The sequence below is a fragment of the Chlorocebus sabaeus genome, chromosome 13 (assembly GCF_047675955.1).
Source record: "Chlorocebus sabaeus isolate Y175 chromosome 13, mChlSab1.0.hap1, whole genome shotgun sequence".
Lineage (NCBI taxonomy): Eukaryota > Metazoa > Chordata > Mammalia > Primates > Cercopithecidae > Chlorocebus > Chlorocebus sabaeus.
This window is the reverse complement of record NC_132916.1, coordinates 87846774-87918862: the sequence shown is the minus strand read 5'-3', so window position 1 is coordinate 87918862 and position 72089 is coordinate 87846774. Positions and strand designations below refer to the sequence as shown.

The following is a 72089-nucleotide window of genomic DNA, read 5'->3' as shown; positions in this document are numbered from 1 at the left end:
CCACCTTTGCTCCCTGAACACTGTGCATTGTCAACAGTTGAATTGCCAGTTGCTTAATCTAAGCTTTTTGAGTGCTTTTTACTGGTCAAAAAATAATAACAGGTTAAAAGAATAGTTTCCAATCCCTACATTTACTCACATCACAGCTGGGTGACCCTTTTGTTCTTTTGGGTGCAGCAACCCATGAGGATAAAGGGACAATAGAGATATAACAGGCTAGTAGTATATTTAACCCAACACACTGTGACACTAATGGAAGACATCACAGACATGGTAATATTAAGCTATTTGCATTAACTCTCCCTTGTTGCTGGCAATCATGCTGTGACAAGTGTCATATTCAATGAGAAGATAACCTTAAATATTCCATTTTGACACAAACATCTTTCACTACTAACAAAATTCCCATAAAAACAAGTGCTTCTACATAGATTGCTCTTGCATACACTGACTTAAGGTAAGGAGAAGACAAAGGCTGCCTAATTAGCAAGATGTTTTGAAGCTAATACTCAGGAGAGCTTATGCTTCTGATTTCCATTTGTAAATATATTCATTTTTCCCCAATTGTATGAAATCTGAAGCTAGTCAGACTTTTGATTGGCTTTAGTTTTTGTTTTGTTTTGTTTTTTGTTTTGTTTTGTTTTGTTTTGCACAGCAGGGGTGGGGCGGGGGGTGCCGAGTAGAATTTCCCTGTATCTAGTGTGAAGATAACATCTTTGGTGTAGAAACTGTATATACCTTCACAATATCCATTCTGTCAGTATGCCATTGGCGTTAAAGGGTGTAAAGGGTTTGATCTCCCTTCATATAAGGAAGACTGGGGATGGAGCTCATTGGGGTCCAGTTAACAGAATGCTTCTTATTCTCACTTGAGGGTTTCGAGGTGATGAAAAATTTCCAGAACCTGTGCCCAAATGGATTATAGTCAGAATTAAGGAAAACAGTTGGAGACAACATATTAAATTTTTTAAAAAGCCTAAATTTTAAAAAAGCCAATACACAAAACCAAACATTTCAAGAACCAAAGAGATTCAACAACAGAAAAGATTTTAAGTAGTGGAAAGAAGGTGAGCTTCGTGAATTCTCTTATTTGGGATTTGATTGTCACTCTTGCTCTTTTAGGATACTCATGGTCCCAGGACTAGATATGTTGAGGGGCTCATTCTATGTGGACAGCATAACTTCTTTTCATAAATGGGCTTTGTTATTGTTACATGGCACCCAGATATCTCAGAGCATGCTGCATTTGGACATGGTTTTACCCCATGGAAAGCTTAGAGTATAAGAATATGGATCAGCAAAGAAAAGATGCTCAATTTCTATGATGGCATAGAATTCTTTAGTAGATATTTAATCTTTAACCTGTTGCTATGGTCTGAATGTCTCCTCCACTGGTTTTACACTGTTCAATGGCTTGACATCCCCAGTGGAAACAAGTCTGAAAGGACTCAAAATTGTTTCTTTTCTCTCCCACATCCAGAGCAATCAAGATCTCTAGGGGAACATAAGCCCTGCAGAAGATGAGTTCACAAATTAAAAAATTACAAATTGCACAAGGAAATGAATCACCATGAAGGAGAATCAAGACATACAAATAAGTGAAAATTAGCTACCCAAATCTGAACTTAATAAATTTGAGACTCTGTAGATTTTGAAAAAACTAAATAGAACCTCTAGATACAAAAACAATAAATATTAAAATTTAAAATGCTAAAAGGGGTAAGTTTTAGTGTGATAAGAGGTTATATATCAGAAAGAAGCATGTTTTTATTTTATATAAAAATTATAAAAGGAAATTTTATGCAATATTTATTAATGCCTGCTAGGAAGATCTGTATTACGTTCTGAAGATACAAAAGTCAATTAAGACCTACCCAGTCCCTGACTTTGTGGAACAAGGTCTAGAACAGACCAACAATAGTGCAATAAAAAGCAATAAAATATTATAGATAAATAGGGCACAGGGAGGGTATAGACAAGGAAGTGATCAAGCCTATCTAATGGGGTCGGGCAGAAGGCAATCAGAAAAAGCTTTACAGAGTTTAAGGTTGAAACTGCCTTTGCAAAAAGTGTAACTGAGAAAATTACAACAGTGAAAGAGATCTGACATAACCAACTCCATCTTGCTTCTAACCTTCAACCTGTCTTTGTTTGTTCCTTGGCATAGGCCAAACCAACTTTGTTTATAGTTAAACTTAGTTTACAGTTAAACTTTGAAACAAAGATGATAACAGCTCTTTTCCAAAACAAACCCCCTTCTTGGCTAGGGACTAGACTGCCTTGCAGGACTAACAAATTAGCCACAAGATTAGCAATTATGGTTTAGGAGTTATGCAGCCTGAAACCACAAGGTTCTGAACCTCCACAATTCCTCCTATGGATAATGTCATTATTATAAAACCTAAGATTGATGCTCAAGATATTTTTCAGACTCTGCACTTGACAGATCAGCTGGCACCACCCAGGTTGATAAACTGGTTCATCTAGTCCAGTGGCCCCCATCCAGGAACTGGCTCAACACAAGAGGACAGCTTCAACTCCCTATGATTTCATCTCTGACCCAACCAATCAGCACTCCCCTCTTCCTGACCTGCTACCCACCCAATTATCCTTGAAAACCTCAATGCCTGAATTTTCAAGGAGACTGATTTGAGTCATGATAAAACTTTGGTCTCCCATACAGCTGGCTCTGTGTGAATTAAACTCTTTCTCTATTGCAATTGCCCTGTCTTGAGAACATCAACTCTGTCTAGGCAGTGGGCAAGGAGAACCTGTTAGGCAGTTACAAGATGTTTGAGTCTCGAAAGAGGAGTAGACATTTTCCAGACCAAAAATGAGGGAAAAAACATTAAAAGTAAAAATCGCATAGTACAGCACCATGATATGGCTGGGCCACTGGGTGTAAGTGTGAAGGAAAGAGTTGAGAAGTAAACAGGGGCAGATCATGGACAACATATAGTAATTTTTACTAGGATGTATACAGGAAGCACAGTAATACAGTACTTAAGAATCTGGAGTCAGACTGCCTGGGTTAAATCTTGGATCTGTAACCTACCGGTAATGAGACCTGTCTCAAGTTACTTCATTTCCCTGGATCTCAGTTTCTTCAACTGTAAAATAGGGAACAGTACTACAAAATCTTCAGAAGATTGTTATGATACTAAATGAGACTATGGCTGTCAAAACTTGCATAATTTCTAGTATGTTTTAAGTGCTTAATGATCATTAGTTCTTATTATAACTGCTATTCTTATTAAGAAAAATACGATTTTAAGAGAGATGTAAGCAGACAGCAAAGTAATAAACATTACAGCATTTATTCATTTAGCAAATAAATATTTGAGACACCATAGAAGGAACTGGGGCTATTGTAGTGAACAAGATGGACTCAATTCCTGCCCTCAAGAAACTTACATTCTGAAGAAGACAAATATTAAACGAACAGTTATCATCTTACTTAATTACAATTGTGAGGGATGTTACCTAAAATGGTAGAGAGATACATTATCTTGATGAGCAGCACCTAGGAACTTTGTTACAAATGCTAATTCTCAGTTCCTATCCCAGAGCTACTGAATTGAAAACTCTGGGTTTGGGGATTCACAATCTGTGTTTTAACAAATACTCAAGATGATTCTAATGCAAGCGAATGCTTGAGAAGCACTGTGTGAAGCTTTTACTGTTCAATTTAATGGAAAGAGCTCTTCATTGTAGTTGAAAACACCCTAACAGAACCTGGACTGGAACCACTGAGAATTACTAGGCTCCAGGTATTCTTACTGTGCCTTCAGATTTTCATAGGTTTCGCTGAGGACTAATTTAGGTTTAAAAAGACTCTGTTTCTTAAACTGAATCTTGATAAAATCTTAAGAAAGAAAGCAATAGCTAATTATAGTCTGTTTGGTTTCCCCTCTTCATTACCCTCTGTGGAAATTGAATATAGGCCTGCTGTCTCTAGCATGGGGCTCCACAGTCACCCAACTGCTAGGCAAGGCTTCCTAATCAGGAGTGGAAGTGAGGGTCAGCCATACACCAAGGCTAACATTACCAAGAATACAGCCCATGGATTGTAGCTCAGTGGTATATCACTACTTTTAAAGAAAGTAGGTCCAGGCCAGGTGCCGTGGCTTACACCTGTAATTCCAGTACTTTGGGAGGCCAAGGTGGGTGAATCATGAGGTCAAGAGACCAAGACCATCCTGGCCAACATGGTGAAACCTTGTCTCTATTCAAAATACAAAAATCAGCTGTGTGTGGTGGTGTGTGCCTGTAATCCCAGCTACTCAGGAGGCTGAGGCAGGAGAATCGCTTGAACCCGGGAGGTGGAGATTGCAGTGAGCCAAGATCGTGCCACTGCTCTCCAGCCTGGTGACAGAGCAAAATTCTGTCTCAAAAAAAAAAAAAAAAAAAAAAGGAAAGAAAAAGAAAAAGAAAGTAAGTCCAGTTAACTGCAGGGCTTTTATTTTGTGATGGGGCATACAAATTGGGACAATACTGTTACTAGAAAGGGGTCCCGATCCAGATTCCAAGAGGAGGTTCTTGGATCTTGCACAAGAAAGAATTCAGGGCTGTTATAAATAAAGTTTTGGTGCTGCAAAAGCAATAGCACTCGAACATAAATTTAATTTTCTCAGCAAGGCAATTTTTACTTCTATAGAAGGGTGTAACTCACAGATGGAGTAATGGCAAGACCATCCCTGAACAAGGGAGGGGAAGGTGTTCTTATTCCTGACACAGGTAGCCCCTACTGCTCTGTCATTCCCCTATTGGCTAGGGTTGGACTGCACAGTTTGAGCTAATTCTGATTGGCTATTTTAAAGAGAGCAGGGGTACGAGCCAGAGTGGCGGGGTGAGTAGTTTGGCAGGAAGGACGGTTACAGAACAGGTGACTCAGGATGATTCAGGTCAGAGCAGGTGACCAGGGGCAACTCAGTATGGAGCAGGTGACCAGGGAACAGATGTGAACTATTGATTAGAACTGGTGGGAAAGTTGTTTACTGAAACTAGAACAGGGCAAAGAGAACCAGGAAGTTAAACTTTAAAATGGAGAACAAAGAATAAGAGAGCTGAACATACTAACAAACTGATTCTTTGAAGAGAAACATGGAGTTCACTATATTTAACAGGGCAAGTCCATACAGTAAAATAAAAGCAAGTTTATTAGAGAAGTAAAGAAACAAGAGACTGGATAGTCCATAGTCAGAGCAGTGGCACTGGCTGCTCAATTGAGTATATTTATGGTTATTTCTTGATTATATGCTAAACAAGAGGTGGCATGTTCGTGAGTTTTCTAGGAAAGGAACAGGGATTTCCTGGAACTGAGGGTTCCTCCCCTTTTTAGATGATGTAGGATAACTTCAGGATGTTGCCATGGCATTTGCAAAGGGTCATGGTGCTTGTGGGAGTGTCTTTTAGTATGTAAATGCATTATAATTATAGTATAATGAACAATGAGAATGACTAGAAGTCACTTTCATTGCCATCTTGTATTTTTGTGGGTTTTGGCAGGTTTTGTTTATCCTGTTTTATCTGCAGGGTCTTTGTGACCTGTATCTTGTGCTGACTTCCTATCTCATCCTTTGACTAAGAATGCCTAATCTCCTGGAAATACAGCCCATCAGGTACCAGCCTAATTTCACTCAGCCCCAGTTCAAGATGGAGTCATTCTAGTTTAAACGCCTCTAACAATACTACTGGTGGTTTTTCTCTTTGAGTCTCCTTCAGAGTAATACTCACCTTTTATCTTAAACGTATCTTGAAAAAATCATTCATGAAGATCCATTCCAAGGGATGCCAAATGATTAAACTGCCCAGGGCTGCCACAGGTCCAGTTCAGGCCAGTGCAAACAACAGTACTATGTCACAGTGTGTTGAGAGATAGATAGCCTGTTGCTGTGTTCTTCACTATCCGAGACTGCCCATCTCAAAAAAGAGGAAAGCAGCTGACCTTACTGAAGGTTAACAACTATTACAGGTAAAGGCAACATCTTTGAGGCTGAAGCTAGTCTAGAGGTAACTTTCACTCCCAAAGTTTGTTTGTAAGGAGGAAGTTGTTGTTTGGAGGAAGTTTTCCTATAGACATCTTTTTATTCATGGTCCTTGGATAACCAGATCAACCCACACTCTGCCTGCAGAATAGTATTAATAGTGCTTTTAACTAGACATAATCATTATCTATAAAGGAAAAGGAGGAATGCATTTGGATGCAAAGAATACATCTCTTGACAGGGCACAGTGGCTCATGCCTGTAATCCCAGCACTTTGGGAGGCTGAGGCGGGCAGATCACTTGAAGTCGAGAGTTCAAAACCAGCCTGGCCAATATGATGAAACCTCGTCTCTACTAAAAATACAAAAATTAGCCGGGTGTGGCAGCATGTGCCTGTAGTCCCAGCTACTCGGGAGCCTGAACCAGGAAGTGGAGGTTACAGTGAGCCAAGATCATGCCATTGCACTCCAGCCTGGGTGTTGCAGACGGACTCTGTCTCAAAAACAACAAACAAACATAAAAAATAATACATCTCTTTCCCTTAATGGCAGGGTTAGCAGAAGCAGCATTTGATGACACAGCATTGTACTGGGAGAAGGGTGAAAGGAAAAGGAAGATGGATTCCTTTAATAAGAGTGTAGTGCTCTTTTATACTTCTATATGTGTGTAGTGAAGAAAATGCTTGATATCAAATATAAGAAGGCCCCCTCTTAGTGTTCTGCACTGGAGACTGCAGGCATTTTCATTTGTGGGTGGAGTGGAGGGGTGGGTTGGATTCCAAGTTATTTTAAAGCCCAGGGGTGGGCTGTTTGGCAGCATTAGAATGTGGTCCTAAAGTAGATTCCCAATAGTTCTTTAAAGAACAAGGAAGTGATTGACAAATGAAAACCTTTTGTATGTGTGGCCAAAATATTGGAACCAGTATGAGATGGCAAATATTATAATGTAAATTCAGAAGCATTCCTGGAGCTTTTTTAGAACCAAACCACAATGAAAGTGCTCCTGATGAAACTTTGCCACAATGAGGAAAAATTCAATAGGTCCAGTACCCCAATCTTTGTATCTGCCCAAGGCAGACCATGTGTGCAGGCAATAAGGGTAGGGACGGGTTGCCACAGAGCTGAGGAATACCTGATGATACAGGTAGAAGTTATCAAAGTGGAAGGCACCTACCTCAACATATTTTTTACTCTAGAAAATGGGTTATTTGGAGAACAGATGTTCATGATAATAAGAAAAGATGGGAATAATTTGTTTTTGTTTTATTTTATTTTTTAGTTTTTTGAGATGGAGTCTCACTCTGTCACCAGGCTGGAGTGCAGTGGCATGATCTCGGCTCACTGCAACCTCTGCCTCCTGGGTTCAAGTGTTTCTCCTGCCTCAGTCTCCCACATAGCTGGGACTACAGGTGCACACCACCATGCCCAGCTAATTGTTGTATTTTTAGTAGAGATGGGGTTTCACCATGTTGGCCTGGATGGTCTCGATCTCTTGATCTTGTGATCCGCCTGCCTCGGCCTCCCAAAGTGTTGGGATTATGGGCGTGAGCCACCATGCCTGGCCAGTTTTTATTCTTCAAGTGGTTGATTTACATTGCTATTTGTGTGTATTTCTTATGAACTCTCAAAACTATACTATGAGATACGTACAAATAGAGAAAACTGGAGGTAGAGAGAAACTCAATAACTTGCTCAAGGTCACAAAGTGATGGAACTGGGTTTTGAACCCAGGCACTCAGGCTCCAGAGCTTATGCTCTTAATCAGCTAAACCCCTGTAAACTTAACTGCCTCTTAGTCTCTCTGGATTTATGGACAAAGGAATGCAGCAGCTTTTTGTAGTCTAACCTCCCACAGGTGGAAGAGCTTCTGTTTTCTAAACTTTGCACTTAACCTCACTTATTCTGCAAATTCAGATGTTATGCAGCGAGACTGAGGAAATTTTCAATGCATTGACTTAATAGTTTGGGTATTTCCGTTGTTATTTCCCTCCCCATTGGTCTCCAGTTGCTTTCCAAACCCATCACCACTGCATTGCTTTTGGAGGATATTACAGTGGCTAAAATGTTTTAATTCCCAGATCTGCTATGTGTTTGTACATGACCTTAAAACTAAGGAATTCTCAGGTGATTCTAGTATCTACATTTGTAAATAGCAGTATCTAGGCTGTAAATGGCAGGTAGTGGCTATTGCCTGATGGGTTTTTACAAAGCAATTTCTTTGTAAATGACTTTTGGCTTCTTGGGTCAAAGCATTACATCAATTAAATCAGAAATGAAAGGTTCTGACATGACACCAGTTATTACTAGGAAACAGAAGAACATGCCTACAATAAGAACCATGGAGATCAGAGAACAAATACACTCAATTGAGTGAAAGTAACAAATTATTGGGAAAAAAAGTAGAAAAAAATGGCATGTATATGAACAACAATATTATTACTAATTTTGAAAGAATATAGAACTTCTTCCATTGCAGCCCATCAAAATCACCTTTAACCATTTTTGTTTGGAAAAATGACTTACTATAATATTTTATGTAGAGACTGAAAGGCCAAGGTAGATGGACTACTTGAGCCCAGGAGTTCGAGACCAGCCTGGGCAACATAGCAAAACCCTGTCTCTACAAAAAAATACAAAAATTAGCTGTTTGGTAGCACATGCCTTAAGTCTCAGCTACATGGGAGCCTGAGGTGGGAGGATCACTTGAGTCTAGGGGATGGAGGTTGCAGTAAACTGAGATCACTCCACTGCATGCCAGCTTGGGTGACAGAGCCAAATCCTGTCAAAAAAAAAAAAAAAAAAAAAAAAAAGAAAGAAAGAAAGAGAGAGAAAGAAAGAAAAAGGCTGGGCACAGTGGTTCACACCTGTAATCTCAGTAATCTCAGTACTTTGGAAGGCTGAGGCAGGCAGATCACCTGAAGTTGGGAGTTCAAGACCAGCCTGGCCAACATGGTATAACCTCATCTTTAACAAAAATACAAAAAGTAGCCAGATGTGGTGAAACACACCTATAATCCCAGCTACTCAGGAGGCTGAGGCACGAGAATCTCTTGATCCTGGGAGGTGGAGGTTGCAGTGAGCCGAGATGGTACCGCTGCACTCCAGCATGGGTGAGCGAGTGAGACTGTCTGAAAAAAAAAGAAAAATGAAAAAAAAAAAAAAAAAAAAAAAAAAAAAAAAAGAAGCTAAATAAGCACTTATTTCATTGATTGACAGAACTGGAAACTTAAAGGACATTAGATTGAGGTGTTGAAAGCAGCCCATAGACATTCTCAGAAATGAGATCAAGATGTGCACAAGAGAATTACTGTTGACAATACATCAGGATCTACAGAGCAGATATTATTTAAACACAGAAGATGTATATAGCAACATAGATTACAGTATCTCTTCCCTAAATACCAGAACCATATCAACTTTAAATCTGCCTAATGGCACCCTAAGAACTGATGAAGAAAAATCCTGTTGTTTCACGTGAGGTTAGAAGAGGTTTCAGACAGATTAGAACAATCCATGGGCTTCTTGCTCCACATTGTTCAATGCCTTCCAACTCCCCTCAAGACATGCATCATGCTCCAGTATTCCCTATTCTATATAATTGCCAAATTAAAGCTCAGTTTCCTAAGTCAGACATTCTAAACCAATGTGTGAAAAAACAGCTTTGGGAGGGTTGAGTTATTTTCCTCAGTCCTTAGAGTGGCTAGATAGGGCCTGAGGCCAGTGGTTTCCAGCCATATGCAGCTTTGGTGGTTGATTCTCGTGTAATATGGAAATAATATTTTCTATGCATGCTGTGTCTTTTTTTTTTTTAAGTTAGAGAAGAACTTTGAACTGGGAAGAACTGTCCTGAGTACAGCAGGTAGACACTCTGATTAATATCACAAGATTAGCTCATGCTAATTTAGGAAGCATTTGGAGCAGTGTCCAGCATGTGGTGAGTGAAGTTAAAGTGCTTGTCAAAAAATACACATAATTGAAGCTATCATTTAAAAGAATTTACACTAAAGTATAAATGACTAATATGTTCAATGTACCATGAGGGTGTTAGCTGACTAACAAAAGATCTTGTTAATCTGAATTAATTTCTAATTGGATAAATCACAACTTGTGTGATGAGCCCTTGCAATCTGTGCATTTTATGCCTTGCAAACTAGTCCTGTAAGGCATAAAAGGCACAGATCAATGTTGTTTTACAGTAGAAAGCATCCGGTCACCTACACTTCTCTATTCTAACACCCTTACAAGTGATTTCATATCCCATAGGATTTGGTAAAAATAATCATCATTGGAGCAAGAAGTGAAAGTTGGCAAGAAGCATAATGGATATTTAAAATTAAGGAATTATACACATAAATCAATAAATAAATTCTGGTTGAATTAATGCCAACTCTCATCAAAGAACAGAGTAAAATAATCTGGTCTTTGCACAGTGCTTTACCCTGTCAAGGACAATGCAGCAATAAGCAATTTTACCAAAATATCATAACACAATATCTGAGAGTTGAGAATTATTGTACAATCCTATTAATTTGATTAGTCAAATATACAAGTTAGATTTTTCAATTTATGTTGCACTGATTCCCAAAATTAGATTTCAAATCAGGACTGAAATAGACGTATCAGTAACATGGAGAAGTTTCAAGTATATTTCTAAATCCACTAGGAATCAACTATTTTTTTTTTTTTTTTAATTTTCAGTGCCTTCAATTCTTTGCATATATGTAACCTTTGGGAAAAAATATATATTGCAGGGTTTGACATTATGTATGAATTCTATGCACATAGATTGACTGCTACTGAGGCTCCAGGAGGCTTTGGAGAGAGCAAGGTGGCACTGAATTTGATCATAGAAGACAGAATCATATTTTTAAAAGAATTCTCCCAGCAATTCAGCTATATAGCAAAGGTTTGTCACTTTTCCGCTCAAACCCTTCTGGCTGTCAGTGCTCTAAGAGGAAGGTAAGGAGGAATGCAAACAAACTGCTGGGGTGAAATCCAATAATAGAGTTGGACCCTATTGGGGGTTCCTGGGAAGAATCAGCCCATCTGACATTACTTCCACTGCTATCTTATTGTCCAAATCCTGCCATTAAAACCTTTCATTAGGCTGGGCGCGTTGGCTCACGCCTGTAATCCCAGCACTTTCGGAGGCTGAGGTGGGCAGATCACCAGATCAGGAGTTCGAGACCAGCCTGACCAACATGGTGAAACGCTGTCTCTACTAAAACTATAAAAATTAGCTGGATGTGGTGGTGCACACCTGTAATCCCAGCTACTCAGGAGGCTGAGGCAGGAGAATCGCTTGAACCTGGGAGGTGGAGGTTGCAGTGAGCCGAGATCGCACCACTGTGCTCCAGCCTGGAGACAGAGCAAGACTCCATCTCAAAATGAACTTTCATTAATACTGTACCTTACAGACCTAAGGTGTGGCCAAAGAAGTGATCCTGTCTAGTCACGATGCCAGCCTATTTTCCCTTTGAAGCAACCAGGAGAATGATTTAATGGGGCCTCATACATGGGTTAGGGAAGAAGTACAGCCAACATCAAACTGAGCTGCTAAATCAGGGTTTCAACTCAGGCTTAGCCTCCTTTCTGCTTCGGCACAGTAGCTTCACTGAGTCTCTGCAGCTTTAGGGAGCCATTGCCTAAGGAAGTAGCTGGTGATCATGGCCATTTTGGAGAGCCTTGGGACAGGATGCAACACACTATAGGAGACTGAGGTGCTTAGTCTTCTGGGCCTGCAACAGACATGGACAAAACCATTGCTGAATGGCAGTAAAATCTGCTCAGCATTCTTTGCCTTGTTTATGATCTTCTCCTTGTTATTTAGGAACTAATTACACAGTCTGCAGGATGTCTCTGCTCCCAGGCCTTGTGCTGCTCTCTGACCACTTGCCTGCCTGTTATTTCTGTCTGTAGACAGAGGTCAGCGAGAGAAGCCATCAGACTTTAATCAACCTTCTCTCCCACTTGTTAATATCAGTGACAAAATCTTTGATGAGGACAGAATGTTTCATACTTGACTATCAAGGATTCGAGGATCTAGGGATTATTTATGGATTTCATTACACACTTAATTCCCATCCACTGTTACTGTGAATAGCTGAGGTTTGCCTATATCCCTAACACAATTTCACATCTGCAGAGGGGCTCCTATGCCCTGAAGTGCTGAGCATGTTCAGGTTGCCATGCCTATCCAAGAATTCTGGGTTACAGAATACAAAAATATGCAAGAAGCACTTGTGTAGGATTATAGGGTAAGATAGGTGAAAATCTTTTAAAGTATAGGAACATCTCACTTTGAACAATAGAGCAGTTTCAGAAAAAGTTCTTGTAAAATGGATTTATGAACATTTAGTGACATTTTAATCGACCAGAGGAGTTGACAACTCAAGGCTCACTGTGCAATGAGCTCTTTTGCAGGTGCAAAGTATTTATGTGAAGAAATAATTCCCTCACCATTTATCTTTTTTACGAATTTGAATTTTAATATATCAAGTTGTCTTAAAACACCTGTATAGCTAAATCTGCCAAGATGCTTTTCATTGAATATCTGGTAGATGAAGGGACTCATTCTCCCAGGGAAATATTATAAACAACCTGGCTGTTTCCACTTTCAAAGCTGAGAAATGCTTATTGTAAATTGAACATAAAATTTTCAATGGGCCACACCTAATTAGGTTTCTACACTGCTTGAACACTCAGTCTTCACATATGGGAGAAAAGCAAGGAGACCAGTTCATATAGTCTGGTTTAGAAGCTTTTGCTTTTTTAATGTTAAATCTATTTGTTATTGTTTTTATGTATATTTGGGTAAGAAAGGCCTATGTATTTGTTTTTGTTTTAAGTTTCTAAATCTTGTATCTTTGCAAATACTTTAATCACTTGCCTACAGAATTTTCATTTAGACCCAAAGAATCAGAATAAGCTCATTTTCATTTATAAATTTCATCTTTTTCTGCTGTTTATGCCTCATCTTTTATCTTCTACTCCTAGACAAAAGCTTGTGTTTTTAGTTCCCATTTTCCAGATGATTGCTCTGTCTTTGCTGTCATTTGTGCAGACGGCTTCAGAGTTCCAGCACAAACATATAGTGCCATAAAAAATAAGCCAGATTTTTTTTTTTTTTAATGTTTAAAACATAGTAAGTCTGCTTTTGCCTACTGTTTGACTTTCTCTTGGCTCACTGCCTGACATCCATTAGGTACACTTGGAGTATTCTAGCCCTGGACACGAAGGAAAGAACTTGCTTTTAAGATTGCTTTGTATTATCTAAAGTCAGAGATGATAGTAACCAGAACAATGGCATTGAACCTTGTTGCCAAGTCCTTTGGTTTACAGCTCTTTCTTGGCTTTGGTATGCATTCTCGTCTTTGCATCTGAGATGAGAAGTCCTATTTTGGTTAATGACAACTTCCCTCACACATGCCTAATCATCCTTAGAGGCAGACCTGGAGGCTCTTTTGGTTGTTTAGGCATATGTTCATTTATAAATAAAAATGAGTGTATTCTGATTCTTCTGGTCTAAATGAAAAATTCTATAGGCAAAGTAACCTATCCCACAAGACAGGGGAGGAAAAATTAGAAATGGAGAGTCATGGAAGCTGACTCTGTTGGTGGACACCACATTTTAACCATAGTATTGTTTGTTTCTGGTTCCTAAACACCAAGGGTAGTCTACTAGCATGCACACAAAGCTTCAAGAAGCCTCTTTACTTCAGGCATCTCCTTAGGCCACCTTGTTAAAGAATTTACTTCATAATCAGTTTTTAAGAATCAGTATTTCTTTTCCTATTTTCATCCACTTGGACATAATGTGATTAGAACAAAGAATTCTCAGGCTTTGGGACTGATCAGAATCATCACTAAAGAAAATACTACCAACAGTCCTACCTTCATGTAGGAACTCTGTTGTTTTCCCTCCTCTTGCATATTGTAATTGTTGTGAGAAACGAGGCTAAGGAGGAAGTCAATTCACATGGGGCCCCATCTTCTTGGAGGGCTTTCTGGGAGGGGCAACTGCACCAAGATTTTTGTTGAAGCATATTTGCTGCAACGATGACGTGTCCATCACACTCATCTCTCTCAAGAGAGCCCCCCGGGAGATAATGGCATTTTGCAGTGAGTGTGGCCTATTCTGGATCATTCCAAGGAATATTTGGATCTATCTAATTTAGGCAAATAATGTTGAAATACATAGGGGTTTTCCCTCTCCTAAGAACTGGAGGATGTTTTCTAAGGTTTTCTCCAATCAGTAGGAGGGTACAAACACTTGAAAGTATTCACACTGGATTACTGGGTAAGACAAATTGCTCATAGCCACCCAGGTTAGAAAGATTGGGATTTAACGTGACAAGCCATCAGAGACTGAACTGAATGGTTAAAGGGTCTGTGTCCTTTTGTAGAATAATCAGAGATTGTTAATGAAGCACAAACCATAAAAATTGTTATTAGGCTTGTAAGTGCTTGTAATATAATGTGTTCAAAAATATATGGCAAAGCTCCCTCTTCCTTAAAAAGACACAAAATTTACACCAAAAAATTGTGTGAAATGTGTATGGGAAAATCTTTATAAAAACTGTGAAATGTGCCATTGATTTGGAAAAGGGTTAACGCCAGAATATTTTAAAGCTTTACTCCCCTCCTTGTAGTGTAACCCAAAGATGTCTTCAGTTTTTTCCTTCCTTTATAAACTCAAATGTCTAATTGAAAAGCAGTCTGTGTTACTCACTATGAATGAAGTAAGTACACCTGGGTCAGGTGTAGGGTTGGGTTGCTTTGGACAGTTTAAAAAGATTCTCCTCTTAGCCCTTATCTGTTTGTTCCCTGAAGGATTTCTGTATCCCTTCAGGCAAACCAAGCAGTAGCAGCAGCAATAATCTTATTTACAGAGAGGGCAGGAGGGCAGAGGGTTGGAAATCCCAAGGGCTAGCGTTCAATATGGTCCCTGTCATCTTGAGATTAGAGGGTTTGCCCCAGCCCAGGTGAATAATGACCAAGAACACTTTGTGACTGATGACTCTGCTATGTGTGGGGAGTTAATTGATGTCCCTCTGTTCCAAGTGAATAATCCACTTTCTCGCAATGATGGTGATGTCATCAAGTGGGAAAATATGCAGCCAGGTAATGTGGAAACAAGATACAGAGTCCCAATCTCCATCTGGATGCTCTTCTGGGCAAGCAGGAAGTGATACTTTTACAGATATATACAATGCTTTGTAAAGAAATCTCACTGAACTAGCAGAACTAGGAGAAAAGCTATCTAAACTTTGACTGTTTTGACTAACATTATGAATCTGCTCAGACCTCTGTAAACCACAACGCAGGGGCATCAAGAAAATTAATCACCTTAGCATCTATGACCCTTGGTTATCTGACCCCCCACCCTCATCCTTATTACTCTCCTTCAGGTACCATGTCCTAGACACATGAGACTATATGTCATTCACTGGACATATCACACTTTCTTACATCTCTCACCTCTTACTCCCAACTCACCATAATTTATCTCCTTGTAGCTTCCTTTATCCCCATTTTTCCCTTTCTTCTTTTCATAGCTAGCTCCCACTTTGTCTTCAGTGCTCTATTCAAGCATCACCTATTCTTCCTAAGTCAGGTATTTGTGCCCTTTCTAGTTTCCCCTAGCCTCCTCCATTTTAGCATTGATTGCATTGTGTTGTAATTATCTTTTTAAGTGCTCACCTACTTTCATTAGATCTTAAGTAATTTGATGATTCACCATAGTAGATAATAAATGTTGCTTGAGTTGAACAGGATATATGCACAGCACAGTTGACTTATATGGAAGTTGGCGTATGGGTCTCAACTCAGTAATCTAATAGCTAAGAGTCAATCTGAGCTATACCACTTACTAGTTGTGTGATCTTCACCAGGCTACTGTCTGTCAAACTGGAATATTAATACCTCACAGAGTGGCTGAGAAGATTAAATGAGATGGTTCATCTCATACTGAGATAAATACCAACCATTGTTATCAATGCCAAGTATGAGGTAGGTTCTCAGCAAATACTTGCTAAATTGTGTTTTACAGTTTTCACAACTTACATTTCACTGGCTATCAGAGTATTATTTCCTCAATGACATATTCTATGTACAAGTTAAAAATAAAAGGCAAAAAATTTTTTTTTTAAATAAATGAGCTAAAATCAAAACAAGAAAGCAGCCAATAGGCTAGAAAACTAGCTACTGTAGGTGGGACCAGGAATTATTTTAGTGCCCGGCACTGGAGATAAAATAAATCTAACTTCCCCTCAGCCACTCTTTCAGCTATCCAAGGTGTGTGATGATTCATATGAGGCCAAGTAACAAAGAACACAAATTTAATTTATTTTGACATCCAGAATATATTTGACAAAGTTTTTGAATTGCTGCTGTCTGGAAAGTGAAGGAAAGGAAATAGAAACATGTACTTCATCACACCCATGCTCCTTGGCAATGTGGTGTGATGGAAAGATCCAGAGTTTAGAGACAAAAGACCTGGTTTGCATTCAAGAGCAACTTACTAACTACCCACGTAAACTTGGGCAAGATACTTGGCCTCTTTGAGCCTACATATATAGAATAAGATGTTAGAATTTTAAACACTATTTTTACTAGGCATTCTGGTAGGTAGAGGTGGTGGTTTTCATCTGTAAATTTGTTAGCACATGGGAAATTTTCAATAAATACTTGTGTAATATAAGGCTTTAACTGAAAGAAAAGTGAATACAAGGAGGCACTGCTTAATAAAAATAATTTGGGCCTTGGAATGAGGAAGTCCTGGGTTCCAACCATAGTTATCTTGTCTTTACCTCACAGAGTTTTCTTTTTGCTTATAACATGAAGTTAATAAAAGACATCACAGGGATGCTGTGAGGATTAAATAATATATGTTAGGTGCTGGCACAATGCCTGACATTCAGTAGGCACAATAAAATAGAGTGTCTTTGTCCTGATCACTAGCTAAACAACTGGTATAGACATTATTAACTGAATAACTAAGCCAAAATGAAGTATTCTAACACAGATTAATTCCAACACTTTACATTGTTGTAGCCTTTTGTAGGTTTCAAAGCTCTTCAGAACACTTTATACCATCTGATGTTACTGCTATTTTCAGAGCTGGCATTTTTACAGATGAGAAAATCGAATCAGGGGTTGTGGCTTGTTTGAGTCTAAACCGCTAGAAAGTGAGCACGCACTTCTACATTTCCGCTACGAGTGGGTCTAAATCTACACAGCTGGTAATTCCTCCTCCAGTGTTCTTTCCAACACGGTGGCTGCCTGGGTCAAAACTGGGTATCTTTGACATTTGCCATGATTCTGATATTAGCCAAAAAGATTGTGTACTCAGTAAGGAACATATGAACATTTTCAAATAGATCAGGCTTACCCAAAGATGTATTCTATTATTATTAAAATAAACACATGAAGTGCTGCATTAGTCATCTATTTCTTAGTATTAAGAGAACAATTATTTGCTTGCTCCAGAAATATTTGAGCAAGTTCAAAGTAATGAAAGAGGTGCTGCAGTTAATACTGGGAAGTCCCAGTGTCTGATTTTTCTCTTAAGCTAAGATTGCAACTGTAATATTTTAATTACTCTTCCCATTTGCCAATTTCTTTTGGTCATTTCCCCCTTTTTTTTTTTTTTTTTGGATATGTCACAAGGAGGTATGTAGTCTATAAGCCCAGGTATTTGTTATTTACTGTTACTCAGAAACTTTTGAAGTGGTTAAGACAGTACAAATGACCAGCATTTCTGAGATGTTCAGAGACCCACCCATTATATGTTTCACCTCCTAAGCTAAACAGATATATAACCTCCAAATTTCTTCTATCAGCATTCCAGGGGTAGGGAGTCAAGGAACGATGATGACGTGTACAGTTCATTTTCTAAAATCCAATATGGAGTCAAGAACTTTACATGTATCACCTTCAATCCAGGAAAAACTTACAGAATATTCTAGAGATGACTACAGAAATTTTCCAGTTGGAACTATCCATGAGGCAAACTGGAGTTTCTGCATGTCTTAATTGATTTTGTTTCTACATTATCCCAAATGTGTATTTCAATATAGATAGCAACACATATTGATTGTGGATTAGTTTTTGAGTCATAAGATACTCTATGAAGATACTGAAATAAGTATCTTTCTCTCATCAAGTCTCACTATGAAATTTAAGAGCTAAGAATACCTATCATTTGCTTTTTGATAGGAAGCATTCAGCATGCACCTAGCCAGTGTTTACTAAAAGAGGCAGAACGATCAATTTTTGACTATAGTCATTAAGAAGCAAAGATAATCTACTCTCAATATTTCAATATAATCTATTTTCAAATATTTAATTACCTGAAAAATATAAAATCTTTCAAAATTGACTGCAAACATACTTTATTTCAGACAGTAATATTTAAACTTCATTGTAATGCTTTCTTCATTATAAAATTTAAAGGTATTTTCTCTTATTGTTCAAATTGAAATTATGAGTTTTTACAAACTGTGTTGAAAAGCACTTATCTCTTTTCTGGGGTTCAAAATATACAACACTCATAAATTTTTTCAGTTTATATTGTACTATGTCTGTTAAGTCTCAGTTTAATTTACACATTATGAATGGTATGTTTGCTTTAATTTACTGCAGAATCTTTTAAATCTTTAATGAAATAATGCTTTTTAAAGGTGTGGTAGCCTTTTCTGCTTTATTGTGTAAAAAATAGCTTTTTGTGTGTTTTTCCTATGTTAAAAATAAGTAGATTAATCCAATATGTCCCCACTTTTCAAGTAAAGTTCTAAGTGCTTTTTGAGGAACAAATTAGTTCGGCAATCTTTTAGAAATCAAATCCTTAGTATTTTGCCATCAGACTGTGAAATAAGGCAGAGTTCAAAGGCATTTTATGTTCTTCATGGTAATCTAGAATTTTTATTTGATTCCAGGTAACTTTGGACAATAGACATGATGAGATGTTTTCTCTTTGAATAAGTAACAGTTTAATTACATCATTGAAATAAAATATACTGTGGGCTTAATACATTGTAAATATTACAAGAAGAAGTACTACTTTGCTATAGTAATTTAACGACTGAAGCTACATTTAATAACAATCTTACCAGTACTTGTATACAAAGTATTATACAGATTACTAACGAAGATTTTGCAGCGGTTGCAACGATGTTACCAGCTCAACAAACATCTAACAATACAATATTCTTCTAAGAGGAAAAGTAATAATGTTAGATTTACAGACAATAAAGAGTCATGTTTTCCACTTGAAACATTGGAAATAAATTTGAATCCAGATACAAGAAAAGGTTTCCTTTCTTGGGAACTCTGATCCCCAGTAGGCCTAGTACAGTCAATTTACATGAAGACAGTTTTTAAGATGCCACGGCAATGTAAAGAATCTCTCCCATCTGAAAATTACTGATTTGTAGGCCACTGCTCAAACATCTGACTTTTTAGAAACCTATTTACATACATTCAGCCCAAATCAGTAGATAGAATGTTTTTTTTCTATATTACAATAGGCATTGTTAACATTTCATCAGAAGGCCAGTGCAAGACAATTAATTGTTAATAGCCATTGCCCAGCATTTAGGAGATTTCAAAATATCATACAAATATACAGTTAGAGTGTGAGAAATCTAATTGTGTGCATGATATGGGTGGTCTCTTTTATGGACATGAAATGGCAGATATTAATCAACAGGACAGTAACTAGAGCGCTACTCATTCAGGGCCTAATTCTCATCTGGTGATTGGGCCTATTTCCTGCAGAGTGGTTTAGGCGGCAAAAAGTCCTTGGCATTTAATACCAGATAGACTTAACTCGAAGAGCCAGAGAGGCTTGGAAATCATCTCAAGTGTAGGACAGATGTCTACAGCATCCCCCAGATCCATATTCTTTCACATATATTTCAAACAAAATAAATCAGAGGTTCCTCTTGGAGGCAGCCCTACTTGCCCAGATGAAACATTCTAGGACTGATTCATCATGACTCTGAGAAAAAAAAAAAAGAGCAGGTTGGGAATTTGGCCCTTTCTGAAGACATGTGTGATGGTACAATGCATGATCAGGGTAAGTACATCATCCTCAGAGGAAAGTAAGATACCTCTGATATCAGACCTTATAAAACTTACTTAAATTTAAATCATGATTAAATTAATGGAGTTAATTATGGGGCTAATTAATGAGTGATATTAACAAATAGTAATTCTAATGAGTATATTCATTGGGGACAACATTTTCGTCACTTGGGTTAAGAAATGATATGAAAAGTGTCAAAGTGAATCTAACTAGTTTTAAACCTTTTTAAATGAAGGTTGTATAACATACGTGATGACACTTCACAGATATTTCTTAGAATATCAATAAGCACCAAGTTTAGTGCTGTCAGCCCCATTGTCCCTTAATTTATTATATATGATTTAGATCTTGAAAGCACAACACACTATAAAATCTACATTGCATACGCACAAATGCAGTTTCAAAAATGAATCCTGAAATTTTTCTACCATAACAAGAATTTCATCTCTACTAGCTCTTCATAGCTGTGAAAAGAGCATTGGTACTGCCTGGTGAGCTCTGAAACATGTGGATTAATATTCAGGATGATGCCGGACAAAAGACTGGCAATTCTTAAATGGAAACTAGACCCTGGTGAGTCCTTCTTGTAAATAATCTCTCCTTTCTTTAGAAAGAGATCTTACTAATCCTCTAGCACCCTGAGCCTTCATCTGCATATGACAGAGAGGTAAAGTAAGGGAACCAGCAGGCAGATTCAAGGTGTGCAGACAGACAATGCAAAGTTATCTCAGAAGCCACATCCTGCCTTAGAGCATGAACTGCAAGAAGGGGAACTGCCCCATCATGCTGCTTGGGTATCTCGAGAGCCAGACATCACCAGATAGATGTCAGCTCTCTACTTCACTTCAGACTATGTAGACCTTGGGGCCTTGTAGGAGTCATGTTTTATCTGTATAAGAAGAGATTATAAATACAATTTGTCAGGGTTAAGTAGATTCTTCAGCAATATCATTCCTTACTGGAAAAAGGCCCAACAATGAGCACCCATGGCGCCATTAAGGAGTATGAGACCAGGGTGTAAGAAAGGAGCTGTGTTTATCTGCATGCTTTAGTGTATCATGCTGACCACGAGCAAAGGAGAGGTCTGTTCCTTAGCCCAAACCTACCAAGACAGAGCTGGGTGCTCGGCTGTCACCAAGGGCATGTGGGCAAAGCACAGATGCAGCACATCTAGACCTCAATCCCAAGTGTGTTGGCTCTTCACTGCCGTTTTGTGTCTCATCCACTGTCGGATTCAGCCTTTCTAGCCACATGGGCTGGGTGTGCTAGTCCTACTTTAACATGATGTATATAGTGCATACTACCTACACACACAATTGAAAAATGTTATTTATTTTTTAGAACTGTCTTCCTTTTAGTGACTGATATCTTGCTCAATATTTGGTGTTCAGAAACCAAAGTACTCTCCTTTCCCGGCAATAACACTATAAATACAGCCGTTACTTGCATGTCTGTCATTATTTCTTGCTAAACACTGGTCTTATGTAATTCCTAAAGGTCAATTTAGTAATACTTGATCCAATCTCTTAAGGAGGGATGGGGTGAAATTTTTGAATGGTTAGAGTCAGTATTTTTATCAATAAGATTACAGGAAGAACTCAACTTTAGAAACTGAATCCATGTGCAAGAGTGCAGCAAGTGGTAACAGTTTATACTTGGTCACAGTTTTCTCACTTTATGACATTACTGTAACAGTTACAGGAGAGAAACACACATACACACATTTATATTCACACTCACACACAGTATAATTTTACTGATCCAGACAATACTTCTTTGCAATTAAAAAAAAAATGAACACTGTTGTTTGGCCACCCAGGCATGAAATCTACTTAAACCTGGAATATAGGAACACAATACTATTCAAGTAAACAGCAACTGCACAGTGATAACAATATACATTAAGATTAACACATGCTGTCTTAAGAGATCCAGTAATAGCTAAAGACTAAAGAAAGTCAGAGATGTCGCTCAAAAAAGTCAATATGTTTTCTCTCTTCCATTCTGATTATAATCCATTAGAACAGCTATAGTCCAGAAGATAATGTGTCTTCCTATGAAAATGCAGGGCTAATAAATTTTTAAGTATGAATGAATTCTGCTCAATATTTTGAAGTCTTCAAATTCCTCTTGTTGAGGTAACAGAAAAATAAATCTTTATGGTCATTTCAGTGTCAAAATTAAATAGAGATATTTGAAGAAATATTAAGGTTTATTTCTAACGTTATATCATGGGTAATAATATAGAAAAAAAGTGCTCTCATTGACATATATCCACTACTTGTCCATTGTTCTCATAAAAGTCTACCTTTCAGTTTTGCTGAACGAAACAAATATTAATAGCACATAATAAACACTGGTAACACATCTCACAGGACATAATACATTTTACAAAATATCTCTAGTACTATAACTGTTGTAAAAATGGACATCTCTGATACTACGGACAGTTACATTTCACATTATAATGAAAGTTGTGGTTACAAAGGCATTACTCATTTGATGGCATTTTTCAATAGGTACTTAGACTTCCAATTGTGTAGCCAACGGTTTCTCTCCTATTTCATTGAGACTTTGAAGGATCGTTCAGTCACTTAAGCAACAGGCTTTCTTCACTGTAAACCCCTGGAGAATGGAGTTTGAGTACCTAAACTATGGAAACGTTAGCAAACTGATAAGTGATCGTGGTGACAATCACCTTTTCACTGAGCGTGGTAAACTTAAAAAAATATAACCGAGAAGACAACAGACTTCTAGATTTTGAGCTTAAAAAAAAAAATTCTTTTCCTGTGCTGCCAGGGAGGCATCAGGCTCACAGAGCCTCGGCAGACGTGTCTGTGGACACAGACATGGTTACCTTGGCAATCTTGACCGTGCTCTTGATGCAGCTTTCTGCGGCCCTGTGAACACTGGCTGCGTTGTTTGCGTGTTTGTGCAGGCAGTCCGAGTCCCCCATGCTGTTATCCAGAGGCTGCGCGGTGCCTTCACAAGAGGGAAACATGCTCCGGAAAGCGTGTCGCAGGTCCTTACTCCTCAGAGCATAGATGATGGGGTTCACGGTGGAGTTCAGCAGGCAGAGCATACTGCAGAATGCAAACACTGTCTTAATGAGCTTGTTCATCTTCCCAAAGACATCATACACCATGATTGCAAGCAGAGGGCCCCAGCAGATGATCAACACCACCAGGATCAGGACCAGGGTCTTGGCTAACCTAATGTCCATGCGGGCTTGGTCCGGCCGGGTCACCTGTACCTTCCCATCCTCAGACGTGTGGATGATGATGCTCTTCTGGGTGCCACGCTGAATCATGCGGACGGCGTGGCTGTGAGCCTTCCAGAGAATGTACATGTACGCATACACGATGAACAGAAGCAGCACGCTGGTGACCCCGATCCAGAACATCAGGTAGGTTTCATCAATGTGTGGGAAAATGTCTGAGCAAACAGATTGCAGTTTCTCACAGTTCCAGCCCAGGAGAGGCAGCACGGCGATCACAATGGCTATGGTCCACATCAGGCAAAACGCCACCACAGCCTTGGGCCTGGTGACGATCCTCTTATAGGCCAGGGGCCTGTGAATGGATATGTACCTGTCGATGGCCGTGAGGAACAGGCTGCCCACAGAGGCAGTGAAGGAGGCTGTGACCCCACCCAGTTTGAACAGAAACACATTGCGGCTATCTTTGCGGTGGAACACATGGAAGTCAATGAAGCTGTAGACAAAAATGACGCTCCCCAGGAGGTCTGCCACCGCCAGGCTGCCGATGAAGTGGTAGGAAGGCCTGCAGCGGAGGCTGCGGGAGTGGAGGATGACACACAGCACCAGGAGGTTCTCCAGGACCGTGAAGGTGCCCAGCGTGAGGGACAGGACTGCAATGGCCAGCTGCTGGCTGGGGTTCAGGACCATGAAGCACTCTATGTCCATGAAGTTCTCCCCACACTGGATGTTCTCCTCATTCTCCTTGAAGGATGAGAGAGACTTGTTGTAAAATTCTGTAATGTTCACCTGGTCTGCTGGGACTAGCTGGGGGTTGTCTCCTGCAGTCATCTTCTCTTGGAAGGGACTTCCCCTAAAGGAAGTTAAAGGGAATTTCTGTGGGAAGTACCCTAATTTGGATGCCATGTCACCTTTGATGTCTTCGTACTGAATGTCATTTGAGCCCACGTACAGGAGGTCAGTGGTGATGGTGCGGAAGGTGGTATCTGCAAGGCCATCTAGGATCGACTTCATAACCTCAGTCTTTGATTAGGCTGAGCTCAAAATGACTGAGAAAGTGACCCCCAGGGGGCAATCCTAAGAGGAGGGAAAACAAATAAGCTGAATGGTGAGAAACAGGGAGAATAAAAACAAAGAGACACTATAAATGTGGCAAATGTACTGTCATGGCAACTCATTCCTATCTTTGAACAGTAGGAGGTCAAGTCCTCATCAGATTCAGTCAGCAAAATGAGTCAGTCACTCAGAGAAAAGTTCCCCAAAGTTCGGGGATGGCGTGACACACACCAGAAACATATGATCTTTTCATTATTTAAACCCTCTGTACTGAAGTCAGTGTGTGAATCCAGGAAGGACCTCCAGGGCCTAAATGCAATGTTTCTTGGGGGCAAGGTTCATTTCATAGTCACGTTAGGAAGTGTTTAGCACCTGGTTTCTCCTATCACATACACATGGTATCACAGTGCTGGTGGGGCTGGGGAGAGCACTGATGTGTCACATGACCACTACTCTTGGAGACCTCACCTTGTCAGACTAATGAGACTAAATGTAAAAGACAACCAAACAATAAGATGGCGTAGAATCAAGTGGTGAGTTGTGTGGTCTGTGTGTTACATGTAGGGCGGGGAGGAGGGAGTTAGTGAGAACTGAGGAAGCTTGAGGCCATGTGGGGAGAGCTGCTCCTCAAGACAAGTTCCTTCACCCAGAGAAGGGGAGGTCTGGACTGAGCCATGGCTGACATGAACTTCTAGGATATCTACATCAAACAAGAAAAATGTCACAAAGACCAAACTTGTAATGAGGCATATAGGAAGACTGAGTTGTTGTTATTATTGTTGTTTTGATACAGAGTCTTGCTCTGTCACCAGGCTGGAGTGCAATGGCATGATTTGGGCTGACTGCAGCCTCCACCTCCCCAGTTCAAGTGATTCTCCTGCCTCAGCCTCTCGAGTAGCTGGGACTACAGGTGCACACCACCATGCCTGGCTAATTTTTGTATTTTTAGTAGAGACAGGGTTTCACCATATTGGTCAGGCTGGTCTCAAACTCTTGACCCCAGGTGATCCACCCGCCTCGGCCTCCCAAAGTGCTGGGATTACAGGCGGGAGCCATTGTGCCCGGCCAAGGCTGAGATTTTTAACAGTGGGGAGAAGGACAATGGAGAAGACCTCCTGACAGCCCCCCTCATGAGCAGGTTGGTGACACAAGTGTGCCTGGTGACAGGAGACAGGTCAGAGAGTGTCCAAGGATTTCCACGTGAACAGCTAAGAGGAAAGGCCCAAACTTTAAGGCTCCTCAATTCTAAGCTAAGCAATTTGGTTTTATTTCAAAATAAACAGCCAGAGAACTGATCTAACTATTTATAAATCTTTGTTTAAAATGTGGGCTATTCATTTCTTTAGTTATTAAAAAAAAAATTAGAAGTACAGAGTGATAGCTATAACAATTAAAATAATCATTAAAACAATATATTATTTGTTAATTGGCATTTGTTGTTCCTAAAACATATCACACTGTATGAGGTGGGGGGAGAGGCAATCATTATTTTAGAATAAATTTTTAACATGTTGAACTAACACAATGAGTTATAAATTCAGAGACTCTACATATCTGAATTAATAATTCATTTATTCATGTGTTAACAAATTATGGAACATCCACTATGCACTTGTATTATGTCTAGCTACTGTACTAGACACTAGTATTATGTCTAGCTACTGTACTAGACACTAGTGTTGACAGCATCAAGAAAGAGTCCCTGCCCTTGGCCAGGCGCAGTGGCTCATGCCTGTAATCCCAGCACTTTGGGAGGCTGAGGTGGGGAGATCACGAGGTCAAGAGATTGAGACCATCCTGGCCAACATGGTGAAACCCCATCTCTACTAAAAATACAAAAAATAAAAGTAAAAAATTAGCTGGGTGTGGTGGCATGCCTGTAATGCCAGCTACTCAGGGGGCTGAACCCGGAGGCGGAGGTTGCAGTGAGGCGAGATCATGCCACGGCACTCCAGTCTGGCAACAGAACAACACTCTGTAAAAAAAAAGAGTCCTTGCCTGCATGAAGGACATGGTCTAGCAGAGGAGGAAGGCAGTTGACCCAGAAATTAAAAGAAAGCATGGGGAGAGCTACAACTGGGAACATACAGGATGCTCTGAGGATACCCAGTCTAGAGGGCTGAAGGGGCTTCCCCAAGGAAAAGATATTTATGCTAAGAATAGATAGCATCAGTGTAGGTAGGCACAGAACACAGAGTCAATGAAAATAATTTTATTTAATACCCTAGTGCCATGATTCTTAAGAACAGTAATTGGGAACAGGCACAAAGTGCTAAATGCAGCCCACCTTCCCACATTCTGCCACCTCCACTTCCAGGATATCATCACTGCTCACCAGAGTTAGGGCCCCTGCTTCCTGACCAGTTTTCCTGCCCTTCTCTGGTACTGTTCCTTTTTGATCACTTGCCACACAGCTGTGGGGGTGATCTTCATAAATGTATGCTCATTATGTGACTCCCCTCTTTCAATCTCTTTGCCCTACAAACCAAATATAAACTTTCACGCAGTTTTCCTTTCAGGCCCAGGCCCTCCAGACATGCATGCAAGCTCGTCTGCCTTCTATGTTTCCGTCCAGCTGAGCTCCTTTCCAATTCTGACCTTCAGGCTCTTGTCCTTAATCCTCTCCACATCCTGTCTCCCTAAACAGGATGGCTTTCTATCTCCCACCTACAGGATGAAGTCTAGTAAAAAGTCACCTGTGATCTAGCCCCTGCCCACCTCTCCAATCTTCTTGCCAGCCCTGGCCTTGCCACTTGGGCTACACCAGATGAATTTTAGTTCCATAAACACAGCAAATTGACTGCTCTTCACCTCAGTGCTGTTGCTCCCATTGCCCCTTACACTCCTGCCTGGTCAACTCCTTCCCATCACTTTGATGTCACTTCCTGCCATTGCTCCCTGCTTCCCACAGCGATGAACACCTTCTCTGGGTTCTCAGAACACCCAAACAGAGTTCTATCATGGTACTGACCAGATTTTCTAATACTTCTTTGTGTTTGCATCTGTTCTACTACTTCCTCCCACCCACTAGACAGTAAGTTTATTGAAGATCTTACTGGGGACTCTATCTTAGTATCTACTCAGCATTTAGTAGAATGTCTGACACACAGAAGAAGGTTCCAAATAAGCTGGTTGATTCGATATATGTATTTCAAAATAGAACAAAAACAAGAAGCTCTTTCCTACCCAAGGAAGGGGAAGGATTCTCCAAATGCTGATTAAAAAAATGATCATGTAACTTGAATCAAGGTATCTAGCCTGGAGAGCTGCCCAATCCAATTGTGGTAGAAATATGCTCTACTTAGGGAAGATTATTAGCATTTTAAATGAAGCTGCCTATATAATTATCTAAACTCTCATGGAATGAGCTGTCTGCAATAAGCAACTTTGGCTACAGAGAGGCAAGCAAGAATATTGGCAATGCCATACCAAATGATGAACAGAGAAAGAGCCCTCAGCACTAATATAACAGGTGAGCCAAAAGGTTCCCTTAGCTCCTCCATGGTTGTGTAACCCTTTTACAAGACCGCTGTAGCCTGTGACGGCAGTAGGAGGCACTGCCAAACTGAGGGCCCCGAATCTCCCATGGGTAACTTCTACCACCACTTAGAAAATTGAGGGTTTTTTTAGTCTGGGCTTCTGAACCAGTTCTGCACACCTCTCCTGCAACTGTCATAGAACAAAGCAGATGGGAGCCATCACCTACTGGACCAGAGGCAGGAGCTCCAGGGTATAAGTCACACAGAGGCACCCAGTGTGCTGGTACAGTCTACTAACACCAATCAAGTCAGGGCAGTGTCGCAGGGGCAAAGGCTGGCAGCTACAGAAATAAAGGATGCAGAAATAAAAGACCAAAGGCCAACAGCCAAGCCAGTTGCCCAGTGCTTCCTGGCTCCTTTATCTAAAATATCTCCTGAGTTCCTAACCTCAGCCTGGCTCCAATGTTAACTCTTGAGTATCCTTAGGTTCCCCATTCATCTGTCTCTGTTATATCCTTTCTCATATCCTCACTTCTTCTAGAACATGCTCTATATGTCCCACCATTCAGCTATTTCTCAGGAGTCAACTCTTGCTCTTTGCAAACTTATGTTTGCTAAACAACTCCATTTACATATGGAAGTTTTCATCCATAATCAAAGGGACACAGAAGATAGTCACAATGTATGAGAGAGCTGTTCCTTACACGATCCTGACATCCACAAACCTAGCTTTTGCCTTTCAACTCCCACCCATACTTAAACACCCGGCTTACTGGCCCTGACTTGCTGCTCTTTGAATATACCATCATACCTGCACACCTTCCTCCTTCACCTTGCCCCTTATTCCATCTGGATACTCACTTCCAAGCTCTCTGCCTACTAAACTTATCTTTCCAGGTCTGTGCCAATGCTACTTCCATGTCTGAGACCTTCCTATCCCACTGGGCATAACTAGTTCCCCAGCTCATCCCTCTATTACAGGCCTTATCATGTCATGTAATCAGGAGTTCATATATTTATTTCCATAACTAGAATGAGATTTCCAAACACAGAATGGCATCTTTTTTTCTTAAGTGGTTTACCAGCCTGATAGCATGATAGCAGAGAGCTGAGTTCCCACAGAAATGTTCACCTGAACCTAATAAAATGGCAGTTGAATTTTTATTAGGTGGTACCTTAACAGTGATTTGCATTAGCCTTTTTCTCAAAATTAGAGGACAGAAAAAGTAATTAATGCAATAGACATTTAGCCTGAAAACCAGAGTTTGAGCCTCCGTCTCCAAGTAGCTCCTGGGAGCCATTCCAGTTATCTTCCCATTCCTTACGCCATCTTCCCTCAATTAACTAACTCCCCCTTTACACTTTCCAACTGGAAACTAGTTTATCAGAAATTTTGATTGTCTTTATGTATTAGATTCACAAGATTCAAGATTCAAAAGGTAAAGAAAGACATACAGAGAAAAGTCAATCTTTCTCATCCCTATATCCCAGCCACCTAGTTTTTTTCCTCAGAGGCAAGGAATAAGTTTCTTGTTACCTTTTCCAGAGATACTCAATGCATATTCAAACAAATATATGTATTTACTCTCTCTTTATTTTCTTTTTAGCAAATAGTAACTAACATTATTATACATACCTTTCTTTTCCACTTAGAAGTACACATTGTGAACAGTTTCATATTAGTATATAAAACCTCTCTCTTCATTCGGCTGCCTTAAGGATCTGTTAGATGAATGTGACCAGCCTCCTACTAATGGAGGTTTAGGTTGTTTATCATCTTTTGCTATTAAAAATGATGCTGCAATAAATGGACTCCAACCACATCGTTTTTCACATTTCTTATGGTATTGTGAGTAGTCCTTCTAGTCACCTAAGTTCCTAACTTGGACTTACTATGACACCTCCTCTCTCTTGACCTCTACAATCAGGTAGACCACTGAGTCTTGCTGATTTTCCTCCTTTAAGCATATAGAGAGAGCTTCTTATGGACTGATGACACTGAGCCTATTACATATATCAATTCCCTTATTTCACAATGACCCTATGAAGTAGGTGCTATTATCCCCATTTTCAGATAAAAGGCACAGAGGGTAAGTAACTTGCTATAGGCAAAGCTAGTAAGTAGTAGAGCAAGGACTGAACCCCGATGAGGGCCACATTTCAAGCCCTTAATAGCACCATGTGGTTAGTAGCTAGCATACTGGACAGTGCAGGTGTAGGGCCCTTGCTTGTAACTTTTTTTGGTACACCGTCTCTCTAAGCTAAGGCAGGCATATTGCCATCTTCCTTGTTTTCTTCACTGATTCCAACCAGTCAAAGCACCTGGTCAATGGAATTACGAGTTAGCAGACCAAGATTGGTGTTAGATGGCACTTGGGCAATCAGTCTTTCTAAGCCTCAGTATTTCATCTGTAAAATGGAGATGAGGATGATGACAATAATGCCTAAATCGCAGAACTGATCTGAAATTAAATGAAAATAAATGCATGTAAAACAGTGTCTGACACAAAAGTAAGTCTTCAATGGGTATTATTATTATCATTACTTAGTATTATGGCTCTTTGCTATGTACTATATACTAATTATATTGTAAGAATATATTATAATAATATGTACTAATCAGATCTCAAGAATGTTCATTGCCTTAATTACTGAATCTTATTTTTGCCTCAGCACTTAAAACATGAAGCAAATAGTAGATATACAGACATGGGTGAGGGATGAGGAACCTTTATTGAATGTCTATTACATACAGCCATTTGAGAAACTTTACATATATTCTGTCATTAAACTGTCAAGGTAACCCTATTAGGTGCTTATTTACAATCTCCATTTCACAGATGAGGAAATGGAGGCCATCGGATGTTAAGTAAATTGCCTAGACTATGATGGATTTGCAGATGAATCAAAGTTCCTCAGACTCCACATTCTGTTTTTAGATTTTGTGTGATGATTTCAGAATTAACAATAACTAGATTAAAGCCATTTTGCATCTTATATTTAAGTCTTCTGGACTCTTAGAAACTTAAATTAAGGCATTTTGCCAAAAGTAATTAAGACTACCTGCTACTAAATCCCTATTTCCTATCAAAGCTCATCTGGGTAAGTCTGCCTACTTGCATGGCCCTGACGAGTTAAAATGTAGTTGCTATTTGGAAGAGCTATAAAGCTTCTTCAGTGAAGACAAAGGAACACATACCTTATTCCAGTAATGCAAAAAACATGTTTCTGTGACTTACTTTAGATTAAGATCACCGCAAGTGTGATCACAATTTCCCATTTTAATGCAACCAAACACTCTCATTAAAACAAACTAGCTTGTTAAAATCTAAGCTAGGGCATGGTGTGGTTATACGATAATAGAGTAATTTCTGTCCAATATAAGCCAATTTAATTAAAGAATACAGTTAAAAATACATGGAATTCATGTAGTTCAAAGATCTCAGTAATGTCAAAATACTACTGTGCACAGGCTATTTTAACAGTTAATGGGATCATGGCAGGAACACTGCTCTCTGCATTTTGATAATTCTTTCCTTTATTTCTACATTTGGATTATTATAGTAATTTCCACCTTATTATTTTTTGCATCAACAGCTTTCTTTGAGAGTTCATTACTAATATGGCTTAGGCTTTGGGGGATGTAGCTGCCATTAATTTTGTTTTTGTTTGCTACTGGGAAAATCATAATTGGAAATTTCTAGCAAGATGTGTAGATGCACCTATTAAAGAAGCAGTTGGTTTTTATTACAGTTATAGTAAAAGAATGATTGAATGACATATAAGGGAATTTTCCTAGAATTCTGCCTTAAAAAATATAGCCAACATATTCTAACAGTGTAAGCTATATAAATCATGACTTCATAGTAAAGATAAAAATATTTTAATGTGTTAAATCTATTATTTTTAAAATATCACTTCCATTTTTAGACTAATATCATCTATTCTTTTTGTCTATTTCTCTATATGCAAACCTGCCTCTCCACTACCTCCTTCCAAGAAAACCATATCTATCAGCTAGCAAGCTATGGTATCATCAAAGGAATTTTGCGGGTATGGCTGCTGCACAAAGTTTTTTTTTTTTTTAATGTTTTTCCAGAGTCTTTATTTTTATTTGTATAACCACAAAGGGTTTAAAATGTTCCATGTGTTCTAGGCTGAAAACATTGCAGAAGTATTGGAAGGACTGGTGCTCCCTGATATATCATAGACTGCTTTAACCCACCATACTTCTCTGATATTCTAAGTTTCTAAGTGCTTTAAAGAGACAATGCCTGGCACAGTGTCTACATTGACAGGAGTCCAGGATGTCAAATGCAGAAGTTCCAGGCCCTTGCTTAACCTGTTGTTTATCTACTTTGTTGGTTCTGTTGTTCGCCTGGCTGGCCTCATAAAAGAGCCTTGTGAAGAGTTCAAGAGAATGCAAGTTCCAGTGGATATATTTGTTGGTTATTTTCCATTCATTTCTGGGAACAAGTCTGTTTTCTACTAATTTGATCAAGAAAATATTGTGCTAATGTATTTCTCTGAAGTTAGTAGGGGAAATTTTAGTTGACTCTTATAACTGCATTATGTCTAAGTCATGTTGTCAATATACACAGCAGATGCCATAGGCCAACATCATAACTTGATGAATGATGTTTCCACTCCAGTTGAATGTGCAATGAGTCTTTTCTAACTCTTACCTAATCATTAGAGTTTTGGAATTATTAAAGAAGCTTGGTCACTTTTCCCTCATCTTCTACAGCAAAGTGAAATGATTGATTGACTTAATTATCCTGATAATTCAGGCAAAATACATAATCTTTCTTTCTTATATTAATGTCAGCTCCTTTTCCTACATATGAAAGAAAATTCCATTATATTGGTAATGCTCAATTGGCTCTCATACCTTCAGTTCTTCATATATTTTGTAACACAAAATAGAAATTATTTAATGCACCATTTTCTCTAGTCTATTCTTTACTAACACTATATGAGTGTTACATTTTTCATAAAAGTGTATCAATTGATATGAACTTTAGACATTAAGAGACTTATAAGATGGTATTAGACTGTACTTCTGTTCAAATTTGATGTGAAATATGCCAAAGATTTCACATTTAGAGGCTAGTTAAAACAATTTCAGGGCTCAAGAAAATGATGTCTTGCAATTTCCTTGGGTTAGACACTATGTGGTGATGCTAAAAAAACAAAGCCTCTTGAATTAATGATACAAATGAAATCATTTGTTGATTTGTATAACAAATTCCATTTACTATTTAATTTCGCTCTTCTGTTTAGTTGTTTCCTCCAATTAAGAGTGCTTTGGCATTTTTCTTGAGAGAGAGATCTTTTCTACATGCTGGGTAAAGAAAGTAATTATTATTTTTTTATTTTTTGAGATGGAGTCTCGCTGTGTCACCCAGGCTGGAGTGCAGTGGTGCAATCTTGGCTCACTGCAACCTCCACCTCCTGAATTCAAGTGATTCACCTGCCTCAGCCTCCCAACAAGGTGGGATTACAGGTGCACGCCACCACACCTAGTTAATTTTTATATTTTTAGTAGAGACAGTGTTTCACAATGTTGGCCAGGTTGGCCTTGAATTCCTGACCTCAAGTGATCTGCCCACCTTGGCCTCCCACAAGTGCTGGGATTACAGACATGAGCCACTGTGCCCGCCTGGAAAGCAATGATTAAAGCAGCCTTCCTCTAACAGAGAACATGCAAAGTTTTCAATTAAGTAAAAGCCATGGCCATATTCAAAATACTCTATAAAACTGTCTTTATCTTGCATATGAGATTTGGTCATTAAAAGAAGGTGATATATTATTCTGGTCCACAAAATGTGTAGAAGCTAGTAAATAGGCTCTTACTTTTGCAGTTCATTATCAAGGAGTCCATAGCAAGAGTGAAAAGTAGGCTACATGATATCCAATTGTGCAGCACACCTTTCACAGTTTCTTCTCTCTTCATCTATCAGTGAAGGCATATTTTCTCTTTGAGTCCAAAAGCATACAAATTAAGTCCAATTAAAAGCCAGGTCTTATTTCTCTGGATTCAAATCTGAGAGAATTTGGGTAAATGCACAATAAAGAAAATCCTAATTTCCAAATATTTTCATTTAAGAAACATTTAAACTTTTATTATATGCCAATCATGGAAAAAATACATTATTTTTCCTTAATATTTACATGAAGTGGGTGCTATTACAATCTCTATTCCACACATTCAGAGAGAAAAATGCTTTGCCCAAGGTCTCTAACTAGACGGGGCAGAGCTGGAACTTTGAGTTCCAAGAACTATTTAATAAGATACCCTTTCATTCATTGACAGGGAAGAAGAGTTGGTTTGGGAGAAGGTACACATTATCTAATGTGCACATGATAATGTTACACAGTGAACAACTAAAATCTGAAGGAATGATCTGTTGACAGCAAAAGGGCTGCCCAAAGCACTTGCAAGTCATCCTTGCTCCATGGTCTTCAGGAACAAAGTATGCCAATTAACTATAAGCTATAAATCCTAACTCTGAATTAGCACCTTGTTTGCAGTCACTGGTGCTCATGGCGGTAACTGGCAAATAAAACCTAAGTCATTTTTGCCACTATTTTGTAAGTAAGGGAAGGTATTTTTTGGCTTCATTAGTCAATTGTCAGGAATATAGATGGTAATGACACTTTCCACAACACCAGTGGGACATGAAAAGGGCACCTTCTTTATGTCTGAATGAGACATGCTTATTAGTAAATGAAAGCTTCACACATCCATTCCCTATATGGAGAAATTCAAACACTCAAAATCACTCAACTTCCCACCATGAGCCATGTGGTTTTCTTAGACCAGGGAGAAGAAGACTTTCTGTGGCCCATTCCTAAGTGTCTGGCTGGAATCAGGTAGACAAATTACATAAACCCTGCATCATTTGTTGTTCCAAATGATGGAACATATAAAGTTATGTTATAGGCCTTCGAATGTTTGATTTAACACATTTTTATTGGGCATATAGTCTGTGCCTAGGATTGTGGACATTATATTCTAAGATATAACATTTTTCTGTGACAGATGACCCCCAAAATATGTCCATGCTTCACACCCATGTAAGCAACATAGGTCAGGACAAGAAAGCAAGGGAAATGGTTCTCCCCTCCACCCTCCACCTCGAATACAGCCCACCCTTCTGTCTTCCTTTCCCTAGTTGAAAGAGTAGAATAGGTTATAAAAACATGTAAAGGGAATATATTTAATCATCAGATAGTATTGGGCTGTGTAAATTCTCTTTCTCTATATGCTTTGAGGTTTTCTCCCAGGAGAGGTGATGGGCATTGCTGAGCCATCCTGTAGTTGTCTTCATTGTGTCTAAACCCTTCAGACCATGAACACCTTGAGAGCTGGGAGCTATCTTATAGGTCCTCTGCCTGGCACAGTGCCTGGCACAGAGTAGGTATTCAATACCTGTTTACTAAGTAAATGTTGGTATGCATCAGCAACATGGGAGATCCAATGTAACAGAACAGCTTTTAACCACGGACAGTTTTTTCTGGCATAAAGCCACCTGATCATGAGGGCATTCAACCTGAATCTTGGTCTCATACAAACATCCGTCTGAAAAGTGTCCAAATGGGAAAATTACATTAAATCCATCAATTATTTACCCCAGGATCTCTTATTTCAGTATCACATAGAAATAATATTGATGGCAAGTGGAAGATATGGGCTAAGATCAGGTATTTACTTTTTATTCCAATTCTTGTTCGGCCTGAGTATATATTATGAACTGCAAAGTTCAGCCGCATAACAATGACATATCAAGAGGTCTTTTGTGACATGCACAACCTTGAATGAATCTTAATTACATGCTGTTGATAGACCTTTAAAGACAGTATATGAAATTACTATTATAATGGACTTTTTTCTTCCTTGAAATGCACGTTATTATGCATTTATGTTCCCAAATGGGTTTCTCCACTTGCAAGTGTGTTTCTAAAACAACTTCTCAAGAGAAGTCATATGAAAATTCAACCACTAGATGGAGTGGCTTTTATAAGCCCTCAGGAATCAATTTGTTATTCTATTCGGTGGACATAGTTCTTGCTTTGGTTGAGCAACTTCTCCTCCTGCTACAACATTTTATGTATTTTACAACTGAATTAATTAAAATACAAATAGGAAAATATGTTATGGAGAGTTAAAATGGGTTATTACTACTGCCTACGAAAACTAAATTTCTAATTACTTTTCTGAGGCAAAAAGGCATTGAGAAAATTTAATATATTGATAAAAATTAATTTTGAACATTTGGAATTCTGCCTCAAGAAAGTAATTAAGAATGAGAAAATGAAAGTTCTACCTAAAACAAATACGTTTATACCAAGAGATGTTAAAAGTAAGAGGGGTGGTCTCAGGAACCCACAATCAATATTAATAACCAACTCATTCTATTTTATAAAACATTCAGCTTTCCAATTTCCAAATATGAAATCATCACCACCGGTCCTAACTCTGTGACGAAAAGAATGGAAAATTAATCTCCTATTATTGTAGGGACTAAACTGGAATACTTAACAAGAGAAATGAATCTTGGTTCAAATATTCACACAAATTGAGGACATCGTGACTTTCTAAATAATTCAATTTCCTTCCTATCATTCTCTCACTAAAATAATTTTAAGTAAGTTTTTATTATTGTGTAAATACAGGATTTCCTTCAGACATTATTTTAAAAACTAGGTACTTATGTATCACCTACTTTAGTTGAAATGCTTAGGAAATTTTCTGTGTGTGCTAACAATGCAAGACATAAACAGAAAAATATGCTTTCAAGATGTAAATAATTACATACAAACAGAACTGGAAGAACGAGGTTTCAGTAGCAATGCAAAATGTGCTTTGGAAACGTAGTTGTGATTAAGAAGTATGTATGCAAATTGGATGCAAGTGCAGAATTTTTATGCCATTGAAACCATGAGGCTGTTCTATTGTGTTCATTCAGGATGGAGCCCTTCTTAGGGTTTGTGTGATACAATTAAGAATTAAGAGATTTCAGGAACTGAAAAGTGTTCAGAAACAGTGATGTGAACATACTGAATTAGTAAATAAGACAGGTACTAACGGGCTGGAAAGTATAATGTACATCTGAAAGACCAGTCTGAGAAGTTACACAACGGTTTATAAGTGCATGTGGAGTTAGTCTATAGGTCAGTGGCTCTCAAAGGGTGGTCTCCCAACCAGAAGCATCAGCAGCATCTGGGAACTTATAAGAAACACAGATTCTCAGGATCCAAATCAGATCTACGGAAACAAAAACTCTAGGGTTGGGATACATCTCCATTCTTAGCAAGGCCTTTAGGAGATTCTGGCACATTCTGATGTTTAAGATCCACTGTGAAAGATTATGGAGACATATGAAAAGGACTAAATGAGAAGGGGAAGTAGATTTAACCTTTAAGAAGAACTAAGGTTAGATAAGAAGAAAGAATATTCTATAAGTATAGGTTTTTAGATCATTGAAACAGATTGCTACGGGAGCCAGCTCAAGATAAAATAACCTCCCACAGAAGATCTGTATAACCAAGGTATTCCTATTTGGAATAGAATAATGTCATTTAGCCAGAAAACAAGAATTAAGAGTGAAGAACCTCTCCAGTTTTTTTCAGTCTACAATTCAGGGCTTCTCTGGACTTTTTCAGGAAACTTTTTTATGTATTTTGTACAGCAAAGGAAAGTGGCTTCAAAATGTAATGTGCACTGATATAATATACAGATATATGTTAAGAACTCCACAACATTTTCTCCTAATTCTATTTACAAAGGCTATGCAAAGCTTTATAGGATTGCTAAGCCATTTCCTTCACCACCACTGTGAAGGAACCCATGATTATTGAGCATAACAAGAAAAACCTAAAAGTAATTAACATGTCAGCTTATTTCTTTTAAGCTGGAAATACTTATTTCTGCTCTTCTTTTTCCCCAAACCATAAAATACTACACCTTAAGAGATGAACCCAGGAAAGAACAAACTAAAATGAAAATTTTACTGTAGGCCCAAGTAATACAGATCCACTGCAAATTATTTTACAGAATGACTCTGGTAATTATGCAATTTACACTTCTTATAGTGGACATAGTTCAAAAATACCTAAAAGTTACAAATATTTAGAAATAAATCCCAAGGCACTTAAATATATGACTCTGGGCAAACTGTTTTCTCTCTAATTATTTTGTCATTAAAAATGGATCAGATTACTCACAATTAGTTACTTTAGCTGAGGACTATAAGAATTCAAAGATTTCTCCTTTTTTGTTTATAAGACATTAGATGTCATTTCCAAAAGTAGCTGTGTATCTTCCAAAGTCAAATTCCCACATATGCAGAGACACAAAATTCTTTGGCTAACCTTGCACTTATTTTAGTTATATGTTAAATTGTCTAGCTTTCGTTTTTCACATGCATACTGCCTGCTCACCACAACTTGTACAAAAGCTGAAGAAAACATTTAGCAAATTCTGGTAGCAATGCATTTCAATGAGCTGAAAATTAGATCCATTTAGCCAAATACCATGGAATAAACCAAAATACTCAGGTCATAGTGGCATTAAGTCCCTCATATAAAGAATAAACAAATTTGATTTATTTTTAAATATAGCTGAGTTAAAAGCAAACACAAGTGACAACGGTCTAGTACCTAAACGATCTTTTTTTTTTTTTTTTTAAAGACCAACAATTAAATTGGTTAATTTGCTATATCAAAAACATCATTTTTAGACCGGCCATGGTAGCTCATGCCTGTAATCCCAGCACTTTGGGAGGCTGAGGCAGGCGGATCACTTGAGGTCAGGAGTTCAAGACCAGCCTGGCCAACATGGTGAAACTGTCTCTACGAAAAATACAAAAATTAGCCAGGCATGGTGGCATGAGAATTGCTTGCAGTGAGCCGAGATTATGCCACTGCATTCCAGCCTGGGTCGACAGAGTGAGACTTTATTTCAAAATAAATAAATTAAAAATAAATAAATAAAAACATCACTTTTAGCTTCTTGACCCAAAGAAATCAATGTTATGAATTACCTAGTACAAGTGTCCGTATAAGTAGAAATTTATTTAAAACAAACTTTAAAAATGTTTTTTTTCTTTTTTCTTTTTTTTTTTTTTTTTTTTTTTTTTTTTTTTTTTTTTTTTTTTGAGGCATTAGTCTCACTCTGTCACCCAGGCTGGAGTGCTGTGACGTGATCTTGGCTCACTGCAACCTCTGTCCCCTGGGTTCAAGTAATTCTCCCACTTCAACCTCCCGAGTAGCTGGGATTACAGGGACATGCCACCATGCCCGGCTAATTTTTGTGTTTTTAGTAGAGACAGGGTTTCACCACGTTGGCCAGGCTGGTCTCGAACTCCTGACCTCAAGTGATCCACCCGCCTCGGCCTCCCAAAGGGCTGGGATTACAGGTGTGAGCCACCGCGCCTGGACTAGCATTTGTTTTTTCAAAAGCATGTTAGAATTGATCACCAACTTGAATGTAATACTCCTTAAAACTTCACTCAATTTTCGGGACTCATATTGATTCCAATTTTCTTTAAAGTTATGATTTAAAAGAATGAATAAAGAAATGGTGAAGGAAAGAAGGGGACCCTCTCATTTAAACATAAATTTTGAAAAACATAATTTCATAAATAATTAATTCAAATAAGAGTGGAAAAATAAGACATTAAGTAGCAAAACATTGTATTTTAGGGAAAAATTATTTGCCATTTGTGTTGAGAGAAAACGCAAATTAAATTCTTGCATTCAAAAAATGCAAAATGTACTTTTGGAAACATTAAAAAATATAGAATATTATGCAATAGCACAATGGGTTAAAAAAGAGTTTGCTCAAAAACAGTGGTTTCCATCTAACCAGTCTCTACATATTCAAAAACAAAAGAAAACAAAGCAAAGAAAGCAAAACTTTGAAAGCTTTCCTAAAGTGCAGGTGTGAACATTTCTCCAGCTGGGGCTAAAATAGAATTCATAGTATTCCCAGAACAACTGCGATGACTCTGCCATGCCCATTTGCTCAGGTTTTGGGAGTAAACAATTCTTCCCTCAAAAACCCATGCAAACTACGAACCTCAAGAATTCCATGGTGATTAAGTTATTAGCTTAACCTGTCCAAGTGAAACTTTTAAATTAGCGGTTATCCATTATTAATTAGTTTATATGGAAAATACTTCAAATATATGGAAAATATCAATGGAAACCAGATCAAGAGTATATTTATACATGCAACTAACTGTCCTCTAAACTATTATAAAAAATGTACTTTTTTTCATTATGAGGCACCTTGTTTAATCAAGAAATATAACCCAGGAAAGCTTTTAAAAAATATTTTGATAAAGTAATTACACTACTTTATGTCATGACTTTGACCTCTTATTACCAATATATATTAAACATACCTACATACCTCTTATCCATGTGAAGAAGTTTGAGATGGAAGTTGCTCTAACACCAAACAATTTCAAAAGTAGCAAGAGAGGTGATAGGGTCCACTAAAAATCACCCACCTTACAAACCTGCCCCCCTAACAAATTTCCTATAGTTTTAACTCACTTGTGGTAACACTGTAATGTTATATAAAAAATATAACTATCTTAATATGCATTCTGAGATGTAGTAATAACCTTCTGTATTTTCCTCCAACTTGTATAGCCTTAATTTCCAAAAAAAATAATAAACAACTAAAAGGATTGGCTAAAAAAAACTGTCTTAAACCCATCAGTGTTCATGATAAAATTATAGTCAAATGTGGTGATGCTCATCCTGGTATATTTGCAAGATTCTTAGAACACATGGCACTGGCACGGATTTCCACCTATCCTAGAAAACAAGAACGGCCTTGTTTCCATTCAAGGTGGATATCTATCTGCTTTAACTCTTCAGTGTCCCTCTGCACAGCTGCGTGAATGCAGACATTTCCCCAAATTTGTAGTATTTATTTAAAATCAGAATTATATGTTCAAAAATCAGAATTATATGTTCAAATGTGTAAAGGCAACATATTTAAATTTTTATTTCAGTCATGATTTACATCTACAAAAATGTTTATACATGTAAATAAGTGTGTTTATATGTCCAGTTGTCCAAAATTATGCAATATATACTTTGATATTATACATATATTCTGCGTGAAGTTATTGCTTCTTTTAATTCAGGAAACATTTTGGAAAAATCTGAATTTATAAAGTCAATCCAATCTAATCTAAGAAAATGCAGTGAATTAAATGCTTATCAAAGCATTAAATAGCAATTCAATGGCAAAGAGCTGAATCTCCCCAGTCCCCAAAAATGCATTCAGGCAGTTATAATATAAAGTTACCATTTCTCTGAGAATAGGATTAGGAAAGAACTGGAGAGTCAGGGAAGAAAACATGAAGTTAAAATGTTGGCAACACAAAGTATATAAACTGATTTTGATTTCCTCTTATTCTTTGAGTTCTCTACAAGTCTTCAGTATATAAGAGAAAACTCAGCAAAGAAGGCTCTATGCCTCTCAAAATATAGATATGCAGTATGGAATCCTAGCCCTAGCACAGTCTTTCAAACAATGTTGGGTCCAGGTTGTTTTAGAGCCAATAGCAGAATTATAACTCATTTAAACCCAAAGCCTGGTTTCACTCAAACTATTTGTCAGTTCAATTAGAAAATGATAAATACAAAAATAGAAGAAACAGACTTACACTGGTGGAGGCATGACACCCTTTGCAGCAGGGAATGAAAGGTCTTATCTATGTTCTTTATGCAACTGAGCTAACATGGAATTTGGTAAGTAAGATGGAGCCTGTCCTTTAGGTTACTGCCTGTTATCATGCTTTCATTGCTTTAATTAGCATTTAATTCACTGTATATTCTTAGATTAGACTGGATTAACTTTATAATACAGATCAATTCAGATTTCTCCAAAATATTTCCTGGAATAAAAGAAACAATAACTGTCACTCACAATTCTTATAAATTCAAGAAGCTATAACTAAATCTTTCATTTTGCGAATTATGTGTCATTAGGTATTTTCAAATTCAATTTGTTACTCTTGTTTTTGCAGCATTCCTGGATAGCTAGTTATGGGAAATAATCCCTTATTAGGCCAACTGTTTTCTGGTAAGAAACATTTAGTAAGCGTGGTGAACTATAAACTGCTATTATAAGTTCCATCTCATAATAGTTTATTCTTACACAGCAAAGTATTTGAATTCTAATTCCAAACACTAATATGCAAGACAATCAAGGAGCCTGTCTAAATTTCCCGGTGGTTAATGTTAATTTTGAGTCAAAGCAAAGAACAGTGTTATATGACTGTTTTGAAACAGTTTTTCAGGCTTTACCTTAGTTATTAATAAGCTGACACTGCATACTAAACACTTATCAACACAATCAATGGGGCTGCTTCCTTCTTTGGAAAATAGGTAAACCGAATCAAAGAGTTTTCTTTTGGAAGAGGCTGAAATATGCCACAAATATAGTGGTTCTTTTGAAGAATTTCATTCCCAGCAGTTTCATCTTGGTAACATTTAACAATTTCACTATTTTACCATTTTGAAATGCCAAAAAGAACACACTGATCCTGCAGCTAGGCTTATTAGAGAAGAACAATCTCACAGGCAAGACAGAGAGGAACATGGTCCACTGGGAAATGGGTAACAGAAAAAGACAGAAAACAGTGGATAACAAACAAAGCCAAGCACTACTTCAATGTGAGATCTGCTTTTCATCAGAATTTAAAACTTTACACACTAAATAATAATCACTTATGGCTTATTTAAGGTTCTAGTCATAACATTCTTTTTACATACACATATATTAATGCTATTAAAATTCAGGGGCATGAATATCTAATTTGCTTTCCTAACAACGAGTATGCAAGCACAGTCATTTTATTCTTGAAAGACCGGAATTGAGCATTTCCACCTTGTGGCATCATTTTATCCCCATGGACACTTTAGAAACACAATGAGACCTCTCCCCATCAGACACTTGATACATACCTCAGCCAAGAGCGCTCCTCCCCTGGAGTGGGAGACATCTTTGAAACAAAAAGAGTCGGTTTACAGTAAGTTCTCCTGATAAGCTAAAATGGATTAGTTTTATAAGACCATGTCCAACATCAAGCCTATTGCCCCACTATGGTAACTGTCATTGTGCCTACAAATAAGTGCCTGTAGTATGCAATGTTTAAAATTCTGGAGGTGCATGTCGTCTGCTCATGTATGGATGTAATCAGAAAATAATTTGTCTCACTTAAGAAACTCTACATGGCCTTTTATTTTTATAAAATTGCTCTTAACTGAGTTAGAGAGCGGGGGAGGGGGAGGAGTACCAGGGAAAAAAGGGACAGAGAAAAATCAATTAGTGTATCTTCCCTTGCAAACTGTCAGTAGGGTAGGATTAGAAAAGCAACACTTTAAATCAGATAAAGTCCTACGGGAACCTTAAAGGTTGGTTGCTCTGAGCTTCTCAATATTCTGCAAAATAGATTGATGTCTATGGTGACCCCACTAATACTCAGTGTCCACTGAGTTTCCTCTAAGAAATTGCATTTCCCCCTTTGTTCGAAAGATATTAACTTGGTAATAAAAATGAGGAGAAGTTACGGGCCCCATAGAGATATATTTCAACACCTTTAAAACCAGTAAATCTGTTCTAATCTCTTATTGGATTACATGCCCGAGGAGGCTTAATATATCAAGAAATCAACAACAAAGGCAAGAACAGCACTTATTTGGAGGAAAATAAAAAAAGATGGGAGGCAAAATGATTAACACGTTACTAAACATTTTTTTTGTTTTTCTCATCTGATCAATTTTAAATCTCTGAGAGACAATCTATTAAAATTACAAACATGCATGTTGCTTTTAAACTTTCAAATGACCAAATGACAGTTTCTCACGTCTATTACAGCAAACATATTTGTATTTGAGACGTGATCCGTTTATGATTTGTAAGCCTTAACAAGAAATGTCTTTTAAAAATGCAACATTAACTTTAGTCATCTAACGGCTAGTTCTGAGTTAAATGGCTCCATCAACACTCAATTTTACGTATTAGTTACATGGACATTTGTTTTTCCTCAGAACAGTGGTTCCTGTAGCTTTTTCTTTATCAAAAGTTTATTATTTGACATACATCTCTTTATATGACATTTACTATTTTACATTAGTCAGTTTCTAGGTTTGCAGCAGAGATCGATGTATTTCCCTGGGAAGACTTAGTAGATAATATGGTTTATAGGCATTCAGCACAACTCAAGCGCCCGTTTTTCAAACATGCACAATTACACATTTTCTACAAACAGACATCAGTGCATACAGAGCCAGGTGCACACACATTCAATAAATAGTAAATGGTAGAAATCTCCAGAAGTAGCACAGATCGCAGTTAACAGGCTGGGGCCATACAGCTAAGTAAACACCGACGCACGATTCGCTCACACGGAATAAGAACTCCACGAAGGACACTTGGGGACCACACTGGTCATACCCGAGGGGGCGGGAGGCGGAAAAAGTATTTCCAAACGCAACTCTGCCAGGTCTTACCCTTCGCATCCCCTGGTCCTTGGGACAGAAGCTCCCTTGGCACCTCTCGCCCAGCTCAGGGACTGGTTGTCCGCTAGAACGAAATGTCCCTCACTGACTACGGAGAGCTCTGCAGGGAGCCGAGGCCCCCACCCGGGCCAAGGGAAGGCGCTGGCGCCGCGGGAGACAAGAAGAGGCGGAGGCGGAAAAGAAGTGGAGAAGCAAGGGATGGCAGAGGGAGTAGCAAGGGATGGCAGAGGGAGTAGCGTGCGGGAGGCGGCGCCGGCGCCGGGCTGCTGGCGAGGCGGGGTGGGGTGGAGCGGGGTGTGCCTCCGGCGGGCGGTCAGCAAGTCAGTCGGTCCGCGCGCTGGCGTCCCAGTCTCCAGCGCCCGCCCGCGACAGCGACCGGGACTGGCGCCCCGCTGCTCCCACCGCCGGCGAGCCTCGCCCCTTCCCCAGCTTTTCACTGGGTCCTCCCGGGAGCCCCGCCTGGCCCGGCGTGGGGCCGCCCGTCTCCGCCAGCTCGGGCACCCGTCGCCTCGTCCCGCTTGCGCGGTCCCTGCCTCTCCCTCCGCTCGCGCTGTCTCTGGCTCCCTCTCGCTCCAGTCCCATTTATGAAGCGCGGTCCCATCACGTGTTAATGAGCCTTTGTCCTGCCCTGGCAGCGGCGGCGGCGGCGGCGGCGGCACAGACCCCGCCGAGAGAACTGCGCGGGGAGGGACCTGCGCGCGGCGCCCGCGGCTCCAAACTTTGCTTGGCACGGGAGACCCGCCGCGACGCCAGCCCTGGGGCCAGAGGGGACAAGCCTCTCCGGCCCGCGTCACCTACTTCTCTTCTTCTTCCTCCTCCTCCTCCTCCTCCTCCTCCACCGCCGCGCTCCCGGAGGCCCCCGCTGCCATGACCCCGCTGTGCTCCGGGATACCCTCACACCCTGGCCAGGCCATGTAGGGGCTCGTGCCTGCGCCGCCCACGACCTGGGGGCCATTAATCACGCGCGCCCGGACAACGCGCAGCGCCAACATCTTGCGCGGGGGTCACGTCTGGGGCAACGGGCTGAGCCGGAAGGGGAAGGGGAGCGGGAGCCCAGAGGCCGAGGCGCGCCGGGCCTGGGGGTGCGGTCTCGCGCCCCCTCCCTCCGACGAAGGCCGTGGCAGCGAGCCGGGGCCAGGCTGAGCTTTGGGACCGCGCTGCGCAGCCCCCGAGCCGTTTGCTACCTGGCTGCGGCCGCGCGGCCACCTGTCCTCCGCCCTCGGGGCGCCGCCCAGCTTCACTCTGGGCGCCTTCTCCAGCGCCCACCGCCCCTGCCCGGCGCGACCACTCGGGCGCGCCCCGCCCGCGGGTCCCCGATGCAAACAGTTGGGCTCCGTAGGCGGCTGGCTCCGCGCCTCCCGGCCCGGCGCGCCCCCTCCCCGGCCACCCGGGGCCCCGCTCCTCGCACCTTTTCGCTGGAGGAGGACACCCCACTCCAGGGCCGGGCTGGGGGTTCTGGGACTCGGGGGCGGCCGCAGCGGGCGCTTGGGGAGCCGCGGTGTGCTCGGCGACCGCGGCAGGAATTAGGGGACATGCTCGTTAATTGGTTCCACTATCAGCCGCCGTCTGCCTCCCGTGTGCACGGATCAAACCTTAATTGGTCTTTACATTTATCATGGTGAATTGCGAACCTCCAAACAAGCCCGGGCCGCCGCTTCTGCCGAGGAGGCGCTCCCCTCCCCCCTATCCCTGGGGCCAGGCAGGGTGTGCGGCGGCGGTCGTGGTTATTTAGACATCTTTATCTCTCGTGAGTTGGGTCGGGAGAGGATCGCACGATTTCCACTTGACGGAGCCACGTCACGTCGGCCACAAGGGCCCCGCGCTGGGCACTGGGTTCGGTTCCCGGCCCTCCTCTTGTGGCCGCCTTGGCGTTCATTTTATGACGCCTTGCGGGTGTTCCCAGACATCATCCCGCACCGCTCTGTTTTACCGACCTCCACGGTCTTCCCGCCCCTGATCAGACCCCAACAGCAACCGTAATATATCTGGACCCCATATTTGAACTACATGGTGAGAATCCTGGAAAGCGAGCCTCTCATCCCAGGAAAAGAAGGAAGATTGTTGAGTTCAGGGTCCTGGAGGAGGGAAGGCTGTAAATCCGTTTTGGAAACGTCAGGCCAAATCGTACAAAGGCTTCCCGCACAGCACTAGTGCAATTTTTGAAAATCCCCCTAGACTGCTTTAGAAGTATTTCCGTCAAGCAAATGACCATTTGACTCCATTGAGAGAGTCCATCGCTGAAATGATTAAGTCTTACTAGGTAGGTGGTTAGCAAAGGTTATCAATAAAGGTCTGATGGACCCATCGATAGATGGAAGAATGACTGGGAGATAGATAGCAGATGTGGGATTAGTGCTGAGCCTTAACCCGGCTGCTTGGGACAGGCTCTACTCACAGGTATTTTTAGCCCACCTTCATGGCAGAGACAGCTCCAGAGCAAGGTTCACAGGGAGGGGGAGAAGGCTTCAACATCTGTTGCTTTTTTCTTTTAGGGGTCGTGGTTGTTAGATTTTCCCTTCACCTCACACCCCTGGCAGTAGGAAATATTTGCAAAAATGTTCTCTCCTTATGACCGCCCAGACTCTGATTTCCCAAGAGGCCAGATGACAACTTCAAACTCTCTCCTCCACCTGGCAGCTCAGGTTCAAAGCATTGCTAGTCATTAAAAGAAAGAATCAAGGCAGCGCTTCCTCTGACTGCGATAACAACGTCTTTAGTCACAAGAAACCTGGAGGAGCTGGACTCCTAGAATGCTTTCAGGCCACAGGATTTCACCTGGATGCTGCCACCTTCCCCTGTAGCTGGAGAGCCTGTGCTGTTGGAGTGGCAGAGCTGTTCAACATCACTCAGCTAAACAACACTGACACACCCTGGTGGTGCCCCGTCTGTAAGGAGCACTCTCCCACATGTTGATCTATATCTTCGTGGTGGTCAGTATCAACCTGTGAAAGGTACTCCATGGACATCTTGTATCTCAATTCAGCCACACCAGCTTTTGCTTTTTCATAAAGAGAAACAATCTGATTATTGTGTCTCTAAGTCATCCCAAATATTTTTTGATTGATGGTGGGTTTCTTCACTGAATTCTATGAAATTCCAAGCAGAAATCTAAGATCGTTGATGGGCCAGTGTGACCTGTGGCCAGAGCCAATCACTCAGAATCTCATCTAGTAGTGACTCCAGCCGAGATAACTGTTTAGTTTGTTATTCTATTGTTCAGGGTTGGGGGAAAACTGGAGACTGACAGCTGAATTGTACTGACTTTCCACTTAGAGCTCAAGGATAATACTCAGTAATGGAGTCAAAATTTGACTTATGACCTGGCATTTTATCACCACAAGTGAATGCTGTGTCCAAACCAAGAGAGTTACGTTGCTTGGCAAATACCATTCTTGTGGGCATTCATGCGCATCTTTAAATTTTTGTCAAGGTATCAGACTGACAGTCAAGAGAGCTGCTGTACTTTTCCCTTGGAGTGGGGCAACTGGAAGAGGGACAGAGATCAGACAGCAGACGGCGTGAAGGAAAGATACTCTTCAGTACCTTGGAGTTCACATTTTGCAAGGATCACCTTTATGTGGGAGGAAATGATTTAGTTTCCACATGTGGTTGGCTATCCACTGTACTCCTGAGACAGTCAGCAAGAATGACAAATGCAAGCTGTCAGCCTCCCTATTAGGAACATTATGTTGAGAGTACACATAAATTTAACATGAAGTGCTGAATGGCTCTTGGTCATCACAAACCCAGGTTGAATTTGAATCCATTACCTTCTGAGGAAAGGCCCTGGCAGCCCCTTAACAGGCTTCACTAGTCCCTTCAGTACTAGGCTGCCTGGTTTTTCAGATCCTTATCCTTTTAAAATTAGAACAGGGCTATGATGAGCCAATTTACTGCCGTTCTGTGTAATTTAGGTTATTCACTCAGTGAAATGTAGAGGATGAGAGCACAGTTAAGGCTGCATATTTCAACTTCAAAGAAAGATCTCAATTTATGCCTGCCAAAGTGTTAAGAGTTCTACTGGCCATAGAGCATCTAGGAAGCATGTCTGCTTTGGTGAGATAGCTGTGGATCCAAAAGGAGCTCTACTTCAAGATGTTTTTGGTTTTATTTTATTTTATTTTTTTTGTCATGGTTTGTCGTGCTTCTCTCCCACTCCCCAAATGGGTGGTCTGTTGGGGATGATGAGTCATGATTTCCTGGTTTGGAAAGCAACATCACTCTCTTTTAGAGTTTTGGGGGTTCGGTCCAAGTTTGGTCCTCACGTTTTCTTTGGTATTTTCAGTGTGATGCTCACACTACAGGGCTGGAACGCTCGCTGATTAAGGACATTTTAGGAATGGTATTATGACTACACGATTTCATTCTAATTCGGAGCATTGCTTTAGAGTTTCGACAGCTGTTATTGGCTCTCCTTTGAAGCGTTTTGTTTTTCAGTGGCTCTGCATTGCTAGATGGGAATCTGCTTCTTCACTCCCAGTCTAAAGGGTAAGTGTCAGTAAGCCTGCAGACTGGGCTGGGGCTCTGCCATCCACAGCGTAAGGTCTGAAATGCCTGCTCCTGAGATGCTCCAGCTGCGATGCAAGCAACTGAAACTCCTGCACCACTTCTGCGTGCTTCTCAAGAACTACAAGTTGGTGTTGGAAAAGAGATTCTTTTTCATTTCACCGTCAGAAATTAAACTTTGCGAGACCTGCTGTAGGTGGAGAAGTGGGTTGCCAGGGTAGGCAATGAATGGGTAAGGAAGGAAGGGCCATGGGCCTCTTTGACCTTGGGAGATACTGCGTTGTATTAGATACAAAGAAAATTACTGCCACTTCTCAGTGATCTTCCCGTATAACTAAATACACGCTCATTAGGGCTTTTTTTGTTGTTGTTCACCTTCTCACCTTCTTTCATTAAGTCCAGGTCTTTAACATCCGGCTGAGCAGTGCGGGGAAGGCTGAGAAATGACAGGAAGGCATTTTCCTTTGTTCATATGTTTTGTTTTGTTTTTCATCACCAAGCAGAGGATCGGTAATGAGGAGATGGATCATCCTTTCATTTCAAACCATATGAGGAGTATGTTCCAACAGATAATAAACAAGAACATTGTGCAAAGAAGGAGGATGAGGAGGCAGGTTAATAAAGCTTTTGTTCCCCTTTGATTAAACTCTTACAAACGCGTCATCACAACTTTCCCATTAAAAGGCTATAAATATTATATGTCTAAATATTTCACTTTTAAAAAATAGGGCAAGCAGCAGTATTATAATGCTAAAATACGGCAAAGAATAGAAACATGCTACTAAAAGATAGGTACTTCTTAATCTCTTGGCCTTCCGAGTAAACTCTCTTCTTGGTGTTTTATTTCAACTTCAGGTAGAAACTTGAAAAAGAAAAAGAAATGACCATCTGTCTTGGTCTATGAGGATTAAATGAAACAATATACATAAAACAACCAGCCTGGTACCTGGAAGTTAGACTCTCAATCAATGATTGCTGTTTTTATTTCTCCCACAACTTCTGCTACACTGTAGCTGCATCTGTGTTAAGCGTATGGAGAGGACCACAGCATGGCTGAGGCTCTTTAATTCTCAAGCCATAGAGCGGGCAGCTGATTCATAAACAAAGTGCTCACCTTTTGAGGGTTTCTTGGGGCTCAGCTGTGACTTCTTTGCTGTCTCTCCCATTCTAAACAGATGCCATAGATTATCTGCTTTGCACAGTGGTCTGGATGTACTGATACCTTGAGAAGCCCCCATTATCTGCTCCCTGCAGTTCACCAGCTTTTCCTGGAAATGCAGCTGCCAGTAAAAATGAGAAATGGCAAAAGCCAATGGAGTGTGTGGTTGGTCTTTGGATTCCTTGTCTGGCTTGTTGTATCTAAAACATTGTTAAAGAAACAGGTACAGCTTAGGCCTTACTGAAGAATTGAAAGGATCAGATTGTTTTTGAATTTTTTGTTTTGTTTTGTTTAAAGAACCATTAATTTAGACAGGCTGTAGTGGAGATTTGGGAACATTTGGGGATATAGATTTTACCCCCAGCTCTGGTGCTGATGGCCCAGGCTATCATGCACCATTTCTAGGTCTCATTTTTCTATTCTGTGTGATGGGAATAACACTAACTTCTCTAACTTCCTTTATACAGTCTTTGTGAATATCTAATAAGATAATTAAAGGTAGAAATACATTGGTAGAGCTTCAAGAAAAATTCAAACAATTATTATCAATAATTTATTTGATTTAATGGTCCACTAATTTCTTAGTTGTATCAAATTACATAGAATATTTTAATTATTATTCTCATTTCAAGAAAGAACAATAAATACATTGTGAATCTTAGAGCTTCGACAGCAATGATTTTTGTACTGAAGGCTCATAAAAGAGGATGTAATGTGTTAATAACCAAGTTAAAGGCTCTTAAGCCAGAATACTAGATGAATGTAAAGGATGATTATATATATTGAAAGCAATTTTATTTCATGGCATGATGATCTTTAAGCTGCAAATTGACTGATTGCCGTGGTCTAAATGCTGGCGTCCTTCCAAAATTCATGTTGAAACTTAACTCCTAACGTGATAGTACTAAGAGGTGGGAAGTTTTGGGAGGGGATTAGGTCATGAGGGCTCCACTCTCATGAATGGGATTAGTGCTCTTATAAAATGGGTTGAAGGGAGCTACCTTGCCTCTTTCACCATGAGACGACACAGCATTCATCTCTTTAATCACAGCTTGGTCTTGAACTTCCCAGCCTCCAGAGCTGTGAGAAATAGATTTCTGTTATTTTAAAATTACCAAGTAATTCTACAGGTTTTTGCTATAGTAGCCCAAGTGGGTGAAGACATTGATCTGACATTGTTAGGTGACACGGCCATAATATGTTGGGACTAATGTACTCAATTGATTGGGTCACTGAGTCAAGTCATGGGTTCAGTACTCAACTTTATCATCTAATTTTTAGCCCTTTATTATTTTTGAGTAAAAATAGCATTTAAAAATACTGTTTTAATAAATACTGAAACTTACTCATTATAAAGAAAGACTGTGTAATAGAAAGTTTAAGTGAAAGTCTCCACCCCATACTCCCATCTCTCAATTCCTTACCCAGAGAAATTTGCTGTTAAGTGTGATATATAGTCTTTAAGCCATTTGTATATATAATTGGTTGGATGAGTTAAAGGACAAATCCCTAGAAGTAGAATATTCCAATCAAAGTTTTGTGCATTTCAAATGTTGAAAGAAAATGCCAATTGCATACCAAGCCCTTTAAATGGGTTTGATCAACTCATTTAAGCACATGGTTGAATACAAGTGAAAACCCCATCTGACCCCATCTCTAGGACAGCATTGGGCTAGCTCAAGTATGGTAGACCAGGGGACAGTAGCACTCCACACCCGAAGGGCTTTGGAAATTTGTAGGAGGAGAGGTATTCTGTTGTCACCATAACTGGGAGGTTAAAATAAGGGATTGGGATATTAGGCTTGATGCAGTGCACAGGGCAGTTTCACACAATCATATGTTGTCCTGTGTCCCACACAATTTACAAATATTTTGGTGGGCATTCATATTGGTGAAGAACCTCCTTATTATTCTGGGCCCAGAGCCTAACTACATTTTACATATAAATTCAAAGTTGGTTTTTGCTGTTATTGTTGTTCATGGTTTTAATATACATTGAATTTTTTAGGAATATAATGTAACCACCACGTAAATTGAGAGTTAAAACATTATGGAAAATTGCCTCACTGTGGCATTTAAGCCATAGACCAACATATCTTTATCAGTCTATGTTCACTAGTAGGGATTCACAGGGATTCTATGCATAATCTGACTAAGCCACCACTATGCCCAAGCTTATAGATTTAGAGCATTATATTGACTTTAAAAAAAAATGTGTGGAGTAAATTATATTATTTGTTTCACTTAAGGTACATTACAAAAATATTTGTTATAAAAGGAGCTGTGTCAGGCCGGGCACAGTGGCTCACACCTATAATCCTAGCACTTTGGGAGGCAGAGGCTGGTGGATCACCTGAGGTCAGGAGTTCGAGACCAGTCTGGCCAAAGTGGCGAAACCCCGTCTCTTCTAAAAATACAAAAATTAGCCAGATGTGCTGGCATGCACCTGTAATCCCAGCTACTCTGGAGGCTGAGGCAGGAGAATCCCTTGAACCTGGCAGCGTGGAGGTTGCAGTGAGCTGAGATCACGCCATTGCATTCTAGCCTGGCAACAAGGGCAAAACTCCATCTCAAAAAAAAAAAAAAAATGCTGTGTCTGACAAAGTTGAAACCCATTGCTCCAGAGAGCAGTCACATTTCCTGGTTCAGATGTGCTCTGCTGGCTCATGTGGTCTCTGGTTCTCTGATTCCACTTGGTTGTCTCCTGAGCTGCTCACCTCCTTCTCCGTGCCCCAGAACCCACAGGTTAAGAGTTACTCCAAGCTTACACCACAGTCTCAGAGAACATGACCCAGACCCAGTCAGGTCCATTCTGCCTTGTGCACTCCAAAGAAACAGGAAACTTGTTGGCAGAAGAGTTCCTTTCAGCTCCTAGGAGAAAGCAAGTTGACCAACCTAGTGACCATGAAGCACACCTGAGAGGAGTGAAAACGAGAAGATAATCACTCCCTGCCTATGCTAACTAGTGCTTTTTGCAGTTGTAGGTATGGAAGGAGAGAGTGCAAGTGTAAGAGATTATTTAGTTGCATTTCAGGATATTTCTCAGTCTCCCTCTTATTCTTCTAAAATGATTTATTACTGTTTTTTGAGCTTTGTTTTACATAATGTAAAAATCCTTTCACCAAAATATTGACTTCCTGAAATTTTAAAAAGAAGAAATCTGAATCCATCACTAAAATGTCAGCCTCATCCACCATTATGCAAGTTCTATTAGTGTAGGGTTCTTCATGTTTTGTTCATCATTCTAGTCCCAGCATGTAGAACAGTACTTAATATGTTCTCAATGATATTGATTGAATTAATAAATTCAGATGTTGTGTAAAGAATCCTTTCCATTTTTTTTAAGTTACAGAGATGTGACAAATACTCCTCTTATTTCCCCATGCAACTGTACTTCCAAACTTCAAAGGTCAAACCTTTTTGTACAACCTTGCTTACCCCTAATCTCCTAATGTATTCCAATGTCATGAAGAACCAGTATTGTGCTGGATCACTGTAACATAGGAATATCGCACAGACTTATATATAATGAGTATCATCTAGAAATCATGAAATCCCTCTTAGGGCATTTCATTCTTGAAACTGTGTGTTGTTTGTGTTTTTGTTTTCCTTTTCAGTATTTCTTTTGCAAATCAAATCTATCACTCTTGTTTCTTTTTTAAAGCAATGTGAAAAATCAAGTGTCCTGCTTATTGACATTGTTAAGATAGAATCGCAGTGTTCTGGGGGTATAGGTCATCAAGCTTTGAGCACATATGTGCTGAAAGTTGGTGTGCCCTGGAGTGTGCCAGGCAATTTTCCTTCAGTCTGTGCTATAACCGGTAGTTTTTGCAGTTTTAGGTGTGGAAGAAGATTGCAAGTAGCAATCTGAAAAATCCTCCTTATCTACCTCAAAAGAAGGGGGCAATGACTTAGCATTGTTCCCGGACTGCTCTGTGTCATCAAAGGTACATGTTTGAAAGACTGGTTGTCTGGCCAGGCGCGGTGGCTCACGTCTGTAATCCTAGCACTTTGGAAGGCCAAGGAGGGCAGATTACCTGAGGTCAGGAGTTTAAGACCAGCCTGGCCAACATGGTAAAACTCCTTCTCTACTAAAAATATGAAAAATTAGCCAAGTGCAATGGCACGCGCCTGTAATCCCAGCTACTGTGGAGGCTGAGGCAGGAGAATCTCTTGAACCCGGGAGGTGGACATTGCAGTGAGCCAAGATCATGCCACTGCACTCCAGACTGGGTTACAGAGTGAGACTTCATCTCAAAAAAAAAAAAAAGACTGGTTCTCCATTCCTGTGGTAGGCAGTGTACCCCACAAAATATCACTTCCCAATCACAGGTCTATATAAAAGTATTAACTGATCATAAAAGAAACAGAAAACAACAGGCACTCTTCCTATGTTTCTTCATTTATCTACCTTTGTGGACATCTGCTGAAATTTGTGTATTCACCATAACTCTTACTCAGTTACAATCATAGTATAACCATTGTATTAGGACCTGAGATAGATGCAAAAATAAATATGATGCAGTCCTTGACCTTGAAGATTTTACAATGTGGTAGGGAAATATGGATATAGAGATTTACATGCAAAGAAGTCCTTGAATTGGATAGATTAATGTGGAAACACAGAAAAAAGAGTAACTAATTCTTCCTAAAGTGAGTGTTTGGGTAGTGGAAGAAAATTAGGAAAGGCCTCATAGGAATGAGATCTGACCTTGTCTCTGAATAATAAAAAGCATTCAAGTCATCGAAAGCACCAAATGTAAGGCTGAAAGTAGAAATAAGGATGCTGTCTCTAGCAAATGGAAAGTTTGGAGGACTTAAAGGGAAAAGTGTGGAAATAAGTCAGGAGATGAGACTGAAAGTGGAAGTTTGAAAACTTTTCTTAAAGGATATTATATATTGGGCTGAGAAGTTTAGACTCAAGGACTTATCATATGCTAGATGGAGTGGAGAGAAGACAGGCTGCAGGCATAGTGACCATTAGAACACATTTAGGAAAACTTAGGAGGAGAGATAGCAGGGCATTGGCCTTCAGTAGAAGTGATAACCTCAAAGACCTTTAGGGCTCTGCAGGTATCTTGAATAATTAAAGGGCTGAGTATAAGGCAACAGAAAGTCGTGGGACCTAGAGTGGCAGAAAGACTAGGTGCCGCAAAGCACTCAAATTCAATAAAAAAAAGTAACAACAACGACATCTTTGTTGAACAAATAGAGCTCATCTGGGAATCAGATTTGTTCTGCGAATGTCAGTTCGCCACTCCTTGATCAATATAGAATGATCTGTTTACTCTCTTTTTGGTACCCTTTAGGAAGAGACAGCATCCCTGATCTTCTCTGGTGAACTATACTGGTGTTCGGTCACTCTGAAAGTCAAAGACTTTGGTACTTTCTCAACTTCTGCTTCTTTAGTTCAAATTCACTTCCTTTTTTTCTACCTTCAGTGCGGCCACAGATCATTTGGTTCCCCCCACCCCCATTCTTAGAGTCTTTCATATTTTTTACCTTCCAACTCAAAGTACATTTTGTTTAAAATCAATACATGAGATTATAGTAATAACCACAACTAAGATTTGCATAGCACTTCATGGTTAAGATGCACTTTCATCCCCTTCTTTTGAGGTAGATAAGGCAAATTTTTCAGATTAATAAAAGCCCAGACTTCATTTAAATGACATATGCAAGTCATACAGCTGGAAGATGGCAGTGGAACTTTGGTCTCTCTCTCACTAAGCCAGTTTGCTCTTTTCTTGACCTCATCGTGACTCTCATGGCCTCTTTGCAAGTTGAATGACTCATCTGCATATTTGTTCTGTCTAAGTACAGAGAAGAAGAATACTGGTTCAGAACTTAGAAAACAATGGCATTTTAATAAAAATGACACTTTGGACCTTAAAAACATTAAATTAATCTTTTCTTTTTTCTTTTTTTTTTTTTTTTTGAGACAGAGTCTGGCTCTGTCGCCCAGGCTGGAGTGCAGTGGCCGGATCTCAGCTCACTGCAAGCTCCGCCTCCCAGGTTCACGCCATTCTCCTGCCTCCGCCTCCCGAGTAGCTGGGACTACAGGCGCCGCCACCACGCCCGGCTAGATTTTTGTATTTTTTAGTAGAGACGGGGTTTCACCGTGTTCGCCAGGATGGTCTCGATCTCCTGACCTTGTGATCCGCCCGTCTCGGCCTCCCAAAGTGCTAGGATTACAGGCTTGAGCCACCGCGCCCGGCCTAATCTTTTCTTTAAACCCACAATTTTGTTGAGTTGACAGTGTGCTAGAATGATGAATATTTAAAGGTTTAATTTTTTTTAATATGGAAAAATTATTCCAGTGACTACTTTTAAAACTCTTGAACTTTGAACTCATTCATTCGTTTATCCATCAAACCTTTGTTATCAGATATTGTGCTAGAAATACAAAAAGGAATAAAACATGGTTTCTGGCAGCAACTCAAGCTCCAGGTCATTTCTGATGGCCTCCATGCTGGATCCAAGAACTGACTATCTTCCGAAGGCTTTTCCTCTAATGCCCTTCTGAAAGAATTTGTACAAATATATCAATCATTTTGATAGAACCAACTCAAGTTTTACTTAACTATAAGCAAAACTGGCAAGAATATAGCATTCTTTGAACAATAGATAAACAGAAAAATCATATTGCCTATAAATGTATTTTTAAACCAAAAAAATGTGGGGGATGAGAGTGATGATCCAACTCAGAGAACAGCCATTTTCAGTAGACTGTTTTGAAAAAATAACTGATTTGTCTTCTTATTAAGATTCAAGAGAGAATTGCATTTATATAACTTGAATAAACATCTAAAATAATTAAGGATTGCCTGAATTTGAAAATCATGACTGCCAAATTTAAAACAGAGATGGAAGCAGCCAATAGAAGAAAATCAGTTAGTGAAGTACAAAAGAATTTGCAAAACTCTCCCAGAACACAGAAGAAATGGGCAAAAGATTGAGGTGATGAGTGAAATTTAAAAATATGGAGAAAAGGCCATGGAGATTCAATCATGGAATATAGAATTCCCAAAAGAGACAACTGAATTGATGGGCCAGAAACAAAGATCAAAGTGTTAAGGTAAGAAATGATCCAGAGAAACTCAGTCTAAACATCTAGACATTGAAAGTATGAATAACATTCCCATTCACATTGTTTTGTCATAACAAAACAATGACAATGCTCAGCCATTAAGAGAATGCAAAAATCCTAGACATTTTCACCACCCTGTCCCCCTACTCCTGCCTTCACCACCTGCAACACACATAAAATAACACCAACAACAACCCAACAAGTTATCTACTGTGTCTGTTAGGATTCCTGTAGGAAAGAGCAACCATCTCTGATGGCTTCATGAAGAGACTTTAATAAAGGCACTACTTACAGAAAGGATTAAAAGAGCAAACAGGAAGGTGAGGCACCCAGAGACTAGCAACAACCTGTTGATGTCTCTTGGGCTAAAGAAACAAGAAGAGGAAGTAAAGTTAGCAGAGCAGGGTCCCTGTACATGTTCTAAAATCACAAAAGAACACAGCTGCTCTAAGAGATTCTGCACTGAGCAAGGGAAAATGGGGAAAAGGTAAGTTCTGACCTCTCTCCCCTCCTGCCTTTTGGTCACCTGCTGGTACTTTCCATTGCCTGAACCCAGCCCAGAGCCAGCAGGCAAGGGGGCCAACAGAGGCAGAAAACAGCTGTGAGCCTTCTATTGGTAATAGCAGAGTAGAGAAACATTGAATGAATTTGGAGAGCAGGGTGAGGACTTGAATAAGGAGAATAAGTAGTATATTTATCAAGGATCAAATAACTAGTTCAATTGAGAAATAGTTAGCTTTGGAAAAAAATACTATAGTACATGGATTCCATATTCAAAAATACTGTAGTACATTAATTTGTTGTTCATGTGTGAATGAAGTAAAAAAATCATCCAGGATAAGCAAGGGCTTAGGGAACCTTCTAGAGGATTCAATGAATATAAGACAAACTCAGTCTCTGCTCTCTGAGCTTATATTCATGTTAAAATTAATTTGTAATGAGCAGTGTCATGTGCTGGGAGGAAAAACTTCTCCTCTCCCAACTCAGGTCCTACTGGTTGGGGGCCCGTGAATTAACTGACAATAAACAGATAAGTAGGAGAAAAAGGTATTAGGCATGTAGGAGTACCTTATATAGAGAGTATCTCCCAGAACAGTTAGAGTCTCTTAGAGTATTAGTCTATCAGTCTAATAAGACAGTCTATTAGTCTCTAATAAGAAGGGCAGAAAGAGTTTCAAAGGTTGGAAGGTTCTGATGGGGCTCATTCACACCATTTTTTTCAATTGTCCTAGAGTGCAAGGTCACTACCTTCCTGAATGGACACCTCCCCAAAGGGGCTTTAGGGGCAGCTGACTCTCATAAAGCACTGTCATATGAAGGAAATTCGAAGATTTCTTTCTGAATCTTCTGCAGCTCAGATGTCTTTACTTTGAAGTATCTCCATAGCAGTTTGATGAGCTGTTGGTCTCTTCACATGGTGATGAAAGTGGAAGCACAGGGTGCTACAGGTATACCTTGGAAGGGAAGAACCTGGTTCAGCATGATTAGGGAGACCTTGGAAGGAAGTGGGGTCTTAGTTGAGACTGAAGGATGAGTAGATGTTAATAAGGCACAGCACCTCAGGAGAAATCCAGGAAGAGGGATCAGTGATATGCACCATCAGGTTGGCACCCGGTAGGTATTGAGCAACTATGATACAAGAGTTAAATTAAAATAACCTAACAACTAAAAGTCTTAAGAAAATGTTCACAGGGAACTGATGTCATATATGCATTTAGGAAGTATCTACTGATCATCCGTTACGGAGCTGGCACTGGGACACAAAAACAAGTAAAATGTATTCAGACCCATACTTTTGACTGGACAGTCCCAGAGGGAAGCAAGTAGAGACTTAGAGAATTAAAGAAGCCCTTGATGAGAACTTTGTTCAAAGCACCATAGGGAAGTGTGGTTGCTGTGATGCATCCTATCTTCCCACTTGCCTGCTGGAAAGAGCTTTGATTTGGTGTGCTGCACTTGACCCATGGATCATCTGTTTTCCTCCTCAGAACTTTGCTGTTATGTTTGGGGATACTCAAAGTGTCACTAATAAACTTAATATTAATGCCTGTATCATCCTTGTCAATGAGAACTATAGAGGAGATAAGATTTCTTATCCATTGCTGGGTTCATAGCTGAGGCTTCTATAACAAAAGACAGATACAGATTAACAAGAGAAAAGCAGACAAACTTATTTAATAGAAGTCTTGCATGACACAGTAGCCTTCAGAAATTAAGATCCAAAAAGGCAGAGAAACCTGTGTATTTTCATTCCTGAGTCTGATGAAGAAATGGATCGTTCTGGAAAACTGTGACTGAGTAAAAGAAGTGTGGTCTAATGATAGTAAGCCAGGAGGAACTTAGCAAATCCTGTTTGTTCTCTGGGTCTTCAGAGCTCACATGAAGGTCTTATGGCCTATTCAGGCGAAGGTCAGAAACTCCTTTTCTAGAACTAATAGCTTGCTTCAGGGGAGAAGAGTGGGAAAAGGTCAGAGAGAGCCCTTTCCGCTTCTGCAGTTTTCTCAAACACCAAGGTGCCATATTTGGGGACAGCATATCCTCATCCACATCAGAATCATATTCTCAAAGATTTGTCAGCCAGTTGGCCATACTAACTGTCTCCACTTTTTCACCTCCTTTCATTTCTATGCTTTATCATGGTAAGAGAAATAGTGCAGCTAACTAACTGTTTAGTTTCCCAGAAATTTGGATGAAGTTACTGAGGAAATACTTTGTCAAAAACCTCTTTTTAAATTTGTTTATTCAAATGAAAAAAGCATAGGGAGTTCTTCAATAGTACTACATTAAAAGGCATATCTTGTATTGACTAACAAAGATTTTCTCCTTGACGAAAATTTAGTAAGGCTCCTCTGAGCCCTCTGCTTGACTAGATCCACCTTGGGCTTCTGTCTCCATCCTTGCAGCAGAGTCCAGTTTGGGCAATAATCCATTCAAGTCGATTTAGCCAGAATCTTCCATCCTCCATATCTGATCAAATTACCTGTACCCATCCCCCACCATGTCCCAGGTGACATCTAATCACCCTGGCCTGCCTTCAGAAGAATCTTGTTAGGTCAGTTTAGTGAAGAATTACCCTACTGATATGGTTTGGCCCTGTGACCTCACCCAAATCTCATCTCAGATTGTAATCCCCATAATTCCCATGTGTTGAGGGAGGGGCTTGGTGGGAGGTGATTGGATCATGGGGATCGTTCCCCCATGCTGTTCTTCTGATAGTGAGTTCTCACAAGATCTAATGGTTTTGTAAGTGTTTGACAGTTCCTCCTTCACACGCTGCCTCTCTTGCCACCATATAAGACGTGCCTGCTTTCCCTTCCACCATGATTGTAAGTTTTCCGAGGCTTCCGTGTGGAACTGTGAGTCAATTAAACCTCTTTGCTTTGTAAATTACCCAGTCCCAGGCAGTTCTTCATAGCAGTGTGAAAACAGATTAATATATCTACCCTTTTAGTGAGGTTCCATCCATGGAACTCCCAACTCTGTTCATTGGCTGTAAATTCCCACTTCTCCTGGCTGTATTTGGAACAAGCCCAATTTTTGTCCTCTACTGCAAAACCCCATTGAAGGAATCCTGAGTAAAGTCTGCCTTACTGTTCTTAACAAAAGTGTGAGAATAATTTTTTTTACATGACACACATTTCAGTAATCATTATCCTTAATAATTCTTTAAGGGACATACAAAGAAAAAAAATAGCACACACAAAAAAAAGGAAATAACCACAAAATGTACTTGGTAATAAGGTACATATAGCCTAAAATGAGATCACTAATTAATTAGAATGTTCAAAGTTACTTCTCCTCTGGAAAAATAAGACTTTTATATTTATAGTTAAATGTGTAATTAAGTATTCTATGCATGTCATATATAAAGATATATTTATGCAATGTAATTTTAATCTGCTTTCTATAATATTATTTATCAATAAAAATAAGAAAAATGCAAGAGTGCTTTGGACTTTAATATGCAGAGTCTTAACTCACATACTGTCACTTTTGTGGGAAAATGTAAATGGTTGGATAAGAAATATGCTGATTTAACTTATTTTCAGTTATGAAAATAATGTGATTCTTGGTAGCTACAAAAACAGAGTAGTCTTTAATGAAATATATGCATGAAGGGAGCTATTAAGTCACACTTTATCTTCTTTATCTGGGTTTGTGATAAAATGTTCCCTACTGTTTAAAAAAAGGTGCAGTGAATTGAAGAGCTAAACTCTCTCCATCAAAGGACTAATGATTCTCCTGTTAAAATGTAAATGGAGCGGCCTTGAGTGCTTTAAAGCTTGCTAGGAAAGACTGTGGAATTGTCATTATCCTGTCATTACTGTGGCTTCCCACAGGAGCAATTGTAAAGGGGAAGGAGGGTTGAACTGGACTTCTAAGTGCCAGGGACACTTCCTGTAGCATTGAGACAGTGAAGAGAAGAGCCTGATATTCCAGAGATGGCAAGTGAGGAAGCAAGCATAGGAAACCATTTTAGAAGGTGATGTATTAATAGTTCGGATATTTGTCCCCACTCAGATCTCATGCTGAAATGCAATTCCCAATGTTGCAGGTGGGGCCTGGTGGGAGGTGTTTGGATCAAGGGGGTGGATTTCTTATGAATGGTTCAGCACCATTTCCTTGGTGCTGGCCTCTAGATAGTGAATTTTTGCAAGACTTGGCCATTTAAAACTGTGTGGCTCACCCTTGCCCCACTCTCTCTTGTTCCTGCTTTTGCCATGTGATGTGCCTGCTCCCACTTCACCTTCTGCCATGATTTTAAGCTTCCTAAGCCCCCAGAAGCAGATGCCAGTGCTGTGTTTCCTGTTCAGCCTGCAGAACTGTGAGTCAAGGAAACCTCATTTCTTATAAATTATCCAGCCTCAGGTATTTCTTTTTAGCAGTGTGAGGACAGCCTAATACACAAGGTCAGCTTAGAGAGACAGTCCTGAGTAGACGCAGAGGCTACAGCCACTGTTGGGGTGGGTGAGGACAGGTCTGAAAAGATTACAATTTTTTTTGGAAGCCAAAATAAATCAGTCTGGTGCTGGGCTCAATCTGGACTTTATTCTTCCAGAGCAGAAAGGGGCTCAAAGGCAAGAAATTGTCCTTGGACTGGGAAGCAGAAATGAAGTAAAACGGCAGAGGTCCATGCGCCTCTGAAATTGTGTGTAAAAATGCATGTGTCTCTGTGTTTTTTCCTGGGGAGAAGATCATATCTTTAGCAAGCATCAGATTCTCAAAGGGGTCAATAACTCTATCCTCCTTTCCCCTTCTCCCTTCGCCAAAGAAACTAACAAAAAGCCACTGAACTAGAAATGAAACTTCCCATTTATGAAGTTCTTATCATCTGAAAGTGAAGTGTCAACAGGGGCCACCTGAAAGAATTTATTGTATTAGACTTATGCCAAGAGAATTGATTAACCTAAGCTTATATTTGTAATGTTTTCTGCCTCAACTATATGTCATTTATCTCTAAACTCCTTCACATTACAGTGAAATTTAATTGTGCATTGAAGTGAATCTGTGTTAAACTAATGGCATAAGTGGAATGAAGGAAAGTCTTCTGAGAAGAAATAAAAGTCCAGAACTCAAAGGAGTAGACTTTCAATCTATTTTCCGTAGGATATCTTGCCTCCTGTTCCTCTCACCTTGAGGCCCTAGCCCATATGTGGCATCAACAAAAACCTGCATTTTCCTACCAGACTATATTACCCACATGACTTTCATCTTTACTCACAAGATGCATTTTCCATATGATATGTTTGGGCACTTTCTCTGTCTGTCCCCATGCTACTTAATGTGGAGTGGCAAAAGCTGGGTACCACACAGGAGCAAGGTGTCATTATCAGTGTGGCATTCACTGTCCATGTCAGGTTGGGTTTGCAGGCGGCTTGCAGTCCAGGCATCTGGCAGCTGCTCTTTATGTAAGGTTAGTTCCATTGCACTTCTGAGCAGAATTCTCAGGAGGCAGGTAGCACCAGAGGCACATAGAAATGGAAATGGTTGGCCCTGAACTTGGTGACTGGGCTCCTTTCCTGTCATTTAAGGATTTATTCATCATCTAGCTGGAGGGGAAATATGGGCATGTTCTCAGTAGTTATAAGTTTAATGCCAGAATATAGACACACATTGCTGGCATCTTTTTAATGATAGGATAAAAAGCTTTCAGAGGCGAGAAGGTAATGGTGGGGAGCAAGAGACTGTGACAAAAATAGGGACGTCATAATTTGCCTCTCCTCCACATTCCTGAATTAGAATGTATGGGAAATTGACTCTGGGGTAAAGCTATTTCTGCTCTTCTCTGCTCTCATCCATTTAGTGCAAATGAAAATGCTGAAAAATTACGGACCCAGAAATCCTAATGTACATGATGTAACGGAATCTTAAAGACATGAACAAGAACATCTAAAAATATTTTTCTTGATAGAAATCTGATATAACCAGGACATTTGATAAGATTATAAATTAATTCACCTATTATTCTAGAAGCAAAACTAGTTAGGCTAAGGATGTGGTATATAATATAGAAAAGAAGGCTTTTTCCTTTCTGGAAATACTGTTTTTCAAAATGAGTATTCAAATTTTGTAAGATGAAAATTCATACTAGAATTTTATGTACATATATTTTTCATGTGTTGAGAATTTAGAACAAAAGCCTTAATATACTCCCTGAATTTTACATTTCATACAAAGGATATTGAATTAAGTATTCAAGAGTGTTTTAAGTATATTTATTTTCTGTGGCATTATACTTAGCCAAAATCATTTTATGTGATATGTATTTTCTATATTTTACTTTTTTTTTTTACAAAATATAATTATGTACTTGTTTTTATGTTAAAGATGATTTTGAAATAATTTGATATTATGGACAGTTCTACACTTCACAGATTCTGTTGTAAAATTTTAATGGAGCATTTTGTTTAAAGGAAGGACTTTATATCAGAAGAACAATTTCCCAGGGGAACTCTTTTCTCAGGTATGATCTCCTACTATTGTAGTTTGAAATTCAGAAGTCTTTAATAATGTCGCTCCAACAGTATTTGTGTTCTATAAATTAAATAGCTTAAGTAAAAATAGGTGAAGGTTGCCAGGCACGGTGGCTCACGCCTGTAATCCCAGCACTTTGGGAGGCCGAGGCGAGTGGATCATGAGGTCAGGAGTTCAAGACCAGCCTGGCCAAGATGGGGAAACCCCCTCTCTACTAAAAAAAAAATACAAAAAATTAGCCGAGTGTGGTGGCACGTGCCTATAATCCCAGACACTCTGGAGGCTGAGGTAGAGAATTGCTTAAACCTGGGAGGCAGAGGCAGAGGTTGCAGTGAGCAAAGATTGCACCACTGCACTCCAGCCTGGGAGACAGAGCAAGACTCCGTCTCAAAAAAAAAAAAAAAAAGGTGAAGGGCATTTATCATCATATTTGTTTACATTTTTTAAACAAATATATTTTATATACTAGCTCTATCTACTGAAAAAGCCTAGAAAGTGACCAATCCAATACCAATAAACTCCTCTACCAGCCAGATGGTGGTCTCTAAGCAATCATTTCCCACTAGAACAAATTAGTGCTTGTTGGAGAAACGGCCGATTTCAGGTCAAGGGCAAGATGAGCCTTGCATATCATATGTGAAAGCTGGGAAGCTATTAAAGCCAATTGAAGTCATGTCAAAAAAACTCAGGAGCCAACTTGGGGAGGCATCCACCCACCCAAAGATGAAATCAGTGGATTATCAAATGTATGTGATGCTCAAATTGAAGCATATCGAATACACTTAAGTTCTTCAGTTCATAATGACATTGGGGGGCAAAAGCTCATTGGAAAAAAAAATTAGTCATTAGTCAACTTTGGAGGATGCCAGGGAATCAATTCATTATTCTGATACTGTTAAATAAAGGGAAAGAATCTAGCATTCTGGTTTTTCAAAATGAACTGTACCACAAGATAACCAAATGTTTGAAGAGGGGAACTTTCTTTTTACAGAATTTTCATGAATGGTTATAGAAGGAATAATATACTTAGAGTGTTACCAGTTTGGAAGCTTGAATGAAATAATTGATCTAGGGAATGATTATCATGAGCTGCTAGCATCACAAAAAGAGAGACAATCATATGTTATGTGCCTTCTGATGGAAGTACACACCACTGTCCGTGAAATATTCCTGCCAAATATTGAACCTGATCCAATCAACCTCTGCATCCAGCTATCAAATTATAGGAGATACATAGGATAGAGGAACATGTTAAACTATTCCACTGGCATGGAACCAGCACAGTCTAGAAACGTTACAGTATAAACAAACCACAAACCAAGGTATTTTCAGCAAAGGAATTTGCAAGGGGAAAAGACAAAGGGAGATGCACCTATGAAATAAATGAGATTTGAGACACATCGACCAATTGCAATGCATGAACTTGATTTGATACTGATTCAAACATTTAAGTCATTAAATGTGACACAGAGCATGTTCTTTCCTCCTGGCTTATAACTCGCATCTACTGAACAGTAGGGATAAGAATTTAGTGGTGCATGTACACTTCAATAAATGCCCACTTAAGGAAAATTTTCAAAGGGAAACGTAAATATGCAAACTGAACTCAAAATTTCAAAATGTCATAAAGAAAAATTTTATTTACATATGTGTATATTTATATATTGAACCACAAGCTTTATCTGAGTACTTATCTTTTTGGTAAGCAAGGTAAAATTTCTATCCTCAAAGAATTCAAAATCTTAAAATAAAAAAAATCAATGTTTACAACTTATTTTTATAAATATTATAATAGTGCCTGTCTATTCACTGTTTTGCCTTAGCATCTTGCAATATCTGGCACACAAAGAATCTAAATAAATATTTCATAGCTAGATGGATGGACAAATGATGTTATTGAGGGATGTGGTGGGAGATAAAATAAGAGATACCTGCAGGTCAGGTCAAGAAGGGCCAGGCATACCATGCTAGGAAAATAATCTTTATCTGGAAGGCTAGGAGGATTTTGTTGTTATTGTCTTTAAAAATACTTTTTTTTTTTTTTTTAAAGAGCAGTTTCTGGTTCACAACAAAATCGAAGGTACAGACATTTTTCTTCTATTCTCTACCCCTACATATGTATAGCCTCCCCAACTATCAACATCCTGCACCAGAGTAGTACGTTGGTGACAATACCCACATTGACATGTTATAATCACCTGAAGTTCATAGTTTACATTAAGGTTCGCTCTTGGTGTTATACATAGTGTGGGTCTGGACTAATCTGTAATGACATGGACCCACTGTTATAGTATCACATAGAATAGTTTCACTGCCCTGAAAAGTCCTCTGTGCTCTGCCTAGTCATATCTCCCTCCTCACTAACCCCTGGCAGCCACTGATTCTTTTACCGACTCCAAAGTTTCTCCCTTTTCCAGAATGTTAGATAATTGGAATCATAGAGTATGTAGGCTTTACAGATTGGCTTCTTTTACTTAGTAACATGCATTTAAGTTTTCTTCATGTCTTTTGCATGTCTGGACAGCTCATTTCTCTTCAGTGCAGAATAATATTCCATTGACTGGATGTATCATAGTTTATCCACTCACTCGCTCAAGAGAGCATATTGGTTGCTTCCACATATTGCTTAACCAAGTCCAGCTTATCAATGATTTCTTTTACAAATCATGTCTTCGGTGTTGTATCTAAAATGTCATCTTCAAACTCAGGTTATTATCTAGGTTTTCTCCTACGTTATATTCTAGGAGGTTTATATGATAGTTTTACCTTTTACATTAGGGTCTATGATTCATTTTGAGTTAATTTTTGTAAAGGGTATAAAGTCTTTGTCTAGATTTATTTATTTATTGCATGTGGATGTTCAGTTATTTTAGCATCATTTGTTGATAAGACAAGAGGAGTTTTAAAAACTTTTAGAAATGAGAATATATATCTTAAGAAACCAAAGGAGACATTTTAAAATTGTCTTTCATTTACTCTTCCAGGATAAAAATACACCCTACCATAATCAAATAAGGTTTTAATTTGCCAATATCAGACATGAAGCAATTTATAATCTCTATCCCAGGAATCCAAAAATACTTACTTATATATTCCATGGTCTTCAAAAGAGTGAGGAATCTCATTTTTTCAATTGCTATAAGGGGACATATGCATATTATTATTAATATAAAATATATAGCTGAATTCACTGAAGAAACAATCACACATGAGGTCTCAATTCACAAATCAAAAATATTTTATGAACTAAAGACAAACTGTCAATTCACAATTGATTGTTGTATATATTCATCATTTTAAATAACAAAATAGGATTTTTGTTGTTTAATAAAAATACAAGCTATAAAAGATAATTATATCAATTATAGTTGTCATTAATACCTGAAATTCTTGCTGTTACTTAAAAACTGCAAAAGAAGGGAAGAGTCTGTTGTAGTAAAGAAAGAAAAAGACAGACATTACTATTGAATACAATTCGTATTGTACCTTGTACCCAGATTGCAAAACTGTAAATTCCATTTGCATTGATTCCTAGTGCAATATAGAAAAAGCAAGTTCAAAAACATAATTAATTCTACTGAGTTTTGGGAGCAAAAAGAAATAGTAATATTAATTAATTCACTCAATATTCATTATGCCTCTACTATGACTAAATAAATGAAGAGACAGTATTATAGTAGAACAAAAGATGCATCAGACAGAGACCCACTCCCAAAGACCACACATTCTGCTAGAGTAGATAAGAACCAACTGAAATGACATAGTTAAAATAGAAAAATATCTGGAGATAAAAGAGGCACAAATTAGTTGCTAGAGATTTCAGGGAAGAAAAAAATTATTTCCAGCTGGGAAAATCAGGAAATATTTCACGGAGGAGAAAACATTTGAGCTAAATCTTAGGAAATTGAGGGACCCTACCATCTGCCACAGCCCTTCTGTGCAGAGCCTGCTTATTTCACAAATCTCACATACCTGAGTTTGAGGAAATGAGGGTGTTGTCCTCTGCTTGCACCCTCTTCTTGTTTCTACACTGCTACTACTCCTCTATCTTGTAAAAGCTCTGTTCCCCTGAGGTTCATGCCATCGAACTTTCTACCCTCTCCCACTTCTTGTTGCTGACGGCCAACAGCCCCTGATGATTCCCCTTCTGTCACTGCCAAACTGGGTTCCTGGGACATCTTCCTTTTCACTGTGAACTCCTATGATTCTTGCTGGATTCAAGACACACATAAACAGGACTGCTGCTTACAGCTATATAAGTCCAGGAGGCCGCTCCATCTGTGTCGCCATCAATGATTTACATAGAGATTTTGACAGATTCTGGCAGATGATGATAAAACATTTTGAGGAAGGGGGTGCCATTTTCTAATTTGCATAAAGTCACCATATTGGCTGGTAGCAGGGCTGCATATGGATAATTCATTCAATGTTCCGACCCCTTTGTTCTTTGACCTCCTCCACACCTATTACCTTGATCACTACCTCACTTCAGGCATATGATCCCAGAGTCACTTCTTGGATTTTGTCACCCCTGGATATTAGATTACATCCTAAACAATGAATCTAGAGACCCTACTTTCCTACCTTAACTTCCCTTGTTTCTAGCTCGCTTTACTCAAGTGTGTCTTTGAAACAGTTTTCCTTTCTAGTTGATATCGTCAAGTCATTCTCTCTTCTATTTTATCTGTTAATTAGGTACCGTTATCTTTTATTCTCTCCTGTCTAGCTCTGATTTTATGGTCTTTCATCAGAACCATTCTGTTACAAACATTTTCAACATCCTTTTGTCTCTTCCTTTTTCACATTCTCTAGAGGAAAATCCAATTCTGTATGAACCCAACATGTGTCTTCTCTAGGCTGGCACTAACGCAGCTAAGCATTGTTGGAGAAATTACACAGCCACCCCATCCCATAGCAGACTTTCCCTAACTCATGCAATTCCAGTAACACTGGTCTTTGGATAGATAATACAACAAACTGGGCTATATTGCCTTTGAACATACTGTTCCCTCTTCTTGGAATGCTTTTCCCCAAACTCTTAGCGTGGTTGCCCTCTATGTGGTCTTCAACTCTCAGCTTAATAATAGTGATAATTAGTAGCTAATATTTACTGAGCACATTCTTTGTACCAGGTGTTTTATAAAAATTAGTCCGATCTTCCCAATACCTTTAGATGCAGATGGTATTATCTTCATTTTACAGATGAGAAAATTAAGGATTAGAGAGGTCAAGCAACTTACTCAAGATGACACACACGTAGAGTGGTAACTGCAGAATTTGGTCCCATGCTAGCTGTGGTCTTTCATGCTTAGGTAACCTGCTACTGTGTTCTGGGCCATATCCCCACACTCCCCTGTTACTCCTTCACAGATATACCTTCTCAATAACACCATTAAAATGCTTTATAAGAATCTTTTCAGTTTGTAATTATACATTTATTTACTTGTATATACCTTACGTTTTCATTGTTTCCCTCCTCTCGCTAGACTTAAGCTCTGCAGAGGTCACATGTCCATTTCACATACCACTATGTCTTTAGGGCCTAGCAACATGCTTACCCTATAACAAATATCAGTTAACCCTTGTTAAATGAATAAAGAAAATTTAATATTGGATAAAGCAAGCAGAGTAGGGCATTCCAGTCAGAACCAGTCATGAACAAAGGCCCAGCAGGAAGATTGGGGATACACTCATGTGATGGCCTCATGTGTTTGTGACATGGAAGAGTTCCCACTCTGTACATTGGCATCGGTGAGATAAGCAGGGCTAATGAATTAACAAAGACTATATAAAGCTAAAAAGTGGAAGGCACCCTGCCTACCTGGGCTGGGGACCAGCTGCGAGGTCACTGTCATTGTCAGGGAAGGTGGGCCCAGCTCCCTCTACCCCGAGGTGTGGGCTCAGAGGTGTTGGAGTGCTGCCCTTCCACTCCCATGTGGGCTCCTGCTGAGGTTCAAGGGCACTTCCCAAATAAGTAAGTATCAAGCTATCGGGCATGGATTGCCACTATGGCACCTTCTGTAGAGTGGGATGGGAAATTTGAGATGGGTAAGAGACGTAAGACAAGTAAGCTGCAGCCGAGTGGAATTTTATTACCTTTGACCAAAATCATTCTAAAGACACTTAATACAGCTAAGGACAGGTACATGTAATCTTTAAAATAACTTACAAAGATCAAAATGGAACAAAGCAAACATGAAATTCCGAGTGTGCAGAGAGGAAAGACTGCAACATTAATTTTACAAGGGGACTCTTCAAGGCAATAATATATCACTGGGTCATTTTAATGGCCATGACTAACATAGCTTTAACTTTAGATTTTAAAGAAGCAAGTGCAGAAAGAGAGTCTCTGAAAGTTAGGTACATGTTTATGTGCTGTAGTAAGTCACTTGCCTTTCCTGATGTTTTTTAAAAGTTATTACAGTTTTTACAATGTTCCTGAGAAACCTGTAGCTTGGTGCCACATGCATGGGTCAGAAATAATAGATGCTGAGAGGTGTGGGTTTCACAGGGTAAGGAAACCTAGAATTAAACTGGGGTTGTAGCAAAGATTGAAAGGAGGAAAATGTCTCATGATTGATTAGGCCAGAGTTCTCAGATTTCCACACATGTTCCATACGGAGTGGCAACTTTCACAATGTAATCCAGAGCTTGTCTTGGCTACTGAGAAGACCCTCTAGATAAGGAGGTCTGTGAGATTCTGTCTTGCCTCAGCTTCAGAAGGGATTTGTGAAGAGGAACAGGAAGGTCTGAAGTTGAGGAAACTCAGTAAGGCCCACCCACCCACACCTACCCTCCCACGGCTGACCACCAAGGACATGGGAAGATGGGCTGCTCCTGAATGGTACCTAGGGGCTGGTGTGCATCTGAAATCTGCATCTGACATGTAGAAGACCCCACTGGTGCCTGACCACCGTTACATGGAGTCTTCCTGCAAGGACCAGGCCTGAGCTATAGGAGCCCACTTGGCCCATGCAGGGCAAACTGACGGTGCTGGGGAGTAAGCCCTGGGGGAGCAGCTCTCACACAGCGACAGCAGGGAAGCTGGCGGGCAACTGTGTCTCTCTGGGACGTTGCTGGGGTATGTTCTACCCCTGCAGGATTGAGCCTCACAGCCCCGCAGCAGTCCCTTCTCGCTCCACTGCGATGGCTTCCTTCCCTGTCTCACTTGCCCACTGCCCGGCCCATGCTCCCTGAGAGCACCTCCCAAATAAACAACGTGCACTCAAATTCCTGCCTCAGGCTTCACTTCTGGAAGAATTCAAGTGTTATGCACTAGATGTTTATGTTCCCCTAAAATTCATATGTTGAAGTCCTAACCCCAATGTGGTACTATTAGGAGGTGGCAGGTTTGGGAGGTGATTCGGTCATGAGATAAGCCCTCATGAATGTGGTTAATGCCTTTATAAAAGAGGCCCCAGAGAGCTCTCTCACTCCCTCTCCACCCTGTGAGAATAAAACAAGAAGGTGGCCCTCTAGAAACCAGGAAGTGGGACCCCAATAGATATCAAATCTGTCAGCTCCTTGATCTTGGACTTCCTGTCTCCAGAATCGTGAAAAATCGATGTTTGTTGTCTAAGCCACCCAGTGTATGGTATTCTATTATAGCAGCCTGAACAGACTAAGACACCAACCTAGTATACAAGAAGCAAACAAACACAAATTTGAAGGAAAGAAATACCAAAAGAAGTAGATAAATTTGTCTTTGCAACTTTGCAAACAGTGTTGTGGTTCTAGTGATTTGCTGTAACTCTGTGATCTGGTGTGTACCTTTCTTTTTTCTTTTCCCTTTCCTTCTTTTCATTCTGTCTCTCTCTCTTTTTCCCTGTAAGTTCTATTTCAGTAGGGCAGCAGCAACCTATCACCACTGAGCAAAGTCAGTGTGGTATCTGTTTTGATATTTCAGGGTCAAGGTGATTTCCAGGGGTTCCTAAATGAGAATTGCAACAGCTGAGGGATGTCTCAAGTGTTTATGGTC

The 72089-nt window shown here is 39.7% G+C and overlaps 1 protein-coding gene across 1 annotated transcript; it reads right to left on the bottom strand.

Annotated features, from left to right (window-relative positions):
* Nucleotides 1-18608: 18608 nt before the first annotated feature.
* On the bottom strand, nt 18609-44940 carry CNR1 (cannabinoid receptor 1). Its single transcript, XM_008006566.3, has 2 exons — nt 44373-44940; nt 18609-24369 (listed from the first exon to the last, which is right to left on the bottom strand). Exon 2 carries the CDS (start codon nt 24304-24306, stop codon nt 22888-22890), a length of 1419 nt encoding a protein of 472 aa, XP_008004757.2. The 5' UTR covers nt 24307-24369; nt 44373-44940; the 3' UTR covers nt 18609-22887.
* Between the last annotated feature and the right edge of the window lie 27149 nt (nt 44941-72089).

Excerpts from the sequence above, each read along its gene's own strand:
- CNR1 (XM_008006566.3), bottom strand. The coding sequence starts at position 24,306 with ATGAAGTCGATCCTAGATGGCCTTGCAGATACCACCTTCCGCACCATC.